Here is a 69,225-nt window from a genome sequence, read left to right on the forward strand (position 1 = left end):
CCTTTCACTGTTGAATGACCTCATAGGTACCAGTGCTTGGCCTTTGGCCTAAATTTTATACTATTTCAATTCCAATCCAACTCACAAATACTGATAATTGTTCCTACACAAATACAAACCTTCGGTCTTTATGTGACTCGGATGTAAAAGGCCAGGGGTGGTTCCACTATGTGACTCAGATGTTAATGGCCAGGTGTTTTTCCACTATGTGACTTGGATGTTAAAGGTTAGAGGTTGTTCCACCATGCGAACCATCCTTCTTTTTCACCCGCATGATTGGAGTTGCCCATGGGAATTCACTTTCCTTCATTATCCTTTAATCCCTTAATTTGTTAATGTTCCTTTCCACTTTCCTCTGGTAATGTATTGGTACCTAATGAGGCTCTGATCTTATGCAAGCAAGGGTGATCCCCAGTTCATATGCAAACGGAAAATTTAATATACCCAGTAAGTGGTTCATCCCCATTCATAATCACTTGATAACTCTGTCCTCGCCACCAATCCCCCTACCAGAAAAAGTAGATTCCCAGGCCGTTTAAACAAGGCACTGCATTCGTTAGTCTGTGTTCTCTTCCTGCTGTCACTGTGACATCAAGGTCACACTCATCACCCAACACCACTCTCTGATCAGACATTGATAAACGGTATAGTCACTTCTTTGTTTCCTTATGTTCCTCCCGTAATATATATTTGTTCCTCTTTTTATGCTGCCTCATTCCTGGTAATATCTCTTTAACCATAGCCCTGGTTCCCCCTGATATGAGGTTGCTAGCACCTTCCACCCAACCTCCTCTCTACTGTTTAATGTGACATTGCAGTTGACATTACTATTCTCTTCAATGTGGATTCTGTGTTCTCCCAGGAAAATTTCATTTCCATTCCCTTCACACCTCCATATTGTCACATTATTACTCTGTGTGAAGTGTGATCCTAAAATAAGAGAAATTTCAGCAATCCCAATAGAAGGTAGTACATAAAATTCATAATCTAGAATTTACCACAGAACGCTTATGTCTTACCATACATTGTTGACAGTGAAAATAAGGTTGTTCCCGTTAGTTTCCAAGGTAGCGCTTTGTCTTCATTATTTTCCTGTTACCTGTTTTCTTTCAATGAAGGACAAAGTGTCCCACCTGTCCAACAACAGGGCAATCCTTTCTTGCTTTCTTACACCCACTTTGGTGATGAACAGTCTCTGACGACCCAAGGAGCCAAATGGATGGAGCCTGTTGTTGTCCCTCTTCTGTGCCTCTCACTGTCAGGCCTTAGCTTGAGGACTGGGAGAGGGGGGGAGGGGTTGTTGGCTCATGGGTAACCTCTACGCCCCCAGTTTCCATTAATTTTCAAGCAAAGAGGACTGATTAATAACAAGTTTGCCCTTGCAGTACTATACTAATTCAGTGGATGCACTGCACGTTTTTAACGTCCAAGTGTTGTGAAAGTTATTTATCGAATTGAGATGAAGATAATTAAGTCACAAGCAAGGATAATCCAGTGATGATGATTCAGTTTAAGTATCATAGTTTTACCAGACCACTGAGCTGATTAACAGCTCTCTGGGGAGTTGAGATTGTTTTGCATAATCAGAAAAGGTAATGTTAGATTATAAGTTTAGCATTTAAGGCAACAAAGGTATATATGGGAAAGAGAAATATGCGCAAGAGTGATTATTACATTCATCATTAAGTTTTCAATCATTTAAGGTGTATGTGTATATCACTGAAGCTGATGATTACCTTCATCGTCCTGTTACTATCCCACAGTGTGTGTGTGTGCGCGCATGTCTATGAGAGAGAGAGAGAAACAATATTGCTCAAAGAAGAATGACAGTGCATCATGTTTCCATTATCTACCATTTAATGATGACATTAGGTACTAGGCCAATGGTCATATCTCTGCACAGGAAAGAACATAGGGTCCCTTTCTTGCTATCCCAGTGATTTGTCCCATTGGACAATAAACTCAACTTTATTATTATTAAAGACAAATGCTTTGGGAAAGCTCTGTGTGAGCGTAATAAGTTAGCTCACTAATCTGGTTAAATTCATTAATAATGATCAAGCATTTACTTGATAAACATTGTATATGTCTCAGTTGCAGAATAATTTTACCAAGTTTGTCATATCCATTTTTCCAAGCACTTGATAGACCTACTGCAAGCTCTGCACTTCTTTCTAGATTCGTGTATAATCCAGATCTCCATCTTTACATTTTCCCATAACTTTTAGTTCCATCCTAAAGGTCTCATCTGTGCATATACATTTCCTTATTTTCTTTTCCTTTTGATAACATCATGATAACATGTATAATCCAGGACACAACATTGTCCGCATTGATCTTAGACTACCACAAACAAACGTAGTAGTAACATTTTTGTAGTATACATATTTAAAAACATTCTTGTATACACTGTTGCAATAACTAACTTGAGATGTCAAAGCTACTGGGCATTTCCTAAGGATGCAGGAACTACTATTCCTGTACTGGTCTATAATGGCAAACTAGACTGAGATACAGGACCATTCAATACTGCTGATTGGGGCTGGTGCTGAAACGACTGGGAAGCAAAGTACATAAGCATAACTGTAGTGTTATCTGATTAGTGTTACTAAAGTGTCAAACTTCTATTGCTTGTTGTTTCTAGAACACTGAACCATTAACATTTTGGCAGGAGCTGGACAGTTCAGTAATAGCAGATACATATCAGAATGCACAGTGGTTTCTGTGACTATTGTAGCCATGTTACGCTGATAAGACTTGGCAATTATTGCATGCAATTCTTCATGGCGGCCCCAGGTCTGACTGACTTGCCAAAAGTTCAGTGTGAAGTACAAGAAATATTGGGTGTGAGATTTGTTTGCCAGTGACTGCAGGGTGAAATAAACTGCAATTGCCTGAATAAAACTTTATTATATTCATTGTGCTATATGAAAAGGAAACTTGAAATATTAAGTCCAGGCCACACCAGGAAACTTTGCTGTCAAACTGTTTTCAGAATTTGTTTTTTATATGTTTGCAAAATTTGATAAACGTTTATTGTACAAACCTCAGTAGGCCACATGATGCTTACCTCTTGGTGCCTTTTGTTGTAATTGTGTTGAGAATGATATTATTACCGCCCTCTTCGTTAATCTTCATATTCACTTACAAACTGTATTTGTTTTTCATCTGAGAATCAAATAAACTATGCAAATTGTTTCCAAACTATGTGGAAACAATTTACAAAGTGTTCATGACAGTTTCAATCACTGTGAAAATTGTTTGTGAAGAAAGTTTTCTGTTATGGATTGTATTAATCAAGACTAAAACTAATCTTAGCTGTCACAAATATCTTAGAATATCTTTGTGGAAGAGGAACTGGATTTGGTAAACATTTGTGGGGGATATTTTACTGTAATAATTGTCATTACATTTAAGTGATCTCTACAGTTATTTTCTTTTCAAAATATGCTGTTTATACTTTCGTGAAACGTTAGATATGTAGTATGGTATGCAGCAAGAAATGAATCATATTTTTGAGTTCACTGCCTGGTAGTAGATAAATGTATACTGTGCAAGGTCATCAGACCTAACTTTCATAAATTAAATAAAATCTATTCCAGAATGTTGAACAGACGTTTTAATATCTGAGAACAATACTTTTCAGCAATATCTTTTCGTATTGCACCAGAATTGTAATCGAACATCATAGTGAACTTCCCTCTGAAGGTGTGTAAATTGATTAAGACAGGTTTGTCAATGAAATGGATTGTTGTTGATCTTATGACATGGCTGATTTTGACATGTTCTCCTCCCTCTGTCACCAGTGGAGTTACATTCCCTAAGTTTGAGGTTAAAAAGTCACCATTATAATCTTTGTCAGACAGAGGGTCCCCTGATAATGGCAATGCATCCATAGTCAGAGAGTGAAATGCTTTATCTGTAAGGACTTTCCCACTCTCAATGCTATCTTTAATTTGTTGATGCAGAGAACGAACGTAGTCCCAGAACTTATCACCAAGGTTTCTGGGTGTTTCTGTATACAGTTTCAAAGGCCCAATATGGCAACCTAGGGAAATAGGTGGTTTATTTTCCCAGTATCTTCTCAAGTTAACTATATGGAAATTCTGAACACAGTAGGAATCTTTCACCAAGCCATATTCAACTAAGGTGTCTGTCAGTGCTACAGCAACAAGAGCTGAGAAGGCAGAGTTCACAGTGACTTTCTCTTGCCGGCATTTTTGTATAAACTTCAAAGTTACATTCTGGCTGAGTATTCTCGCTAAAGTCACAGTTCTCTTTCCTGTTGATATCTTGCCAGAAATTTGCGTTATGTTTGCCTTTTGATTCTTATATAACTCGTTTTCCTGAATGAGTCTGTCTCGCAGACAGGGATCAGCTTCAATCATTTCTTTCTTTCTCAAAATTAATTTGAGTGTTTCATCTTCTGGTAAATATTCACCCAATGGTACATCATCATTTATAGGCTTATTGGAAATGATATCGTTCAACATAGAAATGAAGAAACCCATGATGTACATGTTTGTTGTACCATCCACAACGCCATGGTGAAAACCAAAGAACATGAAGTAGCTGTGTTTCATGTCAGGATCCAGGTCTTCAGGATCTATATCTGAGATTTTGTCAGGGGAATCCTTCAGAAGACGGGCACAGAACAAAGGACCTGTTTCTGTGTTGGAGCGAAAAGTGCAGAGGATGCCCCTTACTTCTTCCACTGTCTGACCTTGAAGAACCTGTGTAGTTAGAGATACAATACAGGAAAAGAAGGATAAGCATTATTTGCATTGATATTTATGGCTGTCTAAATTCAGGTGGGCAAGAAAGGCTTATGTTCTGTATGTCCATAGGAATGCAAACTCTTCTGTATGAGTTATCCAAATTTGAAAAGCATTGGAAAAGTTATATTTTTTATTCTATGCAGTAGCCTTCGTTATTTTCAAGCAGTTGTTTACGAATTTAATATACTGTACTCCATTAATCTCGGTCCTGTTAATTTTTCTGTGTTCTAATGTGTGAATTTGATCTGTGAATCTGTGTATTCTGAATGATCTTTGGTTCCCTTCTTAATGCATAGACTTTTCATTCCAGTATAGGTTACTCAGTGTTGAATGATCGACAGCTGTCTCAGAAAGCTCTTAGGAGGCCAACAATAGAAGGTAAGATTGAATTTGAATAACAAAGATCAATATACTCTCATCTTGTATTTAAATCATCAGTATCTCAGTTTGTGATTTTATGTAGTTACCCCAGCATACATAAATTCCATTTTGTTTGTCTTAGGTAGAACATATCTTTTGTTGTTAAAGTTTCTGGTTTGGTATTACTGTAATGATATGACTAACAAAAAGAACAGAATCAGATAATGATTGATAGACTGAGATACTTAATGGGCTACATTTAAGGGAATTTTATTTACAATAATTGTTTTAATTTCCCAGCTGCCCTAGCTGGATACTAATTCCATGATGTGATTTATTTAGCTGGGAAATAAACTGTAGTTTCATGGGTCCTGCCTTATCACATAATATTTAATCTTTGCTCAGCCTTAAACAAACTTTGAAAATTTCTTCATATTTGTTTAGGTTTTCACAAATTGATTGCCTAAGATTATTATTTAAGACTTAAAAACTTTTATCTTTGATAGTTTAGAAGTGTATGTAAAAGGTGAAAAGTTAGTTTGTTCCACTTACCTTGAAGTCAACATCAGGATTGGTGGCTCTCTTTAACCACAAAGTTCCTTCACGAGGAGCAAGTGCCACGCCAAGATTTGGTACTCTCCTGTAAATAGCAGTTTCTATTGTAACTGTTATCAACTCTGTTATTACTATTACAACTACTACAGCAAGGAACGCTAATGTTTTCTCCCTTTGGTTTAAGCATTTGATTTGTTTTGCATATATGGAGTTATGGTTGGCAAGGTATTCTTTTCACGTGTTCCCTTCTTTTTGTCTGGATGATGAAAAGAAGTGATTAATTTTTAGAATGAATCCATACAGTATATAATTTTAGTACAAGATGAATAAGAATGAACTATAATGCACAAGTGTATTTTGTAGAGTTAACCAAGTTCAGTCTGAAATGACAAATTTTAAGTAATTTGTATCTTTCCTAACATACAAACCTGAGGTCTTTACATAGGGGATTTACTTTCAGCACAAGCTGGAGCCAGCTGTTTAACTAAAAACAAGGGGGATATTGGTAGTTGTTCTGTATATGTGTAGGAAAAAATGACTTTTACATTGCTAACTCAGTAAGGTATGACTTTTCAAATTAGCAGTGACTAACTTGTAATATTTAGCCCTCCTGTTGCAACTTTCTAGATTTGAGATAGGAATGAAATGGTTCTTTGTATTCAGTAATGCTCTGTTTTGCCTGTAGAATCCTCTACTTTCAGTGAAATTATCTCTTGATTGTACATTTTGTACTCCTTTGCTAACTTTAAACATGCTGACAAACATCAAATAATGGGTTCCTCCTTGTAACAGAAGAGTATTAAAATCACTAGTGAATGTGATGAAAAGCATATTTCGTTTTTAGAAGTTCTAATAAAGTTATGCCTCATTGAGAATGACTGACAGTATTCCCAAAAGTGCCGAAATCCCTGTAATGAAAAAGTGTTTTTTTTTGTAAAAAGCAGTACTGGGACTTCAGTCCTTTCTGCTGTTTATGTATTCAGGAATGATCCCTCACTAATTCTTTGAGGGATAAATTTTTTATTCATAAATGCTTTCTTGAGAGATAGACGACAGAAGTCTACCTTATGTCTGAGCACAACAGTATTTGTCACTATGGAAGTCACTCTTTGCGGACCAATTAGCACTTTTGAGATAAAATCAAGGTGGCTGTTTACCGATTACTGTTAATGTTTGGTAACTGAAGTGAGTGAATTACATTATCCTTTGTAAGAGGCAATGAATTTCCTTAGGAAGTCCGACTATCTACATACAGGATTAGCTGAGAAATGTTAACCATAACTTTTTACCTGTCAAGATTTAGACCCAGTTGGTTCTTTAATATTTAGCTTTAATTAATAACCCAGTTCTTAAACATTTGGGTAAATACATCAAAACATATTTATCCTAATCAAAGGTTATTGGGGGTTGAAAATGAAGAACTTTCCAAGAGGTAGCAACATTAGACAGACAAAACTGACACTTTTTATTTTTGAGTTCTCCTTATAGAAGGAGACCCATACTTGCTTGCTGTGTGCTTCCATCTTTGGAATATGCAAGTTTCAGTTTTGTGCCTGGTATATTCAAGCCACTTTCCTGCATTATAGATGGAGGGATAAATTGTGAAGGACAAAATGTTGGTTTGGTGAGCAGTTCTTGAAGGTAGTGCAGTCCATGCAAGGTTAAATGGAAATATCAAATGGTAAGGATCTCCTTTTTTAAGCAGGGCCAGTCTTGTGGTTGCTGTAGGCTCCCCTGTGAGGGGAAAAGAAAGCACCATATTTTTCCTCTTCAGAGATGTATGGGGAATTTTACAAACCTCTGATGATTGGATTGATTCCTGGTAAGGATTAAATCCCTCTCCCTTATTTCAAAATTTTTCTGGCAACCAAAATTCAAGCTTTCCCTCCTTAGCTCTAAAGGATCTAATTCTTTTGTTCAAAAGAAAGCATGTTGCTAATTCAGGTGCTTTTGAAAAGTCGCATTCTCCATTTCTGTCATGATGGGAACCTGGTTACTTAGATTTAGGCTTACCGAGAGCTGCAAAATTCTTTTATTTTATTTTTTGGTTGCATTGTTATCCCTGAGAACTTTCTTATGGAATTTTAGCTTTATCTTTGTACCTGTCAGTGACAGTCAGTTGCATGCATCTTAGTGCCACAGTGGTATTAAGAGAAAGGGGGTATACGAGGTGTGTTCAGAAAGTATCCGACCTTTATTCTGTGTCAAATGTGAAGAATTGGCGGGTGCGTTATTGTGATGGAGCTCCCACTTCTTGAGAGAGAGAGAGAGAGAAAGCGATACTTCTGGCTTTTTCCCAAGCTGAAAATGGCCCTGAAAACATCATGCAGAATACAACGGACCAGCTGTGCTCCATCTCAAAAGAGGCGCTCCTGCGCTGCTTCTGACAGTGGTAGAGCCGCTGGGAGAAGTGTGTGGCAGCCCAATGGGACTCCTTTGAAGGAGATTAGTGTAAGATTGTTGTATCTGAATACGAGTATTTTATATGAATAAAGGCCGGGTACTTTTTGAACGCATCTCGTATAGGATAATCTGCAATAATCTGCCTAATTTTCTTTAATGTTATGGTTTCTCGCCTTTTGCTATGAGACATAGTCTTTGCATATACAGTATTTGGCTAGTTGGAGGGTTGATAAATAAATCTTGAAGAGGGGTAGTGCTGTCATTGCACCTAATGCGTTGCACTGTAGGCATTATTTAAGGTTCTTTTCAACATCCCTTCAGCCCTTAGCTGTAACCTCTTTCATTCCTTTTACTATACTTTTTCATCGTAACCCTCTCCTAACAGTTGTTTCATAGTGCAACTGCGAGGTTTTCTTCCTGTTACACCTTTCAAACCTTTCTACTCTCAATTTTTCATTTAGCGCTGAATGACATCATAGGTCCCAGCGCTTGGCCTTTGGCCAAAATTCTATATTCCATTGACCAACTTTGGTATTAAGGTACCAAACCGTTGATCCTATGCCATTAAAATCCTTCAGAAGCATTTCTGATCCCAAATTGCTAGAATAGGTTGCCTAATTTTATGCTATAATCTCCTGCACAGGACAAGAATTACCACTTATAATCAATTAGAAAAAAGGTTAAATGATGGGAATTAGCTTTGCACAGCACGGAAAAGCTTTTGACAGGTAATCATAAAGGCAAAAATAATTTGTGAAATTGTAATACTGTACTTACCTGTAAAGGTGGATGACAGCTCTTTTGACTTGTTCATCCTGGAGTGGAGCTTTGCTTTTAAGACCAAGTTGATACCATATCAGGAAACTTCCGTGTTTGTGGCGGGTGTCCATCAATTGCTCCCGCACAGAGGCCTTTCTCAGCCACTGGCCATTGAAGTAATTGCTGTTGTTTGGTCTGGAAAGAAAACAACTTGAGATTGGCTGTGTTTGCAACAAATGTTCACACACCTTCGGATAAATGTATTGCTGTCTATTTATATTGTAAAATGATCCTGCTTCTTGTCCTTGTTTTTTACTTAAACTTTATATTAACCTTTCAAGACTATCACTTTAAAAATTGAAATATGTAATAATTTTTTTTGCAGAATTCTTTTTAATATTAGCAAAGATATACAGTGTCTAGAATTTAATAATTTGTAATCAGTAGCATAAAATTTTCTTTTATTTTTTCATTAACATCATTAATCCTCTTTTTGTGTTTTGTTGTTGCGTGTTTACTTATGTTTAGCAATACCTGTTGATGACCCATCAAACACAGCTGTGTTGGGATTCCCCTTGATTTATTTTTTCCCCTGTTTCACTAGGCCTATGTCTCAAGAACCCAACTGTCCAATGCTGAAAAAGTCACCATCTTTTCTTATGCAAATTGTCACTATCCGTAATTATAATTTGAATAACCAAGCCTGCTTGTACGAAAGCAATGCTAAAAATGTATAATAATTGCCTGGTAGAGGCATTGCCTCTCAGGGCAAGGACATTAGGCCTGGTATTGCTTAAGCAAACCTCCCGTATTCGCGTTCTCACGGTTCGCGGACTTACCCATTCGCGAATTTCTCTATGGAACATGTATACTCATTATTCACTGAAAATTCGCCCATTTGCGGTATTTTTCACTGAGAAATATTCACTGATTACCGTATTTTCATCTCATTTTCATGACTAAATACACATTTTGTGATAAATCTATTAGAATACTCAGGTAGTGGTCTAATTACGATAATTTTACGATAATTCGATTTTGCAATGCAGTAAGCAGTTAATACCGATACGACAGTATTTATAAAATATTTTTAAATTTCCTGTGGGCACAGGCAGCACCGTACAATCAGGCGGCGAGAGAGACCGAATTACAAAGACCACCTTCTTTTCCTCCATCTCTTTATCTCATCTTCTAGTTAAAAAGGTAAAAGAGAATGATAACAGTATTGTTAGTAACGTTATACTCTTGCGTAAATGCATACAGCCATAAACAGCTGACCGAAAAACTGTTGTTTTGCTTATCACTGAATCTCATAACAACAGCAGTTTTACTTGTATTTCAACCATCGTATGGTAATAAACAAATACAGTAGTTACAGTACAATTGAAGTTAAGTAGACTAGGACTGATATATTTTTACATTATACCCTTATTCGGTATGGATATAAGATCGGCAAGGCAACATACAGCTACATGTAAGCTGCAAGCTGTAGCTGAAGCTGAGAAAAAAATGTTCAAGCTGCTAATGACTATAAATTATTGTGCATCGGCAACATTGATGAAACTCGACCATAATTAAAATTGGAGAGAGAGTGTTTTAACCAAAACTATTGGGCATGAAAGAACACATTACTGCTATTTTTACACCGATAAACGATAAATACGTAAAGCTTGTATTATGACGAAATCAAGTGAATAGCGAACAGAATCTTGATTTTTCTTACACGAAACAAACGTCCCCAGACAGCCAACGTCATCTATTAACGAAAAAATAGCTAAATTAATTTCACAACGAGACGTATTTAAGTTATATTTCGACTTAAAAGCACTTCGTATAACGAAAAATAACATTTCCCCATATAAATAAAGTATCTAGAGATTCATTTATGCTAACTAGAAGCAAGAAAAGCGCTCTGAACTGACGAAATGATGAAACCCAATCATGCTGTGAAGGGAAAAGGTGTACGCCTATCTGAAGATTCGATCATCAGAAAGGTCCTACAGTGTTTAACATGAGGACGACAGTCAAGGAGCACTCAGAGGACAAAAGTCTTCAACGCAAACAACCCATTGAGTCGCAGTGTTGCAGTTACCAAGTCCTGTCTTAAGCCCCGTACACACTGTGCATCATGATGCGCGCAGTGTTGAACAGATGTGTTGAAAAATTACTTTTTCAACTCGAAGCTGCATCACCAACACATTGATGGGGCAAACCGATTTCAAGTGGCTGTTCAGTGTTGCATCGACAATCAGAGTGGGAGGACGTCCACTCAGCTCCAGTGCCGATGGCCCACACCCCACCACCTGCCAAACCTCTTAAATGGATAAGGACCAATACTCTGTACTTGTATTTTCCAGCTTTAAATTGAGTGTTTGGTGGCTGGGATGTTTGGGAATATATATATATATATATATATATATATATATATATATATATATATATATATATATATATATATATATATATATATATATATATATATATATATATATATATATATATATATATATATATATATATATATATATATATATCTGAAAAGCTTATAGGTCACAAGTATTTTATGAATTACAATACACAGTAGATGTTTGAATAATTAGTGTGGCTAAAGTCATTTTGAAGAACCTTAACAAGGAAGGGCAAAAGGAATATTTATTAGTCGCACTCTGGATATCCCTTTTAACTTTCTCTTCTCGAACATGTGACGCTTTACTGTCAAATCTGGCCGGAGGACAAGTGAGCAGTGTTGCAGTACAGTTTGGCTGCTAGTAATTTTTTTCAACACCACTACTGCATCACGTGGCTGATACATGATGCATAGTGTGTACGGGGCTTTAAACATTGTCAATCCTCGAATCCAGCTGTAGAAATTCAGGTGTCACACAATAAAATCCTGTTGCCTGCCCAGTGAATTTGATGTCCCCCAATACTCCGGCCACTGCCACACACAAAACACACACACACACGTGTGTATATATATATATATATATATATATATATATATATATATATATATATATATATATATATATATATATATATATATATATATATATATATATATATATATATATATATATATATATATATATATATATATATATATATATATATATATATATATATATATATATATATATATATATATATATATATATATATATATATATATATATATATATATATATATATATATATATATTATACACGTGTGTGTGTGTATATATATATATGTATATATATATATATATATATATATATATATATATATATATATATATATATATATATATATATATATATATATATATGTATGTATGTATGTATATATATACACATATATATATAGTATTTCCCCCATATTCAAGGGGGGTTAGGGAACACAACCACCCGCGATAAGCGAAAATCTGTGATAAGTTGGTACCCCCCCCCTCTAAAAATGCTCATAACTGCCTAATTTAATAGTTCACTGGCTATTTTAATAGTTCAAACACGAAATATACCTTAAACTGTCATCCTAAAACACTTTAATATGATTTCAGTCATCTTACAACATTACCCTTAAAAATATGTGGCTTATAGCTGTGTGTGAAAAACTAATCAAGTTCCCTCCCATATTCAGGCACAGCCATTTTCTATCATACAGTATGCAAGCTGTCCCGTTTTCTTTTTGCAGATAGGGGATACATTGGGAATTCACAAGTAGAATTAAGTGATAAAATATTCTTTTGTGTACCGTTGTGCATGTTAAACATACAGCACTTAGAATCAACTAAACTCATAATAAAAAATCTCGGTGAATGTCCAGAAGAACTCCGCATGCATGTACCAAAATTAAAAGTAAAATGTAATATTTTTCATATTTTTTAGACCACTTCTTATGATGAGGAAACACCACAATTTTGCCATATTAGCTATGGAGGGGGTTGGGGACAGGTATTGTCTAACCTTATAAGTCAAAAATCGAAAATCATTCGATAAAACTAGTTTTTCTGAGAAACATTACACTCTTTCTGAGAAACATTACAGTAAAAACCTCATTTTCGAAGTAACTCAGTAAGATTTCGAGGATGCCGATTAGATAATCATTAATATCTCGGATATGGTGAATCTCCTCAAAAAGTGTTCAGAGACAAAGTTTTATTATTTTATATTGTGAAAATTATAGTGTGACCTATTTTCTTATATCTCACTCGGAGTTGTTCTGGACATTGACCAAAATCTCTCTCTCTCTCTCTCTCTCTCTCTCTCTCTCTCTCTCTCTCTCTCTCTCTCTCTCTCTCTCTCTCTCTCTCTCTCTCTCAGTACTGTACATATCCTTTAATAAAATATGAATTACTGTATCATCAACATAAAAATACAAAACTAAAACTCAAAACAGTAATAATGTAAACAGCGAAAAATCAACAAAATGTTATTTCATCTACAGAATCCATTTATACTGTATAATTATATTGATATATTATCATCGTAATATGTATAGAAAAACAATCATCTAGCCATTTGCAGTGTTTACATTCTCAGAATCAGCTGATTGAGAGTCTACTACCTCAGTTCTCTCTCTCTCTCTCTCTCTCTCTCTCTCTCTCTCTCTCTCTCTCTCTCTCTCTCTCTCTCATTACTGTACATATCCTTTAATGAAATATGAATTACTGTATCATAAACATAAAAATACAAAACTAATACTCCAAGAATTTCACGATGCATACGAATGAGTGCATGTATACGTATGTACGTTATTAAAAAACATGTAACCTGCATACGTATGCACACACGCATTCATATGTGTCGTGAACTTCTTGGAGTCTTAGTTTCATATTTTTATGTTTATGATACATTCATATTTCATGAACAGAGAGAGAGAGAGAGAGAGAGAGAGAGAGAGGGAGAGAACAAAAATACAACGTTATACACTAGTGACAGTACGTACACAAAGCATCTGAGCTACAAGCTATGTGATTGGCTACTTCCAACCCTTCCATCCAACACCATGTCGTCATGGAGAGAGAGAGAGAGAGAGAGAGAGAGAGAGAGAGAGAGAGAGAGAGAGAGGTGAACTGATGAACTGATATTACGTGTACATTGGTAAAAACAATTACCAATGTCGGGACGATAGTTTTTTATGCGTATTATGAGGATAACGGATCCATTTAATAATACGGCATAAATAGGTTCCGTAAGTGAAATAACATTTTAATGATATTTTGCTGTCTTTGAGAGAGAGAGAGACGTTAAACTGAGGTGTGTTTACGTCAGTAAGCTGTTTTGTGATTTTGAGGGATTTTAATTTAACATTTTATTGATATTTTGCTGTGCTTACATTAATATTAATATTTGAAAATTATAAATAAACCATTTTTTATTATAAAAAATGTATTTAGTTGCAAAAATAAAATGGAAATATAGTAATTAGTGAATACTGCTCTGAAAAAAAATCTGTGAATTAGTGAATTTTCCACGATATATTTGTTAAAACCCGTGATTAAAAGTGCAAATGTTGAATGGCGATATAGTGGTGACCCACTGTATATATATATATATATATATATATATATATATATATATATATATATATATATATATATATATATATATATATATGTATATATATACTGTATAAATATATATATATATATATATATATATATATAAATTATATATATATATATATATATATATATATATATATATATATATATATATATATAAATTATATATATATATATATATATATATATATATATATATATATATATATATATATATATATATATATATATATATATATATATATATATATATATATATATATATATATATATATATATATATATATATTAATGGTTATGTTAGCTAAAATAGATATATACATATAAATATTTATTACATATTTTAAGCAACCATGTTGGAAAATTAGTTTATTAACAAGAAATTGACAATTGTTAAAAAAAAATCACCATTCATACGAAGATGTGCATTTAGCCACGTAAGTGATATTAAGTGGTGTATTAGAGTAAAACGCAGGCAGTCCCAGCATTTCTGAATTAATATCTTCTTTCATCACAAAATGAGTCAGAAATTCGTTATGAGTTTCCGTATCAATATGTAAGAAGGATCCTGTTTTTCAAGGGTCATTATCAGCATGGAAACTTATTCTTTTGATATTAAGGTATACTTAACTTTTTTTTTTTTATATTATCACCCCGATTTGAATTAAGTACAAATACCAAGAGGCAAAAAACTGATGAAGAGAAAGAAGATACTGATTCTCAGAGTGGGGAATATTATGCATGATGGGGTGAATGCGAGTACTGTATGACTTACCCCATCGTGGTTGCGGGTTCAGCCATCACACGGGAAGAAAATCCAACTCTGAAAGAGAGAGTGATAGCGATAATGAAACGTCAATACAAAACATTGAACTTATGAATGAAAACTTAACATCGTGTCTTTTTACGTTAATTTTCTACAGGACTGAATAAACTGCAACCTTAATGACAGCAGAGGCTAGAAATTGCGTGAATTCGGAATATAATTCAGTAGGAAACAACGAGTAGTTTCTGTGAATTGAGGAGTAATACCGATTCATGCTTAAGTGATAATTTTTTGTCGGTATGCTTCAGCAACAACACAAGAACTAACCCAGCATTGTTTCAAAGTCTTAGAGTACGCATGTGCGCTGAAAACTTCAAAACATGAGAATATGTAATGATTTCGTTCATGTAAATGAAAGATATTTTGTTTGGAAACTGCTTACTCCCGCAGAGCTGGTAAAGAAGCTTTAGCTTTTTGTCAGCAAACGTACCATAATAAAAGTTTTTAAAACCACCAAAATATCGGACTTTTAAGAAAATGGTCTGGGAAGAGATTTTGTATTTTTAACGAATGTCCTGGCAAATGAACTGCACATCACCTAGTCTTTACAAAACAGAACACGAACTAGGATTTTTTCAAAGATTACAAATACCTTTCGTTTTCTAATTCGTTCTGAAAAAGGTGAACCAAAGGAACAAAGTGTTGAGAACGAGATCTCGAAGTGAAACTACATTGAACTGGACATCAGTTGTGGGGATAATGATGTTTGATTAAAGAATATACAAATCGCTGTTTTTTTTTTTTTTGTTTATTGATACGGCAGCAAGATATACCGTATTATCGGTAGCATAGTTTGCTTTATCATTAGACTGGAGCAAGTGGAATGTTGTACGTAATCTTACGAGATAAAGTAAATGTCTGTTTTAAAAAGTATGAGATTAACTTAAAAATAAATACGTTTTATCTTTCATTGTTGATAGTTTTTCAGTTTATATTCACGCATAATGGATGCATTGTCATCTCATGTTTTCTCTGTGGGCATAAATCATTCTAATTTTCATTACCAATAACCTATTTTAAAATCTATTTATTCACATATATTTTTTTTATATGCTGTCAACTGCCACTGTCGTTACATAATTTAGTAGGCCTTAGGAAATTTTCTTTCAAAGCAGAGAGAGAGAGAGAGAGAGAGAGAGAGAGAGAGAGAGAGAGAGAGAGAGAGAGAGAGAGATTCTCTTTAAGGTCTGATGGTGAACGCAGTGTTGCCTTCATAATTATTTTATCGATATCTGTTTTAATCTGTTGTTTTAGATGCTCCTCTGTCAAGAATTACTTCGCTTTGATAAATAAATGTGACAGCTTTAACCTTTTGGAGTCATAATATTGCCAAGTTATCAAGAAGACGCTGAAACCGTTTTCGAAAGATTACATTTTAAAGGTTTCAAAATAGGCTTTGTGAAAAGTCAAAATCTGTCAGAGAAAGATGTGGATAGAAATAAATTGGATCTGTCATGGCTGACCTCTTTAGTTAAATAAAAGATCGTATAAAACCCAGGAATACCTTAAGGATGTAGAGTATCGAAGCTTCGCTGTCTAACTCTGGTTTAATCGCCAGATTTTGCAGCCAGTCACATCGCGCCTGCTTTCTGTCCGCATGCGAGGTCGGCTACCTGTCAGTAAATTTCCGTCTACATGCCGATAAAATACGGTTCGATTTCGGAGAATCAAGTCATGGTTGGTGAGTCCTAAGCCAGTCTGAATTTAGACCCCTGTGTTCCCAGTCCTTTCATTTGTGACGAGCACGATTTTCGCACAAACACCCTGTCTATTAGCACCCGTAGGGGGGTTATAGTGCCGTCAGTGCACCACACGCGGTGCATCGTAGGCATTACTTAAGGACCTTTGCAGCGTCCCTTCGGTCCCTGGCTGCAACCCCTTTCATTCTTATTACTGTACCTCCGTTCACAATCTCTTCCTTTCTTCCGACTTTCCACCCTCTCCTAACAATTGATTCATAGTGCAACTGCGAGGTTTTCCTCCTGTTACATCTTTCAAACCTTTTTGTTACCGATTTCAGTTTCAGCGCTGAATGACTTCATAGGTCCCAGCGCTTGGCCTTTTAGCGTAAATTTTATATTCTGTTCTATTCTGGCGATTAGCGACTCAGTACGGTTATGCCCTACCACTGAAAAAGAGCCACCAGTGAACTAGTAAATACGACGCTTAACTTCATCGAGAGAGAGCGGAGCTGGGACCCCGGTCTCCCTTGAGGAAATTAAGGTCCAGGGAGCAAGAGTCAAGCGGATCAATTCAGTTCTACAACAAGGATCCACACTGCAAACAAGGGAGATAGCATCCTTAAAGGGTTGGTGAATGGCAGGTTAAAAGTAGGATAAAGGTAACCATGGCAGGTTACGGGAATGAAGGGTGTTAGCACAAGCGACTACAGAATATGCTCAAGTTACACATTTGTTTACACGAGGGGTACAGAACTGTAACATATTATACCCTAAGTTAAGGCTGTGTGGTCGTTGTAAACTTTTATGTTTTTTGGCATTTCCGAACGCTGTTATTGTTTAACCGTTTGATGTATTTCTTCCCAACAATAAACAAGTAAAAAATGCACCGAAGTTTCTTCGGTGCAGTCGAGTTTTCTGTACAGCGTATAATGCTGTATGAAACTCTCGGCTATGACTGGGCAACTACTGTACTTCAGTTGCTCCTAGATGCGGTCAAGTGAGGGTTCGTCGGCGACGCCTCCGGAAAGCACTGCCAGACGCATGATCCATGACTAACCTTAACCTTAAATAAAATGAAAACTGCTGAGGCTAGAGGGCTGCAATTTGGTATGTTTGATGATTGGAGGGTGGATGATCAACATACCAAGTTGCAGCCCTCTAGCCTCAGTAGTTTTTGAGTTCTGAGGGTGGACAGACAAAGTGCGGACGGACAGACAGAGCCATCTCAATAGTTTCTTTTACAGAAAACTAAAATTATTACTAATGCAGGTTAAACCTATAGTCATTGTTACTCTCCAAAACCTGTTTACTTGCACTACAAACGCGATTGTATGTAGATGTCCTCGTTATCATTAGTACTGTAAAGTGCACAAGGACCATTATTATCATTATTATCACTGGCATGTATATGTGTATTACCATTTTTATTATCAGTCAAGTTTAGACTAGTTTATTGATCTCCACTGTTATAATTATTACTAACTGCTGCCTACCTTAAGGCTGTTGTCATTATTACCACTGTCATGTATGTGTTTTACTGTCATGTACTGTTTTACGGGTATCATGTGGAAGGGTTATCCTTCCTTATTTCTGTGTGAAAGAATATATGAATTGTACACGTTGATATGGTTCGTATTGTACTTATTCTGATATTAAAGGTTGGGGGTTGTTCCACTATGTAACTCTGATATTAAAGCCGAGGTGTTGTTCCACTATATGATTTTGATGTTAAAGGTCATGGGTTGTTCCACTGTGTGACTGATGTTAAAGCTGAGAGTTGTTCCACTATGTGACTTTGATGCTAAAGGCCACTATGTTGCTCAGATGTTAAAGGCCCAGGGTTGTTCACTATGTGGCTCAGATGTTAAAGGCCAGGGGTTGTTCCACCATGTGACTCAGAAGATAAGGCTAGGGGTTGTTCCACTCTGTGATTTGGATTTTAAAGGCCAGGGATTGTGTCACTATGTGACTCAGATGTTAAAGACCAGGGATTGTTCCACGATGTGACTCAGATGTTAAAAGCCAGGGGTTTTTCCACTAGGTGACTTTGATGTTAAAGGCCAGGGGTTGTTCACTATGTGATTTTGATTTTAAAGGCCAGGGGTTGTGTCACTATGTGACTCAGATGGTAAAGGCCAGGGATTGTTCCACTATGTGACTCAGATATTAAAGGCCAGGGTTTTTTCCACTATGTGACTCAATGTTAAAGGCTAGGGGTTGTTCCACTATGTGACTCAGATGTTGAAGGCCAGGGGTTGTTCCACTATGTGACTCAGTGTTAAAGGTCAGGGGTTTTTCCATTGTGTCTCAGATGTTAAAGGCCAGGGGTTGTTCCACTATGTGACTCAGATGTTAAAGGCCAAGGGTTGTTTCACTATGTGACTCAGATGTTAAAGGCCAGGGATTGTTCCACTATGTGACTCAGATGTTAAAGGCCAGGGGTTGTTCCACTATGTGACTCTGATGTTAAAGGCCAGGGCTTGTTCCACTATGTGACTCAGATATTAAAGGGCAGGGATTGTTCCACTATGTGACTCAGATGTTAAAGACTAGGGGTTGTTCCACTATGTAACTCAGGTGTTAAAGGCCAGGGATTGTTTCACTATGTAACTCAGATGTTAAAGGCCAGGGGTATTTCCACGATGTGACTCAGATGTTAAAGGCAATTGGTTATTCCACCATGTGACTGAGATGTTAAAGGCCAAGGGTTTTTCCACTATGTGACTCAGATGTTACAGGTCAGTGGTTGTTTCACTATGTGACTCAGATGTTAAAGGCCAGGGGTTGTTCCACTATGTGACTCAGATGTTAAAGGCCAGAGGTTGTTCCACTACGTGACTCAGATGTTAAAGGCCAGGGATTTTTCCACTATGTGACTCAGATGTTAAAGGCCAGGGGTATTTCCACGATGTGACTCAGATGTTAAAGGCGATTGGTTATTCCACCATGTGACTGAGATGTTAAAAGGCCAAGGGTTTTTCCACTATGTGACTCAGATGTTACAGGTCAGTGGTTGTTTCACTATGTGACTCAGATGTCAAAGGCCAGGGGTTGTTCCACTGCATGACTCAGATGTGAAAGGCCAGGGGTTGTTTCACTATGCGACTCAGATGTTAAAGGCCAGGGGTTGTTCCACCATTGACTCAGGTGTGAAAGGCCAGGGGTTGTTTCACTATGCGACTCAGATGTTAAAGGCCAGGGGTTGTTCCACCATTGACTCAGGTGTTAAAGGCCAAGGGTTGTTCCACTAAGTGACTCAGATGTTAAAGGCCAGGGGTTGTTCCACCATTGACTCAGGTGTTAAAGGCTAAGGGTTGTTCCACTAAGTGACTCAGATGTTAAAGGCCAGGGGTTGTTCCACCATTGACTCAGGTGTTAAAGGCCAAGGGTTGTTCCATTAAGTGACTCAGATGTTAAAGGCCAGGGGTTGTTCCACCATTGACTCAGGTGTTAAAGGCCAAGGGTTGTTCCACCATTGACTCAGATGTTAAAGGCCAGGGGTTGTTCCACCATTGACTCAGGTGTTAAAGGCCAAGGGTTGTTCCACTAAGTGACTCAGATGTTAAAGGCCAGGGGTTGTTCCACCATTGACTCAGGTGTTAAAGGCCAAGGGTTGTTCCACTAAGTGACTCAGATGTTAAAGGACAGGGGCAGTTTCACTATGTGACTCAGATGTTAAAGTCCATAGGTTGTTGTACTATGCGACTCTGATGTTAAAGCCAAAGGGCTGTTCCAATATGTGACTCAGCCCTTTTGGACGCTCTGTATCGTCTACTGATGCAAAGCCTCTCACAAAATGAGAGGCGAGGGGGGCGGGTGTTGGCTTCCAGGAAAATATTCTAAATTCAGTTATCTCTTTATCTCTGAAGTCGTACTCGTCCTCTCTCTCTCTCTCTCTCTCTCTCTCTCTCTCTCTCTCTCTCTCGGTGGGATCCTCACGTTTTCTATGGGAGTCGTCCTTAGGGATAACTCCAATAGTTATTGCGGTTCGTTTGCCTTCCTTTGCTTTTACTTTTTTCATCACATCCATTACTGTACTCCGGGAGAGAGCATCAGCAGCCTTATTTGCCTTCACCGTTATCTGCTCAAACCCAGTTATATTGAATTCGAGAAACCTCTCAATGCAGCGAGCTGGGCGTGACTTGAGGTTCCCATTTTTGAACAAATTTTGGGAGGTTTGTTTGATGTCCCAATGAAAAAAATTGTTGTTTCCTCAGGATTCATAGGGCAAATACCCCCCATACGGTAGTGCCGTTAGTGCACCTCAAGCGGTGCAGTGTAGGCATTACTTAAGGTTCTTTACAGCGTCTCTCCGGCCCCTAGCTGCAAACATTTTCATTCCTATTACTGTACCTCCCTTCATAATCTCTCTCTTCCATCTTACTTTCCACCGTCTCATAACAGTTGATTCATAGTGCAACTGCCAGGTTCCTCCTGTTACACCTTTCAGACCATTTTACTGTTAATATCCTTTTCAGCGCTGAATGACTTCATAGGTCCCAGTGCTTGTCCTGTGGCCTAAATTCTATATTCTATTCTATTCTGTTACATTCTGTTCTGTTCAGTAGGGCAAATACCTCTGTATCGAAGGTACTATAGTTCTTCTCGGCCCACTTTTGCGCTTTCGATGCAAAACAAATAGGTCTCTACCCGTTCTCATCTTCAATTTGCGAAATAACCACCCAGTTGCTACGTCACTTGCATCAGTTGTCGCCCAAAGTGGTCTGTCGAACTTGAGGGTAGTTAACAATTCATCATTGGTGAGGATCTCTTTTACCCTTTGGAAAGCCCCTCCTCACTTTCTCCCCAGTGAAACACCGTTTTCTCAGGACGTCCAGTGTTCTGGGTATATTACCGAAGTTTGTTTTGAGTTTGAGGTAACAGCTTGCTCATCTGAGAAAACTGGACACCTCTGTAGGATTCTTTGGATGAGGGAACTCTCTGATTGCCTCAATTTTACTAGAACAGTGCCTAATGTCTGCAATTGTCACAAGATTTCCGAGGACCTCTGCCTCCCTTTCGAAAAACTGGAAGTGCAGTGAAGAAAAAGGAAGTTTTCATCTCTCTAACATAAAGTCATAACATAGATTAGTATCTTCAACCGTAATTAAAATTCATTCTCTCTCTCTCTCTCTCTCTCTCTCTCTCTCTCTCTCTCTCTCTCTCTCTCTCTCTCTCTCTCTCTCTAAGTATGATTATATGTATTCAGTAAATGATTAAACTTCTTTATAAATAAAATCGATTCATTTTAGAAATATTCAAGTAAAAATATTCTAAAACATTAGCTCGTTATCCCAGTTATTTACCCTTGTTGAGATATCGTTTTTTTTTTTTAAAGACGGCCATGGTCAGAGGGTGAACCGGCCTTCTCTCTTGGTGGGCACGCTTTGAGTAGCCGATTGTTTGTTACGAAGGTAGTTTTTCGTCTCCACTCTCTTCTTTGGTTATTTGGTGATACCCAGATTTGAGATCCAGAGTGGTGAAAAACTTATTATTTCTAACTTCAGCCAACAATTCTTCGATAGGAGACTATGGAAATGCGTTATCTTTTGTGATGGCATACATGTGCTTGTCACGTACACATTATGTAAGCGAACCATCCTTCTTTTTCACCAGCATGATTGGAGTTGCCCATGGGAATTCACTTTCCACCATTATCCTTTAATCCCTTTAATTTGTTAATGTTCCTTTCCATTTCCCTCTGGCAATGTACTGGTACCTGATGAGGCTCGGATCTTATGCATGCAAGGGTGATCCCCAGTTCATATGCAAAAGGGAAAGCTATTAATTCCAGTTGGTGGTTCATCCCTATTCGCAATCACTTGATAACACAGTCCCCTCTACCAATCCCCCTACCAGAAGAAGGAGTAGATTCTCAGCCCGCATAAACAAGGCACTGCGTTCGTCAGTGTGTGTGCTCCTCCTCAACCACTGTATGGCGTCAGGGTCACACTCATCACCCAACACCCCTCTATGGTCAGATATTAAAAACACGGTACATCTACTTCTTTGTTTCCTTATGTTCTTCCGTAATATATATTTGTTCCTCTTTTCGTGCTGCCTCATTACGGTAATGTCTCTTTAACCATAGCCCTGGTTCCCCCTGATGTGGGACCGCTAGTACCATCCGCCTACCCCCTCTCTACTGTTTAATGTGACACTGAAGTTGACATTACTGTTCTCTTCAGCGTGGATTCTCTGTTCTCCCAGGATTTCAGCTCCATTCCCTTCACACTTACACACTGTCACATTATTACTCTGTGTGAATTTAGATCCCAAAATAAGAGAAATTTCAGCAATCCCAACAGAAGATATTACGTAAGTTCATAATCTAGAATTTGCCCCCAGAACACTTATGTTTTGCCTTACATTTTTGTTAGTGAAAATGAGGTTGTTCCCGTTAGTGCCGCACGTCTTCGTTTTTTTCCTGTCACCTGTTTCGTTTCAATGAAGGACAAAGTGGCCCACCTGTCCAACAGGGCAATCCTTTCTCTACACGCACTCTGGTGGTGATGAACAATCGCTGACGACTCAAGGAGCCAAATGGATGGAGCCTGTCGTTGTCCCTCTTCTGCCCCTCACTGTCGGGCCTTAGCTTGAGGACTAGGTGAGAGGGGAGGGGTTGGTGACTCATGGGTGAACTCTACTCCCCCCGATTACATTAATTTTTATACAAGGCAGACTGATCCAACAATAGATTGAAAAACAAGTTTGTCCTTGTACAGTAATATTGTACGAATTCAGTGGATGCACTGCACATGTTTTTAACGTCCGAGTGTTGTGAAAGTTATTTATTGAATTGAGATGAAGATAGTGAAATCACTTGAAACGAAACTTGAGGAATTGAGATAAGTTTTGCATAATCAGGGAACAAGATAATGTTGGAGATTATAAGTTTAGCGTTTAAGGCAACAAAGGTTTATAAGGGAAAGAGATGAATATGCGCAAGAGTGATTGTTACTTTCATTAAGTTTTCCAATCATTCTAAGGTGTATATGTATATCACTAAGCTGCATCGTCCTGTTGACTATCCCACTGTGTGTGTGTTTGCGTGTATATGAGAGAGAGAGAGAGAGAGAGAGAGAGAGAGAGAGAGAGAGAGAGAGAGAGAGAGAGAGAGAGAGAGAGAGAAACAATATTGCGCAAAGAAGAATGAGTGCTTAGGTTCTTCAGTGAATATAAAGATAAGCATCATATTCCCGTCATCTACCATTTAACGTTGACCCTTAGGGTACTATGCCAACGGTCATATCTCTGCACAGAAAAGAACATAGTGTTCATTTCTTGCCATCCCTGTGATTTGTCCCACTAATAAGTGATGCGTTGGACAATAAATAAACTCAACTTTATCATGATAAAGACAAATGCGTTGGGCAAGCTCTGTGTAAGCTAAATAAATTAGCTCACTGATCTGGTTAAATTCGTTAATAATAATGATCAAGCATTTACTTGATAATTCAAACAAAAATTGTATATGTCTCAGTTTCAGACTAATTTCACGAACTTTCATTGTCATATCCATTTTTCCAAGCACTTGATAGACCTACTGCAAGCTCTGCACTTCGTGTCTGGATTCGTGTATAATCCAGATCTCCATCTGTACATTTTCCCATAATTTTTGGTTCCTTCCTGCAGGTCTCATCTGTGTACTTTTCCTTATTTTCCTCTCCTTTTCATAACATCATGATAACATGTATAATCCAGGACACAATATTGTCCGCACCCCACCAATTGCACATGGAGGTTGAAAGGTTTTTATTGATCTTAGACTACCACAAACAAATGTAGAAGTAATATTTTGGTAGTATACATATTTAAAAACATTCTTGTATACACCGTTGCAATAACTAACTTGAGATGCCAAAGCTACTGGGCATTTCCTAAGGATGCAGGAACTACTATTCCTGTACTGGTCTATAATGGCAAACTAGACTGAGATACAAGACCATTCAGTACTGCTGATTGGGGCTGGTGCTGAAATGACTGGGAAGCAAAGTACATAAGCAGAACTGTAGTGTTATCTGATTAGTGTTACCAAAGTGTCAAACTTCTATTGCTTGTTGTTTCTAGAACACTGAACCATTAACATTTTGGCAGGAGCTGGACAGTTCAGTAATAGCAGATACATATCAGAAGAATACACAGTGGTTTCCGTGACTATTGTATTCATGTTACGCTGACGAGACTTGGCTGCTATTGCATGCAGTTCTTCATGGTGGCCCCAGGTCTGACTGACTTGCCAAAAGTTCAGTGTGAAGTACAAGAAATATTGGGTGTGAGATTTGTTTGCCAGTGACTGCTGGCCGAAATAAACTACAATTGCCTGAATAAAACTTTATTATATTCATTGTGCTATATGAAAAGGAAACTTGAAATATTAAGTCCAGGCCACACCAGGAAGCTTTGCTATCAAACTGCTTGCAGAATTTTCTTTTATGTGTTTGCAAAATTTGATGAACGTTTACTGTGCAAACCTCAGTAGGCCACATGATGCTTACCACTTAGTGCCTTGTGTTATAATGTGTTGAGAATGATATTACTATCGCCCTTTTCGTTAATCTTCATATTCACTTACAAACTGTATTGTTTTACATTTGATAATCAAACAATCTATGCAAATTGTACAATTTACAGTGTTCATGACAGTTTCAATCACTGTGAAAACTGCTTGTGAAGGAAGTTTTCTGTTATGGATTGTATTAATCGAGACTAAAAGTAATCTTAGCTGTCACAAATATCTTAGAATATCTTCGTGGAAGAGGAACTAGATTTGGTAAGCATTTGTAAGGGATATTTACTGTAATAATGGTCATTACATTTAAGTGATCTCTACAGTATTTTTTTTTTTCAAAATATGCTGTTTAAACTCTCCTGAAACGTTAGATATGTAGTATGGTACTCAGCAAGAAATGAATAATTTTTTTTTTTTGAGGTCTCTGCCTGGTAGTAGATATATGTGTCCTGTGCCAGGTCATCAGACCTAACTTTCATAAATCAAATAAAATCTATTCCAGAATGTCGAATAGACGTTTTAATATCTGAGAACAGTACTTTTCAGCAATGTCTTTTCGTACTGCACCAGAGTTGTAATCGAACATCATAGTGAACTTCCCTCTGAAGGTGTGTAAATTGATTACGACAGGGTTTTCAATGAAATGGATTGTTGTTGATCTTATGACATGGCTGATTTTGACATGTTCTCCTCCCTCTGTCACCAGTGGAGTTACATTCCCTAAGTTTGAGGTTACAAAGTCTCCCTCATATTCCTTGTCAGAAAGAAGAAACTCCTCTGGGTATGGTAATTCATCGGTTGTTAGTAAGTGAAGTGCAAGATCTGTAAGGACTTTCCCACTCTCAATGCCATCTTTGATTTCTTGATGCAGAGAACGAACGTAGTCCCAGAACTTATCACCAAGGTTTCTGGGTGTATCTGTGTACAGTTTCAAAGGCCCTCCAATATGGCAACCTAGGGAAATAGGTGGTTTATTTTCCCAGTATCTTCTCAAGTTAACTAAATGGAAATTCTGAACACAGTAGGAATCTTTCACCAAGCCATATTCAGCTAAGGTGTCTGTCAGTGCTACAGCAACAAGAGCTGAGAAGGCAGAGTTCACAGTGACTTTCTCTTGTCGGCATTTTTGTATAAACTTCAAAGTTACATTCTGGCTGAGTATTCTCGCTAAAGTCACAGTTCTCTTTCCTGTTGTCTTGCCAGAAAAAATTTGCGTTATGTTTGCCTTTTGATTCTTATGTACCTCCTTTTCCTGAATGAGTCTGTCTCGCAGACAAGAATCAGCTTCAATCATTTCTTTCTTTCTCAGAATTTCTTTGAGTGTTGCATCTTCTGGTAAATATTCACCCAATGGTACATCATCATTTATAGGCCTATTAGAAATGATATCGTTCAACATAGAAATGAAGAAACCCATGATGTACATGTTTGTTGTACCATCCACAACGCCATGGTGAAAACCAAAGAACATGAAGTAGCTGTGTTTCATGTCAGGATCCAGGTCTTCAGGATCTATATCTGAGATTTTGTCAGGGGAATCCTTCAGAAGACGGGCACAGAACAAAGGACCTGTTTCTGTGTTGGAGCGAAAAGTGCAGAGGATGCCCCTTACTTCTTCCACTGTCTGACCTTGAAGAACCTGTGTAGTTAGAAATACAATACAAGAAAAAAAGGATAAGCATTATTTGCATAGATATTTTTGGCTGTCTAAATTCAGGTGGGCAAGAAAGGCTTATGTGCTGTGTCTCCATGGGAATGCAAACTCCTCTGCATGAGGTATCCAAATTTGAAAGGAATTGGAAAATGATATTTTTAATTCTATGTAGTAACTTTCATTATTTTCAAGCAGTTGTTTACGAATTTCATATATTCCATTATTTTCGTGCTGTTAATTTTTCTGTTTGCTAATGTGTGAATTTTTACTGTGAATCTGTGTATTCTGAATGATCTGTGGTTCCCTTCTTAATGCATAGATTTTTCATTCCGGTATAGGTTACTCAGTGTCGAATGATGAACAGCTGTCCCAGAAAGCCCTGAGGAGGCCAACAAAATGAGGTAAGATTGAATTTAAATAACAATGATTAATGAACTCATCTTGGATATAAAATCCTCAGTATATTATGAAGTTACCCCAGCATACACTAACTCCTCTTTGTTTGTCTCCAAGTAGAACAGATCTCTTGTTAGAGTTTGTGGTTTGGCAGTAATTACTAACAAAAAGAACAGAATCAAATAATGATTGATAGACGGAAACAGGATAATAATGTTAGACTGAAATATTTAATGGGTTACATTTAAGGGAATTGTATTTAAATTTATTGTTGTGATTTCCTAGCTGCCCTAGGTGAACACTAATTCCATGATGCGACTTATTTAGATTGGCAATAAACTGCAGTTTCATGGGTCCTGCTTTATCACATAATATTTAGTCTTTGTTCAGCCCTAAACAAGCTTTGCAAATTTCTTCATATTTGTTTAGGTTTTCACAAATTGAATGCCCAAGGTTATTATTAAAGATTTGAAAAACTTTTAACTTTGATATTTTAGAAGTGTATGTAAAAGGCGAAAAGTTAGTCCGTTCCACTCACCTTGAAGTCAACATCAGGATTGGTGGCTCTCTTTAACCACAAAGTTCCTTCGCGAGGAGCAAGTGCCACGCCGAGATTTGGTACTCTCCTGTAAATAGCAGTTTGTTATTGTAACTGTTTATTTTCTCAACTTAGTCATTGCTATGACAACTAGTACAGCAAAGAACGCCAATGTTTTCTCCCTTCGGTTTAAGTATTTGATTTGTTTTGAGTATAGGCCTACTGTATTATATGGAGCGATGGTCGGTAAGGTATTCTTTTCACGTGCTCCCTTCTTTCAGTCTGTATGATGAAAAGTGATTAATTTTCAGAATGAATCCATATACTGTTTTATATAAGCTGAACAAAAATTAACTATAATGCACTAGTGTGTTATCTGGAGTTAACAAGTTCAGTCTGATGTGACTTTTACGTTGCTAACTTAGTAAGGGAAGGCTTCTTAAAGTAGCAGTGAATGACTTGTCTGTATGTTTCCTGGTACACTTTGTTTTCTTCAGAACTAGAGACATGTAATATGTTACCCTCCTGTCGAGACTTTCTTGATTTGAGGCAGGGATGAAATGGTATTCTGTATTCTGTTTCGCCTGCAGAATTCACTAGTTTAGTGAAGTGTTCCCTTCATTGTATGCTTTTTCCCCGCTCCTCTGGTACTTTAAACATGTTGACAAGTGTCAAATAATGGGTTCCTCCTTGGAGCCTTAAAATCACTAGTGAATGTGATGAAAAGCACATATCGTTTTTAGAAGTTTTAATAAAAGTAAGCCTCACTGAGAATGACTGACAGTATAACCAAAGCATTATCGGCACTTGAGTCCTTTCTGCCGTGTTTGTATTCAGGAATGCTCCGTCACTAGTTCTTTGAGGAGTAAACTTTTGATTCATGAACGCTTAGATAGACGACAGACGTCTACCTTCATTCCGAAAACAACAGCAGTCATCACCATGCAAGTCACGCTTTCAACTCTGTTTACTATCTACTGTTAAGGTTTGGTAACTGAAGCTAGTGAATTACATCGTTCTTCGTAAGAGGCAGCGAATGTCATTAGGAAGTCCGACTGGCCTACGTGCAGGGTAGTTGAAAAATATTAACCATAACTTTTTACATTTCAAGATTTAGACCCAGTTGGTTCTTTATTGTTTATCTTTAAAAATTAACCCATTTCTTAAACTGTTTGGTAAATATGTCCAAAACATATTTATCCAAATCAAAGGTTCTTGGGGGTTGAAAATGAAGAACTTTCCAGGAGTTAGCTACAGTAGACAGATAAAATTGTCACTTTTTGTTTAGGAGTTCTCCTTATAGACGGAGAACCACTCTTGTTTTCTATGCACTTCCATCTTTGGAATAGGTTCTTTTCAGCGCCCCTTTGGCCCCTAGCTGCAACCCCTTTCGTTCCTTTTACTGTACCCCCGTTTATAATCACTTTCTTTATCTTATTTTCCACCTCCTCCTAACATTTATTTCATAATGCAACTGCGAGGTTTTCCTCCTGTTGCACCTTTCAAGCTTTTGTACTCTTTCCTTTTAGCGCTGAATGACTTCATAGGTCCCAGCGCTTGGCATTTGGACAAAATTCTATATTCCATTGACCAACTTTGGTATTAAGGTACTAAACCGTTGATCCTATGCCATTAAAATATCTTCAGAAGCATTTCAGATCCCAAATTGCTAGAATAGGCTGCCTAATTTTATGCTACAGTCTACTGCACAGGACAAGAATTACCACTTATAATCAATTGGAAAAAAGGGTAAATGATGGGAATTAGCTTTGCACAGCATGGGAAAAGCTTTAGACAGGTAATCATGAAAACGAAAATAATTTGTGAAATTTTAATACTTACCTGTAGAGGTGGCTGACAGCTGTTTTGACTTGTTCCTCCTGGAGTGGAACTTTGCTCTTAAGACCGAGCTGATACCATATCACGAAACTTCCGTGTTTGTGGCCGCCATCCATCACTTGCTCCCAAGTAGCGGCCTTTCTCAGCCATTGGCCGTTAAAGTAATTGTTGTCGTTTGGTCTGGAAAGATAGCAACTTGAGATTGGCTGTGATTGCAACAAATGGTTTTGCTTTTAAATCGTATTGCTGTCTGTTTATATTGTAAAAGGATCCTACTTCTTGTGTTTTTTTTTTTTTTTAACTTAAACTTTACGTTAATCTTTCAAGGCATCACTTTAAAAAATAGATATGTAATAATTTTTTTTACTGTTTTTTTTATATCGGTGAAGATATGCCGTATCTAGAATTTAAGCATTTTTAGTCAGTAGCATAATATTTTCTTTTATTTTCATTAACATCATTAATCCTCTTTTTGTGTTTTGTTGTCGTGTGTCTACTGTACTTATGTTTGTCAATACCTGTTGATGGCCCGTCAAAGACGGCTGTTTTGGGATTACCCCTTGATTTATTTCTCTTTGTTTCACTAGGCGTATGTCTCAGACCCCACTGTCCAATGCTGAAAAAGTCACCATCTTTTCTTACGCGAATTGTCACTATCCACAATTATAATTTGAATGCCCCTGCTTGCACGAAAGCAATACTAAAAACGAATAATAATCGCCTGGTAGACGCATTGCCTCTCAGAGCAAGGACAAGAGGCATGGTATTGCTTAAGTAAACGCGCAGATATGTTAATTGAATTATACGAATCATTATGACTTTTAGAGTGATGTCCTGACCAAATTGGAGGTGGCTCTGAATGGTGTTATTCTGATTGATGATACTGTGTATTGGAGCTCATAAATATGTTCTTTGTTAATTGTTTCACGGTGAAGGCGTTAATGTGTTTTAGCAAAAAGAAAAAACTTATATATACACACACACACACACACACACACACACATATATATATATATATATATATATATATATATATATATATATATATATATATATATATAATTTCTATATATATATATACATGTATACATGTACATGTATACTTTCATTGATAAGTTGAGTCATGTAGTAAGGCATATTATACCTAGAGAACCTCCATGTCAGGACTGATATTCGATGCTTTTATGCTACATTTAGACACTTTGGTTCTCCGGTTTTTAGTCTTGATTTAGTTTCCATTTTTAGCTTTCTGTAAAAGAAAATTATTGTGCCGGCTTTGTCTGTCCGTCCGCACTTTATTCTGTCCGCACTTTTTTCTCTCCGCTCTTTTTCTGTCCACACTTTTTCTCTCCGCCCTCAGATCTTAAAAACTATTGAGGCTAGAGGACTGCAAATTGGTATGTTGATCATCCACCCTCCAATCATCAAACACACCAAATTGCAGCCCTCTCGCCTCTGTAGTTTTTATTTTATTTAAGGTTAAATTTAGCCATAACCGTGGTTCTGGCAACGATATAGGATAGGCCACCAACGGACCGTGGTTAAAGTTTTATGGGCCACGGTTTATACAGCATTATACCGAGACCACTGAAAGATAGATCTATTTTCGGTGGCCTTGATTATACGCTTTACAGAAAACTCGATTGCGCCGAAGAAACTTCAGAGCATGTTATACCTGTTTATTTCTGGCTCTTGTTGTTTTGGTCTGTTGATTATTTTATCTCCCTTTTCTTGTGCAATTCATTGTTACTATGCTTTTTGATTAATTGTTACCTTTATTGAACTAAATAATCCTGTCATTAAGCCTATAATTAAATGCTGCAGTTATCAATTATTTGCCCTTAACTTTGAAATAATTTTGAAGTTTTCAAGGCCAGAATATTTTAAACAGAAACTACTTGGAAATCTGTCGTGTCCTTTTGGAAAGAATCATGCAGCTACAAGAAATGGCTGCACTAAAAGCAGGCTCACGAAATCGGAAATTGAGCAGAGAATATCCTCACAAGACCTTATTGAAACTACGGTGATACAGAATTTGGTAAGGGAGACATATTCCTTCACAGAATCAGACTGAGATAAAAGGACACAAAATATGAAAGGCAAAAATCCGGGAATGAGAAGAAGATATTCATTTGATTTTCCGAGCTGAGAATATTGTGCGTGATGTTGTGGGTGTCCCTTTGACTTACCTCATCGAGGTCGCAGGTTTAGACATCACAGATGTGTATCCAAGTCTGAAAAGAGAGGGTGGGATACTGAAACGTCACTATATATAAAATATGAAAGAATTCTGAACAAAATCATGAGGGTTATTTGCAACTCTCCATCATTGCTTATAATGTTTGAGTATTTTCAGGCTTGAACAGAATATTATCTTAATGTCACAGTAGGCTGGAATTTATATAAATATAGTACGTAAATTTAAATAAAACGACAGTTTCTGTGCAAAAAGGCGTATAACTTCTTTACGCTTTAAGGAACAAAATGTTGGAACAACCTCAAGTATATTTTTGTTTAAACCGTAGCGTGTGTTTGCGCATTCAAAACCTTAAGTTTCACTTTTGTTGTTCTCTTAAGAACGTTCTCATTCCCAAAATAACTTGTTTTGGTCAAATGTTAGTTCAGAAGTTTTTTTTATTTATTTTTCAGCGATGGATAAGTTACAATAACTTCTTACGTACCCAGCTGTTGAGGGAACAGAACTTAGAATAAAAATTTCCTCGACGATAAAAAAAAAAAATATATTGAAAATTGTAGTTTTTCTAGTTTTTGCTGAAAAGGGCGAACTAAAGGAACGCAAATTGTTAATTATACTAAATATGAATAAACAGCCCATGTTCACTAAAGTCACCAACCTGTGTTCCGTAGAGATGTTTCTTGACTGTGTTGCTAACGAGGTCTTTCTGAGTGAACTACGCTCAACTTCTCGTAAGGTGAGAGATAAAGATGTTTGATGAAACACAAATTACTCTATATTGTGTATTGATAAGGCAACAAGATACATTATCAGTAACATGATTTACTGCGCATAAGGCACAGAGGGAGTGGAATGGTTTTGTGTAATCTTACGAGATAAATACAATTTTGTATGTACTATGATATTAGTGTTTACTTGTGAGTAGTAACTCTTTGCCTCTCCACTGTGATGTTTATTTTAAAAAGTTTATTTTTCGTTGCTCAGAGTTTTAAAGTTCACATTCACGCATAATGAATAAGTTTTTATCTGCGTGTTAAGTTAAATTCTTACTTTTTAAAATTCTGTGGACGCAAAACAAGTTTACTTTTCATTACCAACAACTTATTTTTTGTCCTCATTTATTAAGTATATTTGTTTGACTCCTTTGAACTGTCGTTATAATTACTTAAATAAATTAAATTGGTTTCATGAATGTCTGTCAACAGAGAGAGAGAGAGAGAGAGAGAGAGAGAGAGAGAGAGAGAGAGAGAGAGAGAGAGAGAAACCAAGTATCTATTCAAGGTGAACGCAGCATTGCCTTCGTAATTTTTGTTTATCAGTAGCCACTTTAATACCCTTATCTTCATTGTGTTTAATATCGCCAAGTCTTCATGTAATGTCATTTGAAGCTTCGTCGGTGTTTCAGCATGAATCAGTTGTCTTGAAAAAAGGCGATACCAGCTCTGAAAGGTTACACTTTATAGGAAATGAACTCATAATCAGGTAGTGGAGACTCTATTAACACTATCATTAACTCCGGTCCTTTATTCTCAAGAGATGACTCTTTTAATGACTAAGGTGAACTGTTTTAATGAGGTCAGGCGAGGTATCCAGTTGTAGGAAACCAAAAGTCCACCTGGTGGGGTTAAAAGCCTTAAGGAACTCGAAACCGTTTGGCTTTCGAGTTTTTTTTAGCACTACAAGCACAAAAAAAGTTATCGTAGAGGGAGGGAGCAGTGCCGTCAGTGCGCCTCACGTGGTGCACTGTGGGCATTATTAAAGGGTGTTCACAAAGTCCCTTCGGCACCTGGCTGCGTTTTATTTCACCTCCATTCCTGTTTGCTTTCTCCCAGCTTGCTGTCTAACCTTTCCAACTATTACGTCTCAGTGCAGTTGTCGGTTTTTTCCCCAGATTTGCCTTTGATTCCTCGTACTTCATTTTGTTAATTTTTGGGGTCTCTTCATCTTGCTGTCCAACCACTCCAACTCCTCGTTTTCCCTGACTTGAGCTGTGAATGGCTGAAAGTGCCCCATTAACAAGCTTTATAGCCTAAATGTCATGGTTCATTCATTCATTCATAAAAAAAAGATTGAGGGAGCGCATTATGAAAGTGCTCCTACAGTGGTTGCGTGGGTGTGCTGGGGAACGCAGAGATTGGCTGATGTTTGCCTGTTTTCTTTTATTTCATATTTTTATATGATAACATAGTGCCACAGAATCGAAATGCCTGAAAGTTTATACATTAACATTACATTACTTCAGTTGAAGCAAAAAGAATTGAAGAGATAGTAAGTCCTCATATTTCAGTAGTAGTGGAAAATAAATGTTTGTTACATGAGATAATTGTAAGTATGGATTTATTTTATTTAAAACAGTAAGGGAACGCCGTTCCTCCACCCCACCCAGCTCATAAGGTGAGGGAAGACCGTTCCCACAGCACTGCACCACTGGTATAGCCTTGTATTCATTCCTCTTCATTCATTTTTATATGTGGAATGTCACCACGTCATCAGAATGGTGATTATGATAACGAACATACGATAATTCCGGGACAAAGTAGTGAAAGGACACACGGAGGTACTACATCTCTAAACATATAGATATCATTATGTTTATGTACAGTCATGACAAAGCCCGAATGCTCATGTAAGTAGAGGAATATTAGAGAGAAGCAGTAATAGACGATGAAGTATACGTAAGGGCTATGTTAGGACACACATCGAAGATTTTTATGTAACTGAATACGAAAGTAAATGAATTAGTATTGGGAAGCAGAATTATAAATTCAGGAGACACGAGGGTGTACTTCCAGTAGATGGTGCTCAAAGGGAGTCAGAGGTAGGAAAAGGACTACAAGTATTTGATTTCTAATAGGAGTCAGAGGTTGCGCAATCAGGGTTGCTTTTAGGAGATAACATGGAACCGAACTTTCAAGTAGAGTGCATTCATAGTCTTGCGATTGAAGTAGCAAGTCTGGTAATTGGTAAATTTGAATGATATTTCACGTGAGAGATTTCATGTGTGGGATATGCGAAAGATATTTCTGGGTCCAGTGTAATTTACATAAAATTGGCCCTAATACGTACAAGTGATACCAAAAACACAAAGTTACTACTCATAGTAGTAAATAGAATAGGACTGGATAATTAAGAAATGAACGTCTTGTAACAAAATACGAAGCAGAATTTCCTTTCAGTAAACACTCCACTGTACAGCTTTGGCCTTGAATTGTTTTTGTTCCAAAGAACAATACGACATGTAGACTTGCCTAGTTGGATCCTCTGCTACATGACAAGGCATAAAACTTGACAACTTTTATTCTCTCTCTCTCTCTCTCTCTCTCTCTCTCTCTCTCTCTCTCTCTCTCTCTCTCACACACTCTCATATATATATATATATATATATATATATATATATATATATATACATACATATATATATATATTATATATACAGTATAAATGTACTGTATATATATATTTATATTATACATGCAGTATATTTGTATATATATAATATAAATATATATATGTATATATATAAATTATATGAATGTATGTATATATATATATATATATATATATATATATATATATATATATATATATATATATATATATATATATATGCGTGTGGGTCTGTTACATCATGCAGCACAGTCACACGAGAGCGTGTTCGGATGTGCATAATTTCTTTTTGATCTGAACAGCAGCGAAGCGCAACACGGACCATGAGCAGGGGACTGTCAGTGACAAAGGTCAGTTCCTTTAAAATGACAAAGCCTTTTGAATATTCATAGTGAACAGTAATTATGTTTGTATGCTCGCTGGCGGCCGTTGTCCTTGTCATCTCCAGAATTTATGTCCTGCGCAAAAGGAAATAATAAATATATATGTGTGTGTGTGTATTTGTATACTGTATATGTATATACATGTATATATGTATATATACATATATATATTCTAAATTAATTGCATATTGATTTATGCCTAAGTTAATTATCTAAATTAATTGCATGTTGATTTATGCCTAGGTTAATTATATTTCATTGATTATATTTCATATTCCTTTTAAGTCAATTGATTCAAAACATATTGGAAAGGAAAATTTTTGCCCCTACATCTTCCAGTGCGAGTTTTTTTTTTTTTTTTTACCAGCAAGGTGTATTTAAATGTCTGCTAAGCGGGCGGCGCATTAGAACCCACATTGATAGCAAGGTGTGTGGGCCTTGAGTGATAGGACAGCTCTAGGGAGCTTGGCACTTGGTCCGTCAAGCGAAGGTTACCCGAGGTTATTGACTATAAGGGCATCCGGGCAGCTGTCTCTGAGGAGAGAATAATCAATCTCTCGCGCGTGTTCTTGAATGGAAGACGATGTAATTGATACCGTAAAGATAAAAGTCGGAGAACAATCTCGTTCTTTATGTTGGGAAATTATTCTATAGGAAAGACTGAAGAGGACAGAATGGCCGAAAGCCGTTCCTCCGTATAAAGATAAGATAGAGCCCGTTTTTCCATTTGGACATGTCCTTTGCATAACCCCGGGGGAAAATATTACGCGATGGCAATGTCAACTGGGCACCTGCTCTGGGCATCAGAAGAGTTGTGAAACGGGAGGCTGAAAATGAGTGGGGATTTGTGGAAGTGAAAGCACGGGAAAGATATGACTGGCGGAATTTCGTAGGACTTGCTTTGAGATTCGGGGAGAGATCAGGTAGTTCTGTGGTCAGCTGGTTAAGACTGATCTGCCCTTATGCCACCACGGGTCCTTAAAGTAAGGTAAGGCGTGTTAAGGCCTCAAAAGGAGGTAGAAGCCTGGTTTGGATATCTGGACTCAGCTCGAGGTAGCCTCATATTTGAGAAGTGGGGTGAGGAGGGGGGGGGGAGGGGGAATTGGATGGGTGGTGGGGATGACGGAATTCGAAGTCCGTATGTATCGGAAATCCGTTGATGGTTCAATTAAACGTCATCTAGCCTAAACAGTCATCTAGTATTGTGTAAATTGAAAAAAAAAAGACGAGATCGCAAACCTATCCCAAGTATTTTACGGTGCAGTGTAGTCATTACTTAAGGTTCCTTGCGGCGTCCCTACGGCCCCTAGCTGCAACCTCTTTCGTTCTTTTTGCTGTACCTCCATTCATATTTTTTCTTATATATTTCTTTCCACTCTCTCTCACCAATTGTTTCACAGTGCAACTGCGAGGCTCTCCCCTGTTACACCTTCAAACCTGTCAACTCTTAATTTCCCTTTCACCGCTGAATGACCTCATAGGTCCCAGCGCTTAGCCTTTGGCCTAAATTCTATCTTCCATTCCATTCCAAAGTATTTTACTTTAATGCTTTAGTTGTATTTTCTGAGCTCCTTTCTTTGTAACAGCATATAATTATTCATGACACATTCAACTTTCATAATAAAATTGAAATGAAACTTAAAAGACTTCAGATTCTTTTTCGTAATCAGAAAACAAGATAACGCGTGAGATTATAAAACAGATTTTAAAATAGCAAAGCTTGGTACGGGGGAGAGACTAATTTCCATAAGACTAATAATTACATTCATTAAGTCTCCTAATCATTCCAGGTTGTATATGTATGTTACACAGCTGGTGATTATCTTCATCGGCCATTTGACTATTGTAGTGTGTGTGTGTGTGTGTGTGTGTGTTTGTGTGTGTGTGAGAGAGAGAGAGAGAGAGAGAGAGAGAGAGAGAGAGAGAGAGAGAGAGAGAGAGAGAGAGAGAGAGAGAGATAATATTGTGCCCAGACTGACAATACAACGACTTAGGTTCTTTAGTAAATGTAAAGTAAGCATAGCATTTCTATCTTTTACTTCATGCAAACGGTAATTTTTCTGCCCAAAAATTAAAAAATATATATTTAAACGGATAGCATATATATATATATATATATATATATATATATATATATATATATATATATATATATATATATATATATATATATATATATATATATATATATATATATATATATATATATATATATATATATATATATAAATATACGCGCATTTAAATCACGTGGTCTGTGCCGGACAACGCATGTCCAACTGGTTGCTTTGCAAAGCAAAGTACGCTTCTTGAAACTTGCATCACTTATATAAAAAATTCACATATGGACATCATAGATTGAAAAGTTCTTGCTCATATTCCAAAGAAACTTAGAGGAGGAAGAACTTGACGCTAAAACGGCGTATCCGCATGCCATTGTTGCAAAGGCGCATATTTGGGGTCGTGCCTCATATGATTAGTGTTAGACTTGCGGGCGTACGAGGAATCCAAATCTGTGGCCCCACTCTAGGAGAGCTGTTAATCAGCTCAGTGGTCTGGTTAAACCAAGATATACTTAATTTTTTTTATTTTGTCCTGGTTTGTCTTGCCGCTGAAGAAAGTGCTTCCACCTACAGTAATTAATCCGTTGCTATTCACCGATGTAGTTAAACTACTTATGAAGATACAATGACGATTAGAGTGACTCATCAGATATGTCCCATGATCAATATCCGTCCTTCTCTCTTTTCAAAAAAATTATTTGAAGAACAAAATATTTACCTTAACGTTCAATTAATGCTATAGAACTTCAAGTTTTACTTTGCCTGACCTATATCATTTATTTATGATGATTCATCTAGAGAAATACTAACCTTCCACAGTGCATTCTTTCCTCTTTTTATTGTGTAGTTTTTAGGTTTGGCTCTAGGCCCCGCCTCTCCCCACCAGCCTCCCCTTTTTGTATGGCCCGGCAAGAGAAGTATATGTTCCGACCCCCGCCCCCCCCCGCCCGGTCACCTCTGATAGATAATGACACACCCACTTCTCAAAAAGAGACGGGTAAAAGTCGCATTGCTGCTAGACACAAATTTCAAATACTGACGTATTGCAGTTTAGACATGAACATTTGAGATAGAAAAAACACAAATGAGTTACGTCATGATTATTCTGAATTACGATGGCCCAACTTTCTTCTTCTTCTTCTTCTTCTTCTTCTTCTTCTTCTTCTTCCTCTTCTTCTTCTTCTGAACGCATTTATACTCGCGTCGTCGGGGCAGCAAACTATAATGACTCAGGGTTGCAAGAAAATTTATGCTCAGGTGCTGATGCGCTTCTCAGATTACCGACTTGAGGCATTCCTATTTGTGTTCTTATCCATTGTCCTCCCGAGAACACAGTTTTCCTCTCTTGCCCCTCCCTGCGGTGCATCCCGTTTAGGAGATCTTGTTTTGTATTTAGCAAACACACTTACGTGCACATGCTGTGGAGCCTTTGCGCGACCATCCAGCTCGTGTACGGTATATCTGGCTGTGACTCGCTATCTCAAAAGCAAAATCCTATTCAGGGAAGAATTTCTTGGCAGAGAATATTTTCATTTCTTCAGGAGTTGTAGGTTGATGTTATGTAAGACGCAGTGAAGTGCATCCGGGTGTTTAACCGTTTGAATCTTTTTAGGAAAACGAAAATGAAAACTGCCGTGCTTTGAGGGATGCGGTTGAACGCAGGATCCACTCAGAGTGGGTCTTGGTTGAACGATTTGGCTGAATGAACGGGAAGGGCTATACTAGACGAGGGGTTGAGGCCATCTGTGAAATTATACCATCCGGTGCATAGATCATTATTAAATTAAGATGAAATGGAAATATGGTGCAATTAATAGCAGTATGTAATTTCTTGTTGGAAGGAGGTCCAAAGCTTAAATTGTTTACCTTCGGACCTTGAGAACATGTTGTCTTTCATTTTACCTTCATAACTTATATGCGAACTCTTTCTCTTATCTCTTTGATAGGTTAGCCTTATGCCAGCATGGACCCTGGCGTACACCTGTGCACTAGAACCTACCGTTCGGGACATTCCTGCATTTCACGAGTTGCTATTTGTCCGACCTTAGAAGGTAAGTCAGACAAAGCTCGAGGGCGCTGCATTTTAGATCATTAATTATGCAACTATAAGATGTCTCTCACCTTTGCAGTTATGGAGGGTGTTACGTATTCATACCACGAAGGACTTTAAACATATTTCTCCTATACCTAAATTCGCGTATTTGATTCGCTTGAAATCCTATACCGGTACATAACGCCTTTGCAACGACGGATTCATTCCAGTGCTAATGCGCGTCCTGAGCTTCACAGATATGTAGCGGTGTAGGTTCGCGCTCCGCCGGAGGCGACAGGCTTTGAAGGTAATTTCTGAAAAAATGTACATATGTATGTTTACACGCATATATGTATGTATATATATATATATATATGTGTGTGTATATATATATATATATATATATATATATATATATATATATATATATATATATATATATATATATATATCGAAAAATCGTATAAATGGTTTTTTTTTATTCTTCACAGCAGTCACTTTTCTAAATATCACTCTGTAGTAATTTACCATATATATTATATATATATATATATGTAATATATATATATATATATATATATATATATATATATATATATATATATATATATTTATATATATATATATATATATATATATATATATATATATATATATATATATATATATATATATATATATATATATATATATATATACTGTGTATATATCCTTCATCGAGATTTTTAATTTTGAAACTTTTTTAGATGTTATTCACGAATCTGAATCGTTTTGTGAATTTAAAATTAAGCGAAAGAACATAGTATTGAGTTATAGTTAATTTTAGCCACTTGATCACTGTATTTTAAAAATAACAACGGTCAATCCCGTAATGCGCATGTTATCTAAAAGCAAAAAATAACACGTTTTCGCCGATTCACGAAAGTTTATTTAGTAGAAAACAACAGAAATGAGTTGGTACCCCTGCAAAAGTACCGTGGGTATGCAGTGTGTACCCTGCACTAGTGCGTACTTTCTTGTTACCAGAAATGACCTTCAAGATGTTTCAGACTAGAAACCACAAAATCAAAGGTAGTATGTATAAATATTCGCTCTTTTCTATTAACAACATATCAGTAATGCAATTTGATCATCTAATGATAGATTTTAATCACTAAAACTTACCTAACGACGGGAAAAATGGATGAAAACTGGCGACGATCTATGGGTAGCCGTGGAACGCTGGGTTTCGTTGACGCTCAGTAATTCGCACTGTGGTCACCAGGCAGCATCAGTCGCTTTGGGAAAGCGTACCTTCCGTCTCATAATTTGCATTGATGAGCAATGAGAGCCAACGAGTCTGTGGCTCTCACCGGTCTGCTTTTTCAATATATTTTTGTTGTTTATCGCAACCATTTTGATACTTTGCGACCCTCTAATGTGTCGGACCCTCAGTTTAACCAACTTTGTACTAGGATTCATGTGCCGACGGCATCTTGCATTCCTTGTCGGTCGCCCACTTAATTAGTGACCAGACCCAGTGTCGAACCACATCGCTGATTGGAAGACCAGAGGTATAACGAATGTGTTACAGGCTTTTCATTCGGCAGCTAAGATAAACGTGTTTTCCACGCCTCAAACTTACTGGAATAAAAGCCCATAAAATTATATGGATAAGGAAACATCAAGAGCCCGAATAATTGTTTATTTTACCGAAGTTTTCATTGGCAGACTCAGAAGGCGTAACATGCTCCCCTTCCAAAAAGTCTTATAGTATATAAGCAAACAATTTGCGAAGAATATCTACAAGTGATGAATTTTTTCCCAGACTAGAACACTTGGAAACAGACACTTGCAAACCTGAAGTATTATAAGTATCTGTCGATCACTACGTATCAGTTATATTTGCCTTTTACCATATATATATATTGTGTACGTTTATCTAGAGATATTGGAAGACGAAAGAGGCGTGTATTTAGGTTTGTACAGAACGGCAGACCAAGTATCACAGATGCTTAGAGTTGAGTTAATTGGCGTTAGCGGATATGAACTACAGAAACAGCAGGTGAAAGCCAGTGGGCGATCTTCCTGGTAAGTGCTTGACGGAACTCACGGCTGCAAAGTAGAATAAGTACAGAAACAAGGCTTCGAATCGTTATGCAGATCAAAACTATTTACGCGTAAAGTAAAATATCAGTTCCCTTCACACCGACGAACTCAGAGGTTTGATTATAACCCCATTTTGATTAGAGATAAGGAGACTTCAAAAACGGGAAGACGGACGAACGAACGAACGACATGCCAGACAGGATAGACAACTCTCAGGGACTTCGACACAGGTCAGTTGCTGAAAAAGAGACAAAAGAGAAAAGTCATTATTAGGATCATTTTCTTCCTTAACGTTTCTGTTTGTTTCTGTCTGTAAAAAAATCCTCTGAAGTTCAGTGTTAACCTCTTTCAGCTCTCATTACACGCTTGTTTGTCATAGAACTGTAGGGAGTTCAACCCAGGACTCCAAAAGGGATCAAAACTTTTGGAGTGCGGTAAAGCCAGTGTTTTGTGAAATAAGATTTAGCAAGCTCATTGACTGAATAATAATAGTAATAATAATAATAATAATAATAATAATAATAATAATAATAATAATAATGAAAGCTATCACAGAAGTGGAAATTTTAGTGGGAGTCCGGGAAGGTTTTCACATGAATCTCGGGGTTTTGTATAATTTATTTATAATCAAGAAAATATATCACATCTTATCATTATCATGATTTAAGAACTGGAGCAATTTCTTGAGTAGCTCATTTTTATCTTCTAAAAAAATGATTTTTTTGGGGGGGAGGGGTTGGTTGCCATAAAGAACATTACCTTTGGGTGGTGGTAGACATCTGTCTAAATCAAAACTGTAAAGACCGGTTCCAAGGCAGTGGCGTAGTTCTGCCTCCCAGTAACCCCGCTCGTTCTGGTAGCACTGGAAGTAGTTACGGCATAGCTCTTGGGACCCCTGGAGAGAATGAACAACAAAATTGTATAGCCATTGGGCAAGAGTGAGACTCATCAGCTATGTTAAGGCTGTCTTGATTATCTTTGTAAATGATAGACACGTGCATAATTAACAAGTCTTTCTTGCGAATTCATTGTATTCAGTGTATCTAAAATAGTAAAACTGGCCAATTTATAAAAAGTTAACATTATAAACGAAACGAAGGTTACAGGTGCCGAAGACTTTGCAATGTGAACGAAATAATGGCTCAGTCTGAAAGGGCTGCTTATGGTGTTTGCGCAACTTGGTGGTCTCATGTAGGATCGAATGGCCAGCACTGTCCCTCCCACAAATCGACGACCGTTAAATTAGGATTTTCGTGCCCACGCTTAGGCAAGATGTCCCGTCAGCCATCACATTGAACCACCTCCTTGAGCAGCAAGATAAGTTTTGACGGCCGAAAATGGACCTATTGTGTTCTCTACAAAAGAGTCTACAGGTACAGGTGTGAAATCCTCTTGTGCCTGCCTAGTAAACAGGAACGAATGCTTATTAAGACAGAGGACTTGTAACTCACCTCGTAGCCACCGAAGGAATTACAGAAGTGGTAATTAGAACAGTAGACCTCCCGAATCTTCTGGTCATCTGGGCGAAGTTTCATTTCACTGCACTTGATGGTGTGCACCGGTTCATCTCTGGATTGTGTTTGGGACTGTCCAGCTCTTGCTTCGGGACATAAATCTGTGCCTGGAAGGAAATGATGAGTATGGTTAACCAGTGAAATGTGCTGTTTCTAGATCCACTGATGAATACGGCTATTCATCGACCATCAGATTCTTTTTTTTTTTTCCATCTCATAAAATTAAGTCTCAGATCTGTTCCTGTTCAAATAAAGTAGATCGAGCAAATATGAAAGGAAAACAGGAAGTACGTAGTAAGAGAGAAATAGGCACACATGTATGTTCTTGATAAAAGAGTGAAAATGTTTACAATGAAGACGAAACCTGGTAATGCAGATGAGCAGGAGTAAAACAGGAGAGTGTTATATTTCGGCAACGTCTCTGCCCACTTCCAACAATAAAACTGAGGATATTGAAAAATAATTTTCTGATTATTTTTCTGTCTAGGAATTTTTCCTCTAAATAAGTGTGTGCTTGCGTGGTATTTATTGTCGTCAGTGTATCTCCGTGTTTATACATAAGGAATGAAAAGTTCTGTAGCATTTAATGATTAATCACAGCTGACGGTCAAGAAACCCTTGACGTGATTTGAAAAAAAAAAAAGAAAAACGTTGAAAATACTGAGTTCTGAATTCCAGTGCTGTTATGCCTGCCGTCAGTGGTTCCTAATGCGGAATTGTTTGGGTAAATTTACTTTCATTTATGTTCCTTCCTTCTTCCTCCTTCAGTTTTAACATATCGCCATTACTAGGCAACTTATGGCCTCTTAGGCTTGTCATAGATGAGCAGTCGATCATTTTGTATACTACTACTGCATTATTTGGATTATTTTCTTGAAACAAATATTCTTCTTCGGTATCGATGGCCTCCGTTATTATGACTCTTGGTTAATATAAAAACTAATCTCTCAGTTATTTTTACTCGCGTGAATGTAAAGTTTACTTGAGATTAGAGCAGTGGTTAATGATATTGATTGCGATATTTTATGAACAAGTCTGATTGTCATTTACGGTATGGTTCAGCGATAAACGTGCCATGAAATAAAGGTCGTTAAGAATGTTCTCCTGTTAATTAAGTGCACAATACAAAACCCAGAGTTCGCTTGAGTTGGGATTTCTGCACAAAGAAGCTGAATTCGAATGTGCTTAAAACAAGTGGTGGTATTTCCAGAATTATCATCAGGCGGGAATGCCGTACACACTTACAATTATTTTGTTATGCGTGCATGTGCGTAAACCGCAAGCATCCACATTCGCGTATGCGTATATTAAATGAAAGCATTGTTTCAAGAACCTACATCAGTCAGATCAAACCCAGATATCAAAACAAAAAAAAAAAAAAAAAAGCCAAAAAAAGAACAATTTTTCGGATCCGCACCTGAGAAGCATCTTCCTTGGCTGGTGAAGTGAGGTTTCGGATGATAAGGACATTCCTCTTTAGGTGTTAAGTAGTAACCGCTGCCGTCAAACATGCACGCATCGCACAGCTGGATCTGGTAGGGCTTCTGCCCTATCCTGCATGCCATTTTTGTCACGCAGCCTACGCATTGGGTGGTTGACTGGGAACCAACTGAAGGTGGTGGTGGTGGGGGAGAAGGTGGCAGCACGGTTGTTGTTGGTATTTGTGGTCTTGGAGGAAATACCCCAGGAGACCCTGGAATGACACCTCCTACACCTCCAGGTACAATGGGCTGGCCACCACCTGGAATTCCAGGAGCTGGGGCTACGGGCTGGACACCTCCTGGAAGTCCAGGTGCTGGAGCTACAGGTTGGACACCCCCTGGAATTCCAGGTGATGGAGCTACAGGTTGTACACCCCCTGGAATTCCAGGAGATGGTGCTACAGGTTGGATACCACCTGGAATTCCAGGAGCTGGAGCTATGGGTTGGACACCCCCTGGAATTCCAGGTGCTGGAGCTACAGGTTGGACACCTCCTGGAAGTCCAGGTGCTGGAGCTACAGGTTGGATACCCCCTGAAATTCCGGGTGCTGGAGCTACAGGTTGGACACCCCCTGGGATTACAGGCACTGGAGCTACAGGTTGAACACCCCCTGGAATTCCAGGAGCTGGAGCTACGGGTTGGACACCCCCTGGAATTCCAGGTGCTGGGGCTACGGGTTGGACACCCCCTGGAATTCCAGGAGCTGGAGCTACAGGTTGTACACCCCCTGGAATACCAGGAGCTGGAGCTACAGGTTGGACACCCCCTGGAGTTCCAGGAGCTGGAGCTATTGGTTGGACACCCCCTGGAATTCCAGGAGCTGGAGCTACAGGTTGGACACTCCCTGGAATTCCAGGTACTGGAACTACAGGTTGGACACTCCCTGGAATTCCAGGCACTGGTGCTACAGGTTGGACACCCCCTGGAAATCCAGGCACTGGAACTACAGGTTGGACACTCCCTGGAATTCCAGGAGCTGGAGCTACAGGTTGGACACCACCCGGAATTCCAGGCAATGGAGTTACGGGTTGGACACCCCCTGGAATTCCAGGAAATGGAGCTATGGGTTGGACACTCCCTGGAACTCCAGGAGATGGAGCTACAGGTTGGATACCACCTGGAATTCCAGGAGCTACAGGTTGGGTGCCCCCTGGAATTCCGGGCGCTGGAGCTACAGGTTGCACACCCCCTTGAATCCCCGGCGCTGGAGCTACAGGTTGGATGCCCCCTGGAATTCCAGGCACTGGAGCTACAGGTTGGACACTCCCTGGAATTCCAGGAGCCGGGGCTATGGGTTGGACACCCCCTGGAATTGCAGGAGCCGGAGCTACAGGTTGGACACCCCCTGGAATCACCGGCGTTGGAGCCACAGGTTGGACACTCCCTGGAATTCCAGGCACTGGAGCTACAGGTTTGACACCCCCTGGAATTCCAGGAGCTGGAGCTACAGGTTGTACAACCCCTGGAATCCCCGGTGTTGGAGCTACAGGTTGTACACCCCCTGGAATCCCCGGTGTTGGAGCTACAGGTTGGACACTCCCTGGAATTCCAGGAGCCGGGGCTATGGGTTGGACACCCCCTGGAATTCCAGGAGCTGGAGCTACAGGTTGGACACTCCCTGGAATTCCAGGAGCCGGAGCTACGGGTTGGACACCCCCTGGAATTCCAGGAAATGGAGCTACGGGTTGGACACCCCCTGGAATTCCAGGCACTGGAGCTACAGGTTGAACACCCCCTGGAATTCCAGGAGCTGGAGCTATTGGTTGACACCCCTGGAATTCCAGGAGCTGGAGCTACAGGTTGGACACCAACTAGAATTCCAGGCGCTGGAGCCACAGGTTTTACACCCCCTGGAGTTACAGGAGCTGGAGCTACAGGTTTGACACCTCCTGCAATTCCAGACCCTGGAGCGATGGGCGGAAAAGTCCCTACATTTCCTTCACACAATGTTGGGTTGCCAAATACACACTGATCCAGCTCATCGGAAAAGACGGTCCCATTCTCACACATGAAGAAGAACACTTGAAATTTTCCGGAGTTCACTCTGTCCACACATCTGAAATAAGGGCGGTCAGTGCTGTACTTTCACACATCACGAAAAAAGGAGAAACAAACGGAAAATAATGGCGCCCCAAGTATTTTTGTTAGCCACTCGATTTTTCAATCAAAAGCACTTCCTGTTTTTTTACCCATTATTCAGATCTATATTACATATCTATGGAATTAAGAGAACTTACTTTGACTGTCAATGGCCATATGTGAAAATAAATAAGGGAATAGTAGTGAAACGCATGTTTTAAATGAAAGTAGTAAATTTAAAACAAGATTATATATAAATAAACTAAAGTAGGAGGTCAGTTGAGACGTTGTTGTTAAGTCTAACTTTTTACATGAAAAATGTAAGGATACAGTATATCATTAAAATGATTCTCTTGACCATTTGAGCAGGAAGTAAAACCATGGAAGAATACCTAGTAAACGCATGAAGCTAAATTGCTATCGCACTAATGGTGCAAAATCAGACTCAAGTTAATTCATTTCTAATGAATGATGCAGGTCACAGAAATCTTAAGTATCCAGTGGAAGGACTTATGAGTCCTTACCACTATGCATTCCAAGTCGAAGATTAATCCTAATGTGGCTATGATCGATATTTGCATGAGCAGTTCACAACACAAGAATTACCTGTAGTACCATGTACAGCTCGCCGGGTGGGGGAAGGAGCCTTCCGCAGTGCATTTCACTCTTACATCCTTCGTTATAAGTGTAGGGTATCGGGTATCTGCAACCAACAATAACAACAACAGTGAATGTGATAATGATATTAGAGATGAGGATAAAATGGGACCCTTTTCTTGGTGTGCCGTTGAAGTACACTTAAAATCTGTCAGAGGGAACGAGATTAGTTTCATTCCCTCTGACGATGAGGGCAGAAGTCCTCTTAAAGTTTGAGGACTTTAGGTGTATATGAACAATTTACAAAGATTTACACAAAATAAATGGACCTTATTTTATCACCATTAATAATTTCAGCAAATGATTCAGTTGGACGTCGATGTTTAAATTCATGGAGCCAAATATAAGCGCAAAAAAAAGTCTGTTCTTACCAGTAGTCTTGAAGAGAACATTTGAGAGTGAGAGCGATGGCGTCGAAAGACATCCAAGATAGAGGCATAACAGGTAGACTTTCATCCTCTGAAAGGGCGTGAAAGGTCAGTGTATGTCAGTGAGATTAATATCATCATACTGGACAAAATTGAGTGCGTAGGCAATTCAAGGAATGGGGATTTTTGCTTGATTTTCAAAATGTACTTAGCATGCTGTATGTAACAAATAGCAGTAACACCCACAGATGTCACAGAAAAGGAGAATAAGAACAAATATCTTATACGCAAATCACGAGATGAAAATGACAAGAAGGGGAGAGTGGCAATAGTATTTACTTTTTTTTTTTTACCAAGATAGTGGTCATTAACTTACTTAATATATTAGCACAATAAACGTTTTAGTTAAAACCAGTCGGCAGGTGAAATGGTCAACGTCTGTCGGGGAATAATATATTATTAATGAAATAATAATATTTACGGTTTTTAGAAAATTCCTGCTGTATGCACAAACAAACAAACTTCTGGAAAAGATAGGAACGTGCATCAAGTTTCGAACGAGCAACACAGAATTATTTTCCATTTTTTCCTGACGCGTTTTCCCCATCACGATATGACCAAATTAAACGTATCTGACTATTCGAATGCTAACGTGGTTTTAAGAAAATTAAAATAGATATGTGCAGATTTTCATGACAGGTAATCAGCTGTTCATTATCATTGCAACAATTTGGAACAACAGTCACATGCATTGTCCTTACCCAGAGTCAGATAAAAAACATTAGCATAATTGTTGTGATTCATGGGGAAGTTTTTGGTGTCGGGAACGATCGAGATGGAATACTGAATCGTAGATCATCCATCGAGATGATGGCCATTAGAACAATAAACGTATTTGTATTGAAAGGTCCGGTGTCAGGGGAGAGAGAGAGAGAGAGAGAGAGAGAGAGAGAGAGAGAGAGAGAGAGAGAGAGAGGATAATCAAGTTTGTCTTATTTCGTGAAGAGATGTTTTCACTAATTTTTTACTTTTAAAAAGGCACTTCCACACCACACATGTATATAAGTTTTATAGTAATATATGCTTTAAAATGTTGGTCTAAAAACTAAGTTATATGTAGAATCCAAGACTGAAATGTGTTTTAATTAAATTGAAGTGGTCTCTGCATTTTTCGTTGGTGGCCAACAAAGCCAAGTAATTGCATTTTTTGCTGACACTCAATTTTTAATTGCTGTAAGGTGCTCATGATGGAATAGATGTCAGTGAGAATCTTGCCGATATGCACATGAAAAACAACAATTCGGTTTTTAATTATCTTAAACTCCCGAAGGATAACACCGCCACTAATTATGTTAAGGAATTGTTCTTCTATTTTCCATCGTATGGCCGTTATTGTAGGTTTCTCAGACTAACCTTCCCCCCTCCCACCAAAAAGCAACAATAACCATGGTATGAAGTATGCTGACGAAAGTAGCTGAGATAGGTGTTAAGACGAAAAGGTAACCCAATACACACCTGAGCGAGGAAGCCACCACAGCTGGCTACAAAACTAGAAGTGGGTTCTCTTACTCCAGCAGCTCTCGGGACCTGTGTATGACTCTCCGGGCACTGCAGGATGAAGTGTGACAAACCCAGGTCTTCCTTCCCGGCCAGGTAAGGCGCTGGCTCCGCCCACCCCGATCTGGTAGAAGCCTCTCGGAGGTCAAGGACCCTTCGATTTATTCCTGTTAATGTCCACCTTCCGCATTATTATCCCCCCCCTTTTTTTTTTGTGGTCAGCAACGGAAGCTTCTGACGGGTCTTGGATATTTGTTATTTATACCGCAAGTCGAGGAATGTATGTGTAAATATGTGCTGATAGGATGGAAATGCTATATATCTTCCTGCTATCTCTCTTGCCGCGCAATAAATCGGTGCCTCTTTGCAAGATGAACTTCCCCTTGAGTGCATGTTATCACTGGAACCGTTAGACTTAAAGAAGCAAGAGGTCAAAATTTTTAATTTTGTCCTGTTTTTCAGCCTTTCCTTTTGTAGGGAGTCAAGCTTTGGCAAGAAATTCATTCTGCTACAAGAAATGAATGTTAAGAGTAAAACACTTTTTTTTTTTAAACAGAGTAGACTACCGGCTCGGGAGACATTTACTTTAATTTAATTTTTGTGGTTTTTCAAGTGAAAGTATCTCGAATCTGCATCAAGCGATGTCGGGAGGGACATTACCAACAAAATATCTCGTGCCAATTGATTATTTTTGTAGAGGCTAAATCTAGCTTATAATTATCATCAAAACCACAATGAACAACGTTTTTGCTCCTTAGGTGATTTATTTACTTTTTCATTTGGACTTGTTCATTCGTGTGCCCATCTTGCTTCATCGGTTTCCGTAATTAGTGTATTGAAAATACACTAGCAAAATAGGAAAGTAATTTCCTTAACATAATTACTGATGCTATAATCCATCGGGAGTTTAGGTCAACGCCCTAAAACAATTCAATAAGGATTGTGGTCATAATACTTATATCTGCAGGATTCTCATTGACCATCCTCTCCACAGGTAATTGTTAGCCCGAAGACAGGTGAGAATATTGTTGCTGTTCCATTCCCCTTACAGATAATATTTTCCCGGCAGTGATAACCTGGAAGACTGATAAGACGCCATTGATTGGCATTTGTTATGCCATGCTGAAAACGACAACACAGATTTGGCCATGATTAGCGAAGTTGATATTTATGAATGTAATTTTCATATCATCATGAAGTGAAGATGATATTTATGATTTAATTTTCATATCATCTTGAAGTGAAGATGATATTTATGAATGTAATTTTCATATCATCATGAAGTGAAGATGATATTTATTAATGTAATTTTCACATAGTAATGAAGTGAAGTTGATATTTATGAATGTAATTTTCATATCGTCATGAAGTGAAGATGATATTTATGAATGTAATTTTCATATCGTAATGAAGTGAAGGTGATATTTATAAATGTAATTTTCATATCGTAATGGAATGAAGTTATTATGAATGTAATTTTCATATCGTTATGAAGAGAAGATGATCTTTATGAATATAATTTTCATATCATCATGAAGTGAAGATGATATTTATGAATGTAATTTTCATATCGTAATGGAATGAAGTTACTTATGTATGTAATTTTCATATCGTCATGAAGTGAACATGATATTTATGAATATAATTTTCATATCATCATGAAGTGAAGGTGATATTCATGAATGTAATTTTCATACCGTAATGAAATGAAGATGATATTTATGAATGCAATTTTCATATCGTCATGAATTGAAGATGGTACTTCTGAATGTAATTTTCAAATCGCCATGAAGTGAAGGTGATATTTACGAATTTAATTTTCGGATCGGAATGGAGTGAAGCTATATATGAATTTAATTTTCATATCGTACTGAAGTGGTGGAAGTTTCCTGTCCACCGTGGGCGCGGAGTCTCTTGAGTCTTGCGAAATATATGCATGTACTATAATTATACAATATATTTATCGACAGAAGAGTCTTCAGTCTCACAGAGAACAAAGTCAAGACCAACTTGGAAATCCAGTAACACCGATTTACAAACGCTGCTATTCATATCAAACTTCTCACGCAGTTAACTCTTTCATATTAGAATATTAAAATAATACTCAAGAAATAAAAAAAAATAAAATAAATAATAAAGTTATGAATAATCACTTAAAGGAGGCGTTTTTGTAAGGCATAGTTTCCAGTGAATATGCCAGGTGTGTCCACATTCATCTGTTTCTTATCACGTCTTTCCAGAACTACATTATTATGCTCTATTGTGTATTTATTTAATTCAGAACTAAGGATAATGGAAGGGTCAGCTTGATACCCTTTAACAACCCAGCCCCAAGGAAAATAAAATGTAAAGAAGGAAGCACTATAGACCTTTTTCTGCCTTGTTAAGGAGGCGAGCTTTCAAGTCGCCATTTTCTTTATCTTTTTATTTATACAAAGTGTGATTAGGCTTAATGGCCAAAATGTAATTCACTTTCTTTTGCACACATGCACACTAGTGCTTTGTACTTTTGCCCCCTTAATATGTAATCTTTGAATATTGTAAGTGGAGTCCGGTGCCAGTAGAAGCCTAGCATAGCATGAGCGTAAAGTTTTTTTGTTTTTGACAAAGGACATCAGCTTATGACTGATGATTCAACTCCCAGATCTTATTGAAGTATTATATATATACATATTTTATATATGCATGTATGTATACATACATATATATACACACACACACACACATATATATATATATATATATATTTATATATATATATATATATATATATATATATATATATATATATATATATATATATATATATATATATATATATATATGTATATAGCACTGTATAGTATGGAAGTTTCCCGTTGATACAGAGCATGTGGAAATGAAGTAAACGAAAAACCGAGTAGCATGCACAAGTTATAAACTACAGTTTCTATAGTTGTTAGTGGAAGTTTCTTCTGAAAAGGACCAAAAAGGGAATCTTGCGATAATTGGCTAAATTTTGCACAATGGCCTTTGTTGAACAGAGGTTGCATCGCATCTAATATATTGCCTATGTTTGAGTATTGTGGAGATATGTCACTATTAGTGTGGATGCGTAAGTCTTCAGAATGATGTCTAGCTTTTTGGAAACATTAGAGGAGATATATATTTAAATGGTATAAAAAAAGGTAACACCAAGTATTTATGATTAAATTTGTTATTGGTCCTTGTTAAATTCGTGTCTGCAGTATATAATTTTTATCAAGTCTTCATCCTGCATAGCTCAAGGATATGGAGAAAGAAGTGAACTTTGTAAAGACGATTAGTTCTTTTAAAATTAAGAAAAATATTTACGTTCGGCGATTTTCACGGAAATACGTTCGCCTCCACTGAAAATCTCCTGAATGTTTTATATCATATCGAAGCCACCGAGTCAACTAACGTGACTGTGGCAGTTTTTGAAAGTGCAAAGGAAATTCTTTCTAAACCTGAGTGTAAAGCAAGAATGCAACTTGTCAACCATGTTTACTATGTGACGCAGACGCTCTGCTTTTTTGGATTTTTTTTTTTGTTACTTTTTTTTTCGTTGTCATCAACAACACGGCAGAGGAGACCTTGTTCGGAGAGGATGAGCGGCAGATTCTTGTCCCTCGTCAACCTGACTGATGCAGCGGGTCCCATTATGCCATGATGTCTGACGCTGTTCTCTCCGGGATTCTTATCGCGAGAAATCTACTCAAAATGAGTCGGCAAAAACCATAAAGCTGTCACACTCTCGCATTATGATGCACCGTGAATACTTATATGGATTGGTTTCTTTTATTTCTTATTTAGTGTTTTTTTTTTTTTTTTTTTGTTCAAGTGGATAAGCTATGCTCTTCAGCCAGTGATGTTTGTGTGGTTTAGCTTATTCCAGTAAAAAATTATTCTTTTAATTAATTTTAAAGACGAAATGAGAAACTGAATCTCACTTTGTATGCCGCTCGAAATTATAGAAGAATTATAAGTCAGACTGCACCGTTTTTCCCTTGATGAGAGAGAGAGAGAGAGAGAGAGAGAGAGAGAGAGAGAGAGAGAGAGAGAGAAAGTGGTTGCCAATAGCTGCTAAAAGATGCCCCTAGAGCAGTACACCGGAGATATCGCGTTAACTGCTTATTGGAAATTCTTTATGAAAGCGCGTTGAAGTTTATGTATCTCTCTCTCTCTCTCTCTCTCTCTCTCTCTCTCTCTCTCTATTAAGTGACGATATAGTTTAAAATTTCCTGTCACCTAGAAGAGTTTTGATGCAGTTTGATATATACAATAACTCTTTCGAATTATTTTCACGTAAAGACATCGAATTATTTTCACGTAAAGAAACTTTATTCACTGCTGTAAACGGACAACCTGCAATATTTGCATTCTTTCTGATTATTTCTTTTATTATAAACATTTCATCGGGCCTGGGCAAGATAGGGACATATGGTTGCGCGTTTCATCGGCCTTTGCATTTAAGAACGGACTTTTCATGTTCAAATTACCTCAGCATCCTCAGTGACTTGACTAGCCCGGGTCATCTAAGGTCATGCTCAAAAGATCCCTGTCGTTAAGGAAAGTGTAAATTAGATAAATACAATTATAAACAGTATTTCAGGGAATCAGGTTTTTGGTGCTTTTGTATTTCACGCTGAAAATATAAATAGATTCTAACAATTATTTCAACATTAGCCTTATTTTGTAATAGCCATCTGTATTTAAAAAGCAAATATCTTCACTATTTTCAAAAACAGTAGATTTAGCTTTGGCCTCAAACAGTCCGTGTATCCTGATGCAGTGATCAAACAAGATTTAAGGATTAATTCACTAACGGGTCTGCCCATCAATTAATGAACTTATACGAATGTCTCTGGACACGAGATGATGTGAGAGGCAGAACAAGACGCTGAAACCTACTAGACAAGTGAGCATCAGGGTTCGTTGCCACAGCCGATTCGAATCTCTTGAACTCTGCGGAAAGAATCGCGTTTCTTGCTTTTGTAAGTTAAATGACACCCGCAGTCATTGTCATCCGAACGTTCGCGTTATCTTCTTCATTTGAAAGCTAATAGGAAGTGATGTTTACTTGAATACCAGTAATTTTAGCTTGCGGGGACCGATTTTACCAGAAGTAAACAACGCTAACTGTCACTATATTAGCTAAAACTTGGCTTTTTAGGGTAGGCTTCTTTAGAGTAGAATATATTCCGGAATTTGTCGACGAGCGGGAATGTTTGTCATTTTACGCTTGTTAGGTTTTTTATACCTTACATCAGAATTTTGAAAACAGTGTTTATTCGTAGGGAAATGATTTTCGTCGAATACCGGTGGAATCATATTTTCGTGAAACTCAGGGGGTTCCCGTAGAACAGCCATCTTTAGAACAACCTTCTTCTACTATCCTTTAGCCTTTCACTGCCGATTGAATCATAGAAGTGCATCATTATGTAAATAGATAGATATAAGCAGATTGGCGGGTCTGTGGTTCAGATTAAGATGGCCTTATGCTACCCAGGCTCTTGCCCAAAGCCCCTCTCGTAGGTGTGGTAAGGTTTAAGAGAGGGTAAGGGGCTTGGTGTAAACTTTTGGACTTTGGCCAACCATCAGAGCCAAATAGCAGAGAAAAGGAGAATAATAGGTGAGAGGGAAGGAGAATATTAGGTGAGAATTATTTAAATGAGAACATAAACGTCCAGGAGAGATTTTTGCCAATTATTCATGCCTTCATCAGTGCTATCTTTGATCGTCTTGCTCATAGAAGTCTGATGAATATGCATGTTGCATTTTAACATTACTTTGGTAAAATACAGCGGTGCTTGCAATCATAGAACAACCGGTACTTAAAAAAATATATGATGTATATTTTCAGAGCGGTCACTATGCGCTTATAAACTAGAATTTGAATAGGCAGTTAATAGCCACCCTTACTCTCCCCCACCCCCGCTCTCTCTCTTTGATTCCTGTTCGCGTGTATCAGACTGTCATGTCAACTATTCTTATATCGGGCGATAATACCCGCGAGGAACGATAATGGGCATAATTTCTAACGGAAACTGCAACCATGGCTTAATGCACGAACGAGCTAAAACCCGCTGCTTCCATTATCAACTCCAGCTCGCGCTCGTAGGTCGTCGAACTCGAGGGGAGGATGTGGAAGGTCACACTCTTAACAAACAAATAAGAGACAAACGGACAAACAAAAGCAGTTAACAGACATTTGTGCGAGAAGCAGATAAGCACTAAGACGCAGATGTTGACCTGACTTCGGGAAAAGATAATCTCAGGTTAATGCTGTGCAGATTATCTTTTGGGGAAAGAAAATGTTTTGGAATAGGCCAGCGAAGATGAAAACCCCGGGTAAAGTGTAGAAAGTGAAATACAGTGACATCGTGTGTTGGGGCATTTTTCATTCCTTGTCGGTGAAACATCTGCGAATCGCGACTGGACGAGAATTCAGAAATGCTAAAAATAATGATGATGGTGGTGCAGGTCGATGACGCTTTGATTGCGACAGTAACAACAGCTGCTACAATGGTAAATTAGTTTCATGTCTATTTCATCATGGCGTTTTTCTCATGGAATGACGCCAAGAAAAGTTAAGTTGTCTTGCGAGATAAGGCGCAGGAAAAATTATCATCTATTGAGATGATTCTGCCGATTTACAGCATAGTTGACGAAAGATCTCCGTTACTATTCATCTTAAAATCGTGGCATCTAGCAGAGCCTGTAGAAATAGTAGTTAGAACAAGAGTGAAGGCCAAAAAACCTAAGTGCTGTAGGTTGTATTTAAAAATGAGCTAGTGTCTATGCTTCCGCGAAATTTCATCGGAACTTGAAATGACAGAATTAGAAGGAGCAATAGAAGAGTTTACATTTTTCAAAACCCCATCAGTAATCACATATGCATATAGAGCACGACGGAGAAACCAGCACAAAGTGCTCTCCACTCCACGCATGCCATGTTGTTTACAACAGTCACGCGCCAGGCAAGCCAAGTGGGCATCACAATTACATCCTTCATGGGAAGCCACGAGGCACAAACAGATCTCAGTGAACCTTTGAAACAAATGCAGAACGAAACAGAGGGTTCTCATAGAAGAGCAAACAAGGATATTTCCTGCTAGGGGCCTGTCCCCCCCGTTAGGGAGTAGTGCCGTTAGTGCACCTCATGCGATGCACCGTAGGCACTAGTTAAGGTTCTTTGCAGCGTACCTTCAGCTCCCTAGCTGCAACCTCTTTCATTTCTTTTACTGTACCTACATTCATAATCTCTTTCCTCCATCTTACTTTCCACCTTTAACAGTTGTTTCATAGTGCAACTGCGAGGTTTTCCTCCTGTTACACCTTTCAAACCTTTTTACTGTCAATTTTCGTTCCAGCGCTGAATGATTTCATAGGTCCCAGTGCTTTACTTTGGCCTGATTCTGTATTCCATCTTCTGTCTGTTAGGGGCCTTTCCTTCCCGGTATGTAGGGCCAGGGGTAGTTAGTTGCCTTGCGGTACGTTGTTACCCAAATATATGTACTGTAGACAGGTCACTAAGCTTATCTGATTTACTTAGATACGGCCTTGCCTCTCACCAGTTCAAGGATGAATCAGTCTTGTTGCCTCTCACCAGTTCAAGGATGATATCAATCTCTTTTTAGTCCTTATATACTGTAGAGAACTTGCCGTAAATAAACAAATTTACCATCATAGGCTCATTGAGTGGGAGGGATAGAGTGAAAAATTATCATTTCCAGCTGGATTTTATCTGCATTTAGTTGGTGGTTTAAATTGTCATGGTATCAAAATTTTCTCACTTAAGGGAACCATTGGTTGGAAGGGCACACGTTGAATTTTGAACGTGAACGGATGAGTAATGCACCGTGATATGAAACAGTGCGATTACTTTATGTAATTTTAAATAGGTGAGATCAATAATGTACGTTTAAAGATGGTTCTCTTAACACAGAAACTCTTTGTACATTTTCCAGATCTTACCGTAACGACAAACATTTCGAGAGTAAGTTTCACGAATGGATATTGTATCATAATGTATCGCAACGAAGTCTTGCAACGTGAAAATTGCTTATTAGAAAATGAAATTATCGAACAAAAAGCGGGTTCAAATTTTCTAAGTAGGATATCAAATCTTATATTTTGCCCTGTTTTGTTCCCGTACATGGAAGCTGTGTATCCGAAAGAAACAAAGCTCCCTAGATTCTGATGTATGCATATTTACCTACGGATGTATACGCATGGCACATGCGTATATATACAGTATATGGCTGCAAAAGCCTGGTCTTTATGCAGTCAATAAGTACACGCGATAGTCTAGATGCTGTTATCATTTTGGTTAACCAGAGGAAAAAAGTTATTTAAAAACCTCTTCAAGGACTATGCTTATCGATTCTCTCTCTCTCTCTCTCTCTCTCTCTCTCTCTCTCTCTCTCTCGTTAAATATATACAGCATATATGTATATACATATACACGTATATGTACTGTATGTACTTAGTGTCCCCTTCAAATGATTTCAGTCCGTTGGTCTGTTGGAGCCAAGAAAAACAATCTCTTGTTGTGGTTCTGGCCACACTTCGCTTACTCAGGTGATGAAGCTTTTTTTTTTTTTTAATCTTTTACTCAACTGATAAGTGGATAGAATGGTATGACGTGATAATGCTTACTGGTAATTGGTTAGCATGACTGTGTCACTAATTTCTGAGTGTTCATTTGTAATCACTCATTTATTTATCATGCTAAAAAATGCTTAACATAAATTTTTTACTGCTAGATGCTCTCAGTACATCACTTTACATGACACAATATGCAGATTTTGTTAATTTTAATACAAGCAGTATGTAATGACATCGAAGCGATATATATATATATATATATATATATATATATATATATATATATATATATATATATATATATATATATATATATAGACATATATATAGATATATGTGTGTATATTTGAAACATGAGGTCATAATTCTTGAATTCAAGACTTGCGCCCTTGTTTCTTATTTCATTAAAATAGCATTAAGGTTACATACAATCTCTGGTATATGATCATTTTTTTTTATCCCACCACTTTCCACCTTCGAATAACATCCCTTCCCTGACTTCTCGCATCATTGCATCCATAGAGACAATGAACTATTACCTAGACAACACTTTTACATTGAACTAGTCTCTCTTCGTCCCTGTATTTTAAGATAAGCTTCAACTATAAAAACTTTTAATGTCATGCATCCTCAGTATCTTCAGTGAACACTGTTTATATATACATATACATATATATATTTATATATATATTATATATATATTTATATATATATATATATATATATATATATATATATATATATATATATATATATATATATATATATATATATGAAACATAAAAACATAGCATCGTGCTTCTCAGTTATCTACAGCAGGATCACGGTAATAATCTTGATTATAAAGACGAAATGTATTGGTATACATTTTTTTCAAGTACATTTCGTCCTTATAGTCAAGATTTATTAAAGTGGATGCTACTGTAGATTTTATATATATATATATATATATATATATATATATATATATATATATATATATATATATATATATATATATTTATTTAGTTTCATCTGTATTCTTTTGCAGTCCCTTGCTTTGAAGTAAATGTCATTTAGGGTTTGTATCATGTGAATATATACAATATCATTCACAATAAATAAGAACTATTGAAACCAAACGTATACAAGCGCTGCATGTTGTAAAAGCAAAAGGTCTCCAAGTGAGTAAATGTCGCCAGATCGTGGCTCGATAGCGCTGGCACATGCAGCTGCAATACTCAAGTGCACTTCGATACATTCCATTATCCTTCCCCCCTCCCCCTCTTCGGCTATCATTTAGTGTCTCTGTGGGTCCTTCTTTTATGATGAAGATCCAGGGCCGGTGATGGACAGCTTATTTACTGTTGGCAGATGCACGTCCATAATACCGGTTATTCTCTTGTGCAAGAAAGTGATGAATTATCTGACAAATATTTTCGACTTTCTTTTTTTTTCTGCTTAATAGCGCAAAAGCCCTAATTTAGCTCGATTGCTGGTGAAGAGAGAGAGAGAGAGAGAGTGAGAGAGAGAGAGAGAGAGAGAGAGAGAGAGAGGGGTGGGGGAGGGGGGATTGCAAGAGTCAATGCACTTCTCTGGGTAGGATTATCCTAGAGGCCATTATCGTTGCAAGGGAGTTTTTTTTTGAGGCTGTCTAATTGAACGATATGAGGAAAACATTTCATCAGTTAGTACCTCTATTTGTTAGCGTAAATAATTACGCGTCGCGCTTAATTAAAATCCCGGGAAAAGAGAGCATTTTCATGTCATAATAAAGAACGAAAGAGCGATTTGAGTATACAGATTTTTTTTTTTTTTTGACTGGTATAGAGAATTACGAGTTGCTTCAAGGGCAAAAATCCCTGCTGGTATAAGGCCAGCTTTATCGACGGCAACAATTACACACTCCGGATGATTGCAGTTTATAGTCTTTAATTTTATAATACCAGAGTAATCATAACGCCAACCTAATGAAATCGGTTAATCTTTCATATAACTGTTGCTCAATCAGAATATTTCCTCACGTTTGAATCGGCGGTGTAGAATTTCAGAATGATAATTTTCTAATTACTTTTTTTCCCCGTCACTTCTGATGTTTACATTATATCAGCGCCTGTCATGTTTACTTAGGAGCTGCGTGAAGTTCTGATGGAGGCCTCATTGAGATCTGATAGATAAGAGATTTCAAAGTCTCTTTGCTTTTACATCTTCCGTTCTGAAATTATTTCTATTAGCTATGATCAGTGTTCACATGTTTACAGATACGCAAACCACGAGTAGCCTAACAGTACATTAAGAATGCGGAAACGCTGCGGAATTAAATGGAATGTACCTGTCTTCCTAGCACTGACTGGATGCGCAGTTAATTAAATCAATAAAGATCTAAATTAAGTTAAAACAAGATTTTCATACCGTTAGGTAGTATTTTTTTTCGAGCTGTGGCATTATAATTATATCAACATTGCAGAAGTGTGGCTAGAATATTTAACAGCTTCTGTGAGAGAGAGAGAGAGAGAGAGAGAGAGAGAGAGAGAGAGAGAGAGAGAGACCGAACGGGTTAACAAAGGAACAAGCATCGATAACGAGTGAGCATAAGCCATCAATTATTTCTTAATGGGGATAGTAATTGCGCACGGACCTGCATTCGGTAATCGTATCAAATTATATTAGACCTCAGCGAGCATACTGTGTAAAGCTAAGTACGGATTTTATTACGGCACACCTGCCTTACCTTTTAATTCCGCAAACTTACCGTTTGACGTGAGAGTCTGTGAAATATCACCTGTCGGACGTAGCATTTACGATAATGCGCACACGCGTTACTTTTTAATTCAGCCTTCTTGGAAAGTAAGTTCTTGGTATGTTGGCCGCAGAGGGTAACGCCTGGGAGAGAGAATGAAGGGAGTATTGTCTCTTGGTTTTGGAGGTCATTGCCCTCGGTCATGGTCTCATTGCTGAGAAGTGTCTAATCATGTTGGTTTGTTTTTATATTACTTTTTTTTTGTCAACCAGATTTATTGGGCATGTTCAAGTGTGTTCTTGGTTTTACATTATTTTGTTGTCAACCAGATTTGTTGAACATGTTCAGTTTTCTTCCTGGTTTTTGCAGTATTTTGTTGTCAACCAGATTTGTTGAACATTTTCAGTTGTATTCCTGGTTTTTGCATTATTTTGTTTTCATCCAGAATTTTTGAACATGTTTAGTTGTCTTCTTGGTTTTACATTGTTTTGTTGTCAACCAGATTTGTTGAACATGCTCAGTTCTCTTCCTGGTTTTTGCAGTATTTTGTTGTCAACCAGATTTGTTGAACATTTTCAGTTGTATTCCTGGTTTTTGCATTATTTTGTTTTCATCCAGAATTTTTGAACATGTTTAGTTGTCTTCTTGGTTTTACATTGTTTTGTTGTCAACCAGATTTGTTGAACATGCTCAGTTCTCTTCCTGGTTTTGCAGTATTTTGTTGTCAACCAGATTTGTTGAACATTTTCAGTTGTATTCCTGGTTTTTGCATTATTTTGTTTTCATCCAGAATTTTTTGAACATGTTTAGTTGTCTTCTTGGTTTTACATTGTTTTGTTGTCAACCAGATTTGTTGAACATGCTCAGTTCTCTTCCTGGTTTTGCAGTATTTTGTTGTCAACCAGATTTGTTGAGCATTTTCAGTTGTATTCCTGGTTTTTGCATTATTTTGTTTTCAACCAGAATTTTTGAACATGTTCAGTTATCTTCCTGGTTTTAATGTATTTTGTTGTCAACCAGATTTGTTGAACATGTTCAGTTTTCGTCCTGGTTTTTGCGGTACTTTGTTGGCAACCAGATTTGTTGAACATGTTCAGTTCTCTTCCTGGTTTTTACGTTACCCAGTTGTCAACCAGATTTATTACATATGTTCTAGTGTCTTCTTGGTCTGTGAGCCTTTACTTTGATGAATGCAGCTTGTTTTTTATTAAGCTGGAAATTTCAAAACCATTAAGTACCCGGTTTTATTTCGATGCCATGAGTAAACAAAGTCGTACATACTGTGACTGATGACCTGAAAATTCTAATAATTTCTTACTGTAAAGATTAACGGGAAGACGCAGTGCAGTGTAATAGGACTCGGTATAATAATATTATGCATCAGAAAAAATTATCTCTCTTATTAACAATTATTAGCAGTAATTATAATGATTAGCATTACAAATAACATTCATATTTATTAGCCTTATACGCTCTTCAGTTAATATGTTCTTGGAGGTAGTAACAATAATAATAATGATAATAATATTATTATTATTATTATTATTATTATTATTATTATTATTATTATTATTATTTACTGTCGTGGCTATGATTATCGTTAATGCATCACATAACTCGAGGATGCTGCCGTGTCCTACGATGCTTTCGGGAGTGTGATTTAGTGCTTTGTCTCCTATGAATACGAATCAGTGGAAGGATTCTCCTTATATGATTTACATTTATCGTTACTCTTTCATAAGAATAATGACACAATCTCTACTACATCTTTTCTTTAGGGAACCTAGAGAATATTAAAAGGGTATCGTCCTTGTGGGAAACGGTTATCAAATGCAAAACATCCCGGCTGTTTATGAGATCATTTATTTTAGATGGAAAAATTTTTGTGTTCGAAAGAATTTCCTGCTGAGGAAGAAATCGTTCTTCAATAGTAATTTTGAAAAATTTATAATTGAGCTTTATGTGAAATATATTTGGAATTATTTAAAATAATATTTTCTTTAAAGCTCTTTAGTTTTTCAGTTTAAAGAAAATTATGTCCAACTTGCATATTTTATGATATACGTATGTGTGTATATGTGTATGTATATATATATATATACAGTATATATATATATATATATATATATATATATATATATATATATATATATATATATATATATATATATGTGTGTGTGTGTGTGTGTGTGTGTGTGTGTATACATATATAAGTATAATATATACATATACAGATATATGTATGTATACTCGTATATACACACACTATATATATATATATATATATATATATATTAAAACACTTTTCTGAAGTGACCTAAGATTTTAAAAATACAGAAAAGAGAAGAAAAAGTAAATCATAAGAAAACGGATTAAAAAATAGAAACGCCTTGTCCCATGAATCTGAGGTCAGTGAAATATTGGACCTCATTACCACTGAGAATTAGATCATTAATCAAGGAAATATATGATCTGTTGTCCTTCCTTCGAAATGATTAAAGTGAATACACCTTAATTCAATATTCTCTCTCTCTCTCTCTCTCTCTCTCTCTCTCTCTCTCTCTCTCTCTCTCTTCTCATTTTAAACAGACTGCAGGTTAATAAAAGATGTTTAGAAACAATTTCATGAAACTTCTTACGGTGAAATTTATGGAAATGTTTTTTTTCTTTTTGAGGGAAAGTACGAGTACACGATGTTTAAAAACCAATATGCTGCTCAAACAGTATCATGGATAAAGTTAGGAGAAAAGAATAGAAGAGAGAGAGAGAGAGAGAGAGTCATGATGACAAGATAAATTTACTCTAATGTTCTTTCCGTGCGTCATTTCAAACATGCGTATCTTCCACGGATATGTCGTTGTCTAAGATATCCTTATGGTTTTTCCCTAAATTCTATATTCATTCATTCATTCTGCTTTTAGCGACTTCTCTACTCTAATACTTTTCGCAAACATAAAGTGTTTAATCCTTCAAACGTTTAGTAACACTTTCCAGGCAGTAAGCTGTAGTTTGTCATAAATAGAAAGGAAAGTAAATTAAAATTGTAGCTAGATCAGACAAAATATTCAGTGTTAGTGTACATTAGAATCTCTGTTTGGAGGGAAGGTAGCTGGAGGAATATGTCACAACATATTAAACGCTCATTTTAAGATGTCCTGGAGACTACTTACTGAATAGGTTTAATTGCTATGCATCTAATGCTGAATATCGATGACTCACTGTCATATCATATATATATATATATATATATATATATATATATATATATATATATATATATATATATATATATATATATATATTATATATATATACATATACATATATATATATGTGTATGTATGTATACATACATATACCTGTATCTGTATATGTATGTATTATACTTATATATTTATACACACATATATATATATACAGTATATATACATATACACACTTACGTATATTATAAAATATGCAAGCTGGACATAATTTTCTTTAAACTGAAAAACTAAAGAGCTTTAAAGAAAATATTTTAAATAATTCCAGATATATTTCACATAAAGCTCAATTATAAATTTTTCCAAATTACTATTGAAGAACGAGTGTCTCCGCCATATTCCAGGGTACTTGAATTACAAATGATAAAAATATTTCACTCTCATCCCGTTCGTTTCTGTGGTCAGATTGATCCTTAAACCGCCTGATGTCTGTTGCAAGTACCCGTGATGCTTGATTATATTTAAGAGAAGCTGTGTGTGTGTGTGTGTGTGGTTGTTATTCCTGAGTTTAACTCTCCTTTGGTACTTGTTACTCCTGTGATCGAAATCTTAATTATGGGACGAGCCCCATGCTCTTGTCGCCTTAGATGGCCATGGAAATTCCCTATATTTCAAGAGCGTTTGACATTATTATTAAGTATCGGAAGTTAATGGAAATTAACGTATGCTTTGATACTAATTGTGTATTGGATATTCATTAAGATCTAGGAATAAGTAGGCTCGGTAGTAGTAATTTGTCTCTCTCTCTCTCTCTCTCTCTCTCTCTCTCTCTCTCTCTCTCTCTCTCTCTGTCTCATGTTCTTTCTACTTCTCGATGTGAGGAGCCTCTGTGATATATGATTCAATGGAGACCATTACCTCCCATGTTTATTAGAAGCAGATGATTCTGACGGTTCTAACACAGCAGTTTAAAGGAAAAGTAGATATCTTTCATACACAGGATTGACACGTAAAAATGGGGATTGTTTCTCAGCCCAAGGCAATAAGTAATCCCAAACCTATAGACATATTAGGACGTATAAAGAGAGGGCAAAGTCCTCGAAATTGGATTCAGTTCAGTGAAGAAAATTCCCTTTTAAAAAGATTTGATAATTTCCTCGATCAGAAAGCAGTTCAACTTCGTATTTCCAAGTCAACATCGCAGAGGTTGACGTTAAAACCCTCCGTTGACAGAGGCACGAAATGCCAAGCTTTTCCATCGTTTGTCGGAATTCTTCGCTCTAAAGCAAGTATCGGAGTACAAGATGGCTCGTCGAGAAGCAGCGCACTAAATCATTTTTATCTTGAATGGAGTCGCATAATTTTTCTGTCTTTAATCTTAAAATAACTGGTTCTCTTGGGCGCTCCTAACGGAGCTGACGTGACTCAAGGTTCGATTGATAATCGAACTTCTTGATTAATTCACCTCTCCCCCACTTTTTTTTTTTTACTGATTCTTTAATGTTCACAATCTGATTTTGGAAAATTACCTACCTCAAAAAAGTAACATGTTACTGCCCCATTAATTAATAGGGTTCTGTAGCATACTACATCGTCACAAAATTCACGACCATCCCATATATTAACCAATACAATAATAAGATAGGTTAAATACGCGCTCACGACCGCATAGAAACTTTTATATCCAGCAATGCATTAAAATATGAATACAGGAAGACGCAATAATTGACTTCTGAATTTACATCTAAGCCTCTCTACTCTGTGGCATTCGGCTTCAGTTGGTTTTATTTTTCAAGGCTATTATTATTCATCTGTACACACACACACACACACACACACACAGTAACACACATATATACATATATATATATATATATATGTGTGTGTGTGTGTGTGTGTGTACAGATATACAGTATATGTATTTATTTATATATATATATATATATATATATATATATATATATATATATATATGTATATATATATATATACACTGTGTATGCACCCTCCAGATAGTCTGTGCATTGGTGCGACTGCCAGACTTCAAAGGCAAAGCTTTATGGTTCCTGAAAAGTTCCACTTAACGTTCCTGCTCAGTTTTTGGGATGATATTTCGTATAAGTTATCTTGCAGTACTTCAACCAGTTTAGATACAATGTGTGCTACATGGTCCTTCGGAAGGGTTAAGGGTTTTTCTTTCCTTATCTGTCTTCTTTAAGGTCACTGATAAGCTGATAACGATATCTGAATATTTTGTGTCATTCTCATGCAGCCGGTTACAGATTTTTTTATGTATTTATTCATTCATACATATTTAGGTGTTACAAAACCGCAAATTTTGTCATTAAAAAATTTGTAATGACAAATGACAACAGACAGTAACATCGTCTCTGTTGGTTGAATGAAAAAATTTGTAATGACAAATGACAACAGACAGTAACATCGTCTCTGTTGGTTGCTCAGAATCCGGTAGTCCACGCAAGGCATCCTATTGCCTGTCACACCTCAAGGCTTTTTCTTTCGAGCTGGCTTAAGGCGGGCCTAATTGTATCCAAACACTAACCAACTCGGAATATCCTCGTGTTAAAGTTTTCCTGCCGTTTCCCCATAACAGTCAGTCTTCTATATTAACTATTATGCTGTATTTTGTTTTTACCTCGGCGTTAAGGTGTTTTTCTTAATATTTACTCGTGTTCTGCTTTTTAATCTTTTTTATTCAGTTGCCTATGTTCTGTGGTCAGCAGTAAACTTCTCAAAGCAAAGCATCATTCAACGGTTAAAGACAAAGTGAAGATTTGTCAACAAAGCATCACTGATTTAGATTCAGAATAACTAGAAAATTATTACTCAGCGGGAATATGCAACGCAAGAACGAGATATTCAACTAGAGAGAGAGAGAGAGAGAGAGAGAGAGAGAGAGAGAGAGAGAGAGAGAGAGACGAGAAAGTATCGCTGACATTGGAAAAGCGGACAGTTTTAACGATAATGCTTTTTCTGTGGATACGTCGGAGATTAGATTTATCTGTACAACGGTGCAAGTGGATGTTCTTTGCTTGCTCATCTGCATTAAAAATTCTCTCTCTCTCTCTCTCTCTCTCTCTCTCTCTCTCTCTCTCTCTCTCTCTCTCTCTCTCGTATACACACACAGCGCACTCACAGACTCTTACAAGTGTAAATGCGAATTGGTTTTCATTATACATCACTTACTGTAAATCATAAGTGATAAAGAATTATTTCCACAGTGAGCAAATATAAAAAATATTTTCAAAGGAAAAAAAATCTTCCTAAGCCAGTATTATGTTAAATATATGATCAAGAACGTACATAAGATATCTTGCCATTCTTTACATAGTGCGACGTGAATAGATACAGAAATAAAAAAAAAACATTTTTTTAAACTTGACTTTGAAAATGAGATTTGAATAGCTCTGGGTGTTAGGAGCGCACAAAGTAGTCTTTTTTCTTTGAGGATATAATTGAAGTTGTACTTACAATCCTGAATAAATCGGCGGGGATTATAGACGGCCATAATAATTTTTCTTCCTTTTTTTTTTTACTCTGCTTCTTGAACGAATCCGTGAAACGCTTGTTTTCATCTTATGTTGTGATTAGAAGCTTCTAAAACTTACAATGTTATATGGATGGTAAAGGTCGGCTGTCGTTGCAGTGACTCAACTCTTAAGCTTCCAGCAGTTTGATGTAAGTTCATGCGACAAGATCTTGAGATTATCATAAGGAATTTTGTTTTATAGATTTTAGCATTACAGTCTTCCCTAAATTTTTCTTTGTTATTCAGTTTTACCTTCGAATGGTATCAAATTCGCCAATGCTTGTGTCTAACTGAATCTTGGGCATTAGTCAGTATGAGATCAGAAAATGAAAATTGTCCTCAGAAGTTTATATAGGGAATTAATTTAGTATTTTGACATCATGGTTGGGCAGATGTATACTCGGGAAGCCTGTAGCAGCGGCAGTGTAGAAAAAGTGCAGACAGCGATTTTAGTTCATGCTTGAATGGTTCCAAAGCATGTGCTATTACCTGTTGCTGTCGGTGGACTTCCTGAAATCCAAGAAATGGAAAAACCAAGCGTAAGGTTTCAAACCGAAATCAGCGTCAACTGGCGGTTAATCATGCATGGACAAAATCCGAGGGCGTTCCAGTCATTGAGGACATGACTTCGAAAAAGTAACATGTGACAGGTTAACAAAGGCAAATTGTGTACCAACCTCCGTAATGAGAGTCAGTCCTCTGGTTTGCATATCTCTAGGGCAGATTTTTTTTTTTATAAAGCGTGTAATGGCAAGCTAGCAACCGAACCAGGTTTGAAAATTACCTCTCGTGCAGTGGTCTGCTTGCAATAAATTACGTCACCTTTCTCAAATAGAGAAAAACTAGACGAAACCTCTAGCAAGCACGCAAGCAAGACCGGTCAGATAATGGCTAGTTGCTGACTTCTCGAATTAAAGTGATGATAATGTGAAATATTTATCCATACAAGGAACAGACGGACGGTCGACGCTTGCATAAAGCAAACGGGGGAGAGATTGGGCTCTTGTTTTCTTATCTCTGGCCATTTTAACTTTTAATTTTTTTTGATTGATAGAAGATGTTCGATGCATTTTTTTTCTGGCACTTTGATAAGATAAGAAGATTTATGTGTTTTGTGCAATAATACAAGGGCAAATTTTGTGCTTATCAGAGGCTTTTAAGATTCAGAAAGCTGCGTTGTTTTTAAAGCATAAAGTAAAAGTCATGCTCACAAATGAATATTTTCTTTAACAGTGATAAATAAGTATATACCTGTATGTATGTATAGATATATACATATATATTATATATATGTATATATACATGCATTTGTATATATATATATGTATATATATATATATATATATATATATATATATATATATATATATATATATATATATATATATATATATATATATATGTTACAGTCAACATGCGTAATCAGGAGCTAGTACTAAACACGGCGAAACAGTGAGTCACCTACACTGTTTCGCCGGGTTTAGT

General features: G+C 37.2%; 5 protein-coding genes across 5 annotated transcripts; 2 read left to right on the plus strand and 3 right to left on the minus strand.

Annotated features, from left to right (window-relative positions):
* Nucleotides 1-2,890: 2,890 nt before the first annotated feature.
* LOC136839575 (uncharacterized) lies at nucleotides 2,891-16,753 on the minus strand. Its single transcript, XM_067105837.1, has 5 exons — nucleotides 16,735-16,753; nucleotides 15,180-15,227; nucleotides 8,874-9,050; nucleotides 5,691-5,778; nucleotides 2,891-4,733 (listed from the first exon to the last, which is right to left on the minus strand). Exons 2-5 carry the CDS (start codon nucleotides 15,203-15,205, stop codon nucleotides 3,594-3,596), a joined length of 1,431 nt encoding a protein of 476 aa, XP_066961938.1. The 5' UTR covers nucleotides 15,206-15,227; nucleotides 16,735-16,753; the 3' UTR covers nucleotides 2,891-3,593.
* Nucleotides 16,754-25,231: 8,478 nt separating this feature from the next.
* LOC136839574 (uncharacterized) lies at nucleotides 25,232-33,294 on the minus strand. Its single transcript, XM_067105836.1, has 5 exons — nucleotides 32,707-33,294; nucleotides 32,041-32,085; nucleotides 29,855-30,031; nucleotides 28,013-28,100; nucleotides 25,232-27,063 (listed from the first exon to the last, which is right to left on the minus strand). Exons 2-5 carry the CDS (start codon nucleotides 32,064-32,066, stop codon nucleotides 25,918-25,920), a joined length of 1,437 nt encoding a protein of 478 aa, XP_066961937.1. The 5' UTR covers nucleotides 32,067-32,085; nucleotides 32,707-33,294; the 3' UTR covers nucleotides 25,232-25,917.
* An 8,288-nt stretch (nucleotides 33,295-41,582) lies between these two features.
* On the minus strand, nucleotides 41,583-45,199 carry LOC136839573 (uncharacterized). Its single transcript, XM_067105835.1, has 4 exons — nucleotides 44,933-45,199; nucleotides 43,453-43,622; nucleotides 42,761-42,896; nucleotides 41,583-42,239 (listed from the first exon to the last, which is right to left on the minus strand). Exons 1-4 carry the CDS (start codon nucleotides 45,078-45,080, stop codon nucleotides 42,214-42,216), a joined length of 480 nt encoding a protein of 159 aa, XP_066961936.1. The 5' UTR covers nucleotides 45,081-45,199; the 3' UTR covers nucleotides 41,583-42,213.
* A 14-nt stretch (nucleotides 45,200-45,213) lies between these two features.
* LOC136839849 (collagen alpha-2(VIII) chain-like) lies at nucleotides 45,214-46,191 on the plus strand. The gene is made up of 2 exons (XM_067106180.1): nucleotides 45,214-45,517; nucleotides 45,620-46,191. Exons 1-2 carry the CDS (start codon nucleotides 45,214-45,216, stop codon nucleotides 46,189-46,191), a joined length of 876 nt encoding a protein of 291 aa, XP_066962281.1.
* A 10-nt stretch (nucleotides 46,192-46,201) lies between these two features.
* On the plus strand, nucleotides 46,202-46,725 carry LOC136839572 (elastin-like). Its single transcript, XM_067105834.1, has one exon. It carries the CDS (start codon nucleotides 46,219-46,221, stop codon nucleotides 46,723-46,725), a length of 507 nt encoding a protein of 168 aa, XP_066961935.1. The 5' UTR covers nucleotides 46,202-46,218.
* The last annotated feature ends 22,500 nt before the right edge of the window (nucleotides 46,726-69,225 follow it).

This window comes from Macrobrachium rosenbergii, chromosome 6, assembly GCF_040412425.1.
Source record: "Macrobrachium rosenbergii isolate ZJJX-2024 chromosome 6, ASM4041242v1, whole genome shotgun sequence".
Lineage (NCBI taxonomy): Eukaryota > Metazoa > Arthropoda > Malacostraca > Decapoda > Palaemonidae > Macrobrachium > Macrobrachium rosenbergii.

Coding starts and splice junctions, on each gene's coding strand:
- LOC136839575 (XM_067105837.1), bottom strand. CDS start 15,205: ATGGCTGAACCCGCAACCACGATGGG. Junction 9,051..15,179: donor GAACCCGCAACCACGATGGG/GTAAGTCATACA, acceptor TTTTCTTTCCAG/ACCAAACAACAGCAATTACT. Junction 5,779..8,873: donor GCTGTCATCCACCTTTACAG/GTAAGTACAGTA, acceptor TGCTATTTACAG/GAGAGTACCAAATCTTGGCG.
- LOC136839574 (XM_067105836.1), bottom strand. CDS start 32,066: ATGTCTAAACCTGCGACCTCGATGAG. Junction 30,032..32,040: donor AAACCTGCGACCTCGATGAG/GTAAGTCAAAGG, acceptor CTATCTTTCCAG/ACCAAACGACAACAATTACT. Junction 28,101..29,854: donor GCTGTCAGCCACCTCTACAG/GTAAGTATTAAA, acceptor TGCTATTTACAG/GAGAGTACCAAATCTCGGCG.
- LOC136839573 (XM_067105835.1), bottom strand. CDS start 45,080: ATGGCATGCAGGATAGGGCAGAAGCCCTACCAGATCCAGCTGTGCGAT. Junction 42,897..43,452: donor ATTCCTTCGGTGGCTACGAG/GTGAGTTACAAG, acceptor CATTCTCTCCAG/GGGTCCCAAGAGCTATGCCG. Junction 42,240..42,760: donor ATGTCTACCACCACCCAAAG/GTAATGTTCTTT, acceptor TCTCTTTTTCAG/CAACTGACCTGTGTCGAAGT.
- LOC136839849 (XM_067106180.1), top strand. CDS start 45,214: ATGACACCTCCTACACCTCCAGGTACAATGGGCTGGCCACCACCTGGA. Junction 45,518..45,619: donor TCCAGGTGCTGGAGCTACAG/GTTGGATACCCC, acceptor CTGGAATTCCAG/GAGCTGGAGCTACGGGTTGG.
- LOC136839572 (XM_067105834.1), top strand. CDS start 46,219: ATGCCCCCTGGAATTCCAGGCACTGGAGCTACAGGTTGGACACTCCCT.